This window comes from Rousettus aegyptiacus, unplaced genomic scaffold (genome assembly GCF_014176215.1).
Source record: "Rousettus aegyptiacus isolate mRouAeg1 unplaced genomic scaffold, mRouAeg1.p scaffold_m13_p_13, whole genome shotgun sequence".
In the NCBI taxonomy this organism is placed as follows: Eukaryota; Metazoa; Chordata; class Mammalia; order Chiroptera; family Pteropodidae; genus Rousettus; species Rousettus aegyptiacus.
Genome location: NW_023416288.1, coordinates 49,159,277 through 49,221,921, shown reverse-complemented (window position 1 = coordinate 49,221,921; position 62,645 = coordinate 49,159,277). Strand labels below are relative to the sequence as shown.

Genomic DNA, 62,645 nt, shown 5'->3' with positions numbered 1-62,645 from the left:
CTCGGGTGGAGGTTGGGGGCAGGGCGGGGGACCCGGGGGCTTTGGAAAGTCAGCTCTTGTCCCGATGACCGCACCTTCTCCCAATGGCTGACCCTGTCCGAAAGAAAACGCCATGGTGGGGTCCCGCAGGGCGCTGGGCCGTTTGTTCCCCAAGAGGCTTAACCGGAGAAACCCACACTTCGTGAATCAGCTTGCAGCTTAGGTTCCGGAGCAGGGCCTCACTGTGTAGGCAGTGGGGAGGCAGTGGGCTTTGGGCTCATGGACGACCCTGGTGGAGGAGGGTCGAAGGGAGGCGGGAGGGGGCTGTAGTGACCCAGGAGAACAGGAAGGCAGACAGCGAAGCCGCATTCCAGGGGCCACTCTCCAGAAAGGAGCCAGCGGGTCGGAGGCAGGAATGAGGCGGTCTCCACTGTGTGCAAACATGAAACATGTTGTGCCATTAAAAAAGGACGGCTTTAGGAAGCTTCAGTATTATTACTACTATTATTAACGTTTGGAGGACAATTATCAGACAATTAAAATTATTGTTGGGAGAGTAGTACATGGCCATATGCCCTTAAACCCTGTGGATCCCTGTGGCCGGCACTGTCAGAGTTGCTAGGGTCCAGAGGGATGCGACCAGCATTGGACATCAGAGAGCCCCCAGCCCTTGCATGAGGTCCCAGAGCCAGGCTGAGCTGGACCCTCTGGGCTCAGGTCGGCCCCACTCTCCACATCCCCTCATTCCCAGAATGACATTCAATCTCTCCAAAGGGTCACTGTCCATTCGATCAGGTTTCAGGTTAAAAAGGAAGCAGGCTTGGAAAACCAAATCTCCCTCTCATGCCAAGAAAATGAAAATCTCCTTCGTCCTGGCCGCTGCCTCTAGCTGCTGGCCTTCAACTCAGGAGTCAGGCCTTTTGAGCCAGAGGTACATCCCAGAGACTGGCCCAGAGGGAAGTGGGGAGTCTGGGCATGGGTATGGCTCTCCAAGGTCACCACATGTTCGAGACCAAATGCCTAGGCCTTTCCTGGGTGTCTGAGCAGGGCTGTGTTAATCAAGGCACAGCTGGTAAACATCCCCTCTCCTCAAATTTTCATTTTATCTCATCTATAGACTCTTCCTGGCAGCTTCAGAGAAATGTCCGAGGCTTCCTCGCCAAAGGAAAGGCAATTTCAAAGCAGCCTTCGGAATCCACCAGCTTCGACGGCCACCTCTGGCCTAGGTGACTGGATTAGATTCGCCCCTCCTGCCTCCTACCTGAAACAACAGAATAACACGGAAAATGTATAAAGCAATAGTTTTCAAGACGGTAGATGTCAGGCAATGAAGGACAGTAATTCCTGAGAGACAGAGGGAAAAATGAGGTGAGCCCTATGACTAGCCCAGCTCGCTGGGCCTGAGAACATTTCCAGAACACGGAGCAGAAAGGCAGAACCCAGGTGGAACCCAGTGGACTCCCAGAGTTGAGGAAACAGCCAAGCATCCAGGAAGAACAAAATGGCTAGAGATGGCAGGAGAGAGCCCCAGAGAGGACATCTGCAGAAGGTCCCTCTCCTACATGCAGCTGGGAGATCAACGCATGCGCGTGAGGAAAGAACTCGAGGTGGGAAAAGAAACAGAAGCAACTGCCCCACCCCCACCGGGGGCTCCGAGGGCTGCAGCAAGGACAGGAAAACAGTTATTACACCTGCACGTGTGCCATGTGCTCAAAAGGTGATGTAGAAGCGTGAGAGATATCAAAGAGTCCCAAAGAGTCTCGTTTCTAGAGATGAAAACAACGTCTGAAATCAAACAACGACCACCCAGCAGACTGGGCATGACAGAACGAAATATTAGTAACCTTGAAGACACAGCACTAAAAAGGGTTGAAAATGAAAAACGGAAAAAAAGAATTTTAAAAATGTAAGAGCAGCAGTGAGCTGTGGGACAACTTTGAGCTCCTGATATACGAGTAGTTGGAGTCCCCGAAGAAGAGAGAAAGGAAGGAACAGAAAAAATGTTTGAAGAAATAATGGCTGAAAGTTTCCAAATTTGGTAATAATTATAAACGCACAGATCCAAGGAACTCACCAGGAAACACAGAATACACTGGCTCCACTGAGAATTACATATAATCTGAATACTCCTAATATCTACTCTAAAAATTGAATTTATAGTTAAAACCTTTCCACAAGGAAAACTCAAGGCCCATACGGCTTCCCTGGGGAATCATGCCAAACATGCCAGGAAGAAATAACATCAGTTCTCCACAAATTCTTCTAGACAATTGAAGAGGAGGGACTACTCCATTCATTCCATGAGGCTAGTATTATCCTGATACCAAAGTCAGAGACATCATAAGAAAAGAAAATGACACATCAATATTCATCACGAGCATGGATGCAAAAATTATAAACAAAACTTTAGCGGTTGAGTTCAATAATGTGTAGAAACCATAAGACATCAAAACCAAGTGAGATTTATTCTGGGAATTAAACATTTTGATGTAACATTCAAAAATCAACCAATGCATGGTGTAAGGATAGAAATATAGACCAATGGAATAGAATTGAGAGCCCAGAAATAAACCCATGCATCTACGGCCAAATCATTTTCAACAAGGGGGCCAACGCCGTTCAAAGAGCAAAAGAACGATCTTTTCAAAACCTGGTGCTGGGACAACTGGACAGCACACAGAAAAGAACGAATTTGGACACCACACACAAAATTAACTCGAAGTGGATCACGGGCCTGAATGTAAGAGCTAAAACTAGAAAACTAGTAGAAGAAAACACAGGTGTACATTTTCATGACCTTGGATTAGGAAATAATTTCTCACATACGACGCCTAAAGCATAAGCAAATAAACTATAGAAGGAAAAATAGGATTTCATCAAAATTTAAAAGTTTTATGTTTCAAGGCATGCTATCAAGAAAGTGAAAACTCAGGAGCATTTGAGATCTTGCTCCCCAGCTTATGTCATCCGTTTGGCCTCAAAAAACTCTTATAAACAAACAAACAAAAAAAAGTGAAAATTCAATTTATGGATTAAGAGAAAACATTTGCAAACCATATCTCTGATGAGGGTTTAGTATCTAGAATATATTAAAAACACACACACAAGACTCTTACAACTTAACAACAAGAAGACAAATAACCCAACTTAAAAAATGAGCAAAAAATTTGAATAGACCTTTCTCCAAAGAAGATCTATAAATTAATAATCAGCACATGAAAAGATGCTCACCATCGCTTGCCATTGGGGAAATGCAAATTAAAACCACGATGAGATACCAGACACACCTATTAGAATGGCTAAAATGAATGAGTCTGATCTGTCCAAAAATTCTTGTTGGCAGGAACACAGAACGGCTCTGATGAGAATATTAAAATGGCACGAGCCCTTTGGAAAAGTTTGGCAGTTATTTAAAGAGTTAAACACACCTACCGTGTGACTCATCCATTCCTCCGTACCCAGGAGAAATGAAAGCACATGTCCATATGAAGACTTACACATGAATTTTCGTAACAGTTTTATTTCCAATAGTCAAACTGGAAACGACCCAAACGTTGTCTCCGGAGCTTAGCTGAGCTTCACGGCGGACCGCTGTTTGGCCGAGTGGCCTGCGGGGGAAGTCCTCTGGCCGCCGTGGCAGAGGGGGCCGTCTCTCCCTTCGGGGTCCTGCTCTGAGCCCTCTCAGTTGCTGAGCGTCCAGCGACAGCAAAGGAAACAGCACGAAAGCCTTTCGCCTCCATCCCAGATTTCAGCCCACGAGCAGCGGAGGGAGGAAGATGGGCAGCGGGCCTTTCCCCAGCCTCTGGACTTCTCACTGTGGCGGCAGCGGCCGCCTTTGCTTTATGGCTTCAGGCAACTCCTCGAACTCCTGCAAATAATTACCTGACACGAACCGCCATTCACGCTTCTCACCAGCACCAGGTCTCTGTGTTCACTGCCATGGGCCCATGGGCCAGTGACAATGAACAAGGCTGGGAGAGTCTTTTCTACACCTTTTACCCCCACAAAACACTAAACAAAAATCCCTGTGCTATCGGAATCCTTCTATTATTTCACTGGAATCGAGTGACAATGACAAGGCGGCGCTCTGCTCAACACATTGGGTCACGCCTTTGAACTTCCCTAACAACTTCTCGACATACTTATTACCGTCCTGATTTTACTGATGAGGAAGGAAACTGAGGCCTGGGAAGGTTAAGGAGACGAAGTCACTCAGCTCGCGAGTGGAAGATTTCGGGTCCGTCACCATCCAAGTCTAAACGAGGTGTCCGTCAGGTGACAGGGAACCGGCAGCGTAAAAGGATGGGGCCCTCCGCTCTGTGCCTAAAGTACAGAAGGCTCACGGTCCTGCCTTTTTCTTCAATCCCATTGAATTTTCCTAGAGAGACACCTTGGGCAAAGGTCTGGCTTAATGAGAAATGCCGTACCAACCCCTACGTGCATTTTTCTGAGGACATTGACAAGCAAGACGATCACCGTCTCCCTGAGACATCCCAGACCCCCTGCACGCGGGTCTCTCTCCCGCAACGCAGCAAGGCGTCCCGGTTCGGGTGCGTGCGTGTGCAGGCACGCTCGTGTGCACGCGTGTGTGCGTGCGTGTGCGGCTAGGCGGAACCACGAGGGAGCCCGGTTGAGCAGCGTCTGTGTTCACTCATTCCGGAAGATTTCCAGCCGCCCGCAAGAGGATGCTCTGCGTTCGTTTGCTCTCCGTGCGGATCGTGAAGCCCAGTTTAATTCGTGCGAGGGTTGTTAATCCAACAGAGGGCATTTTACGGGGGTGTAGCGTCCTTGCAAAGCGAAGCCAGGGCCAGCCGCGCCCCTCTCTGCACCTGCCTTGATTTTGCTGGGAGCAGAACCGAGGTCGGCGGTGGGGGCAGGCGGCAGCGGGAGTCGTTCGGAATCTTTGGTTGCCGCTGCAGAGACTGAGTTTAGTGGGGTTAAGCTTGGAAAGGGGGGATTCACTGCAAGGCGACCAGGTGAAGGAAGACACACAGATTGGGCTTTAATAAAGAGGCTGAGACCTAGGGAAGGGCCGGGGCCTCGGCCGTGGAACCTGTGGAGTCTGTCTCTAGGAGGCCACGAGTTGGCTTGGCACCGGTGGCCCTCTCTCCCGGTGCGACTTGGCCCCAGATTTAATTTCCAAGGATAGAGAATTTAATTGCTCGAGCTCGAGGTTAATGATTTGGTTGTGACTGCCTCATCAGGATCGCAGCCATCGTACTGGGTCCGACGAGTCACTCACCGCAGCCCACCCTCCGGCTGCCCAGCGCTCACGCGCGGTCACCCCTCTTTCGGCAGCGCGCCTGCTCCCCAGGAACCACCCCGTGTGGACCGCGCATGCGCCGCCGCTGTTCCCAAAGGCGGGTCCCGGAAGGAGAACCTTCTAGCTGATGCTTTTAGCTGATTCTAAGTAGATTCTGAGTCAAAAAAAGGGCAGCCCCAGGCCTGGGAGGAGGGCTGGACCGCACAGCGGACACCTGACCTGTGACCAGGAGTGAATCCTTTCATCTCTCCGGAGCCTCGGTGTCATTACTTGTCAACTAGGAGCCACCACACTCGTCCTGCCCTCCTGACAGGCACTGTCACATGGGACTGAAGGCAGGGATGCCCTTGCATGAGCCGCCGCAGCCAGGAAACATCCTGGCCACTCCTTCTCTGACCCAAACCGCCGAGGGGCCTCTGCAGTTTCCAGGGGGGTCGTTTTGCCTTCCCCTTTCCCATTTTTCTCCCTCATGGAGCCACACTGAAGGAGGCCTTCAAGGTTATACGGAAACCTCTCCAGTCTTTTTCTTCCACTGTAAAAGAATAACATACCCACCTCATTATCTGTAAAAATGGTGGGGCACAGTAATCGTTCAATAAATGTTATCTGCGTTGTTGTTGTTAGTGTTTACCCATAGCCGGGGGGGGGGGGGCCTGCTTTACTAGGCCCGTTAGATGTGCTGAGAATTAGCTAAGCGTTCTTGCGTAAACAAGGGGTGTTCGAATCTCCCCCTCAGAAGGTTTACCTTGGCGTAATGCCCTTGGCCTAGCCCTATGGAGTGCTGTTAGCAAAAGTCCTAGGAAGCTTGTTATTCTCTTTGCAGGAGGGATAGATAAGTTGAGGATGTAGCTCGCGAAAATCAGCGTGCGTCCTGGGGACCCGTGCAAGAATTTTCTCTCTGGCTGGAGTCCCAGGAACCGCCGAGCTCGTCCTGGGAAACTGGTTTCTTTTAATCTTTCGGAGCCGGCGTGATGGAGCCAACCTTCGTGTTCCTGCTGGCTGCGGCCCAATCGCGAGTCCCATCTAGCGCAGATTTACGACCCTGCCCCCGGATAACAGCGCGGATGCCGACCTCACGCCGGCCTCACTGGTTTTTCTTACCATTTTCGAAGGTTTCTTCACATGCCCGTCCTATCCTGCTTTTCGAGTAAGAGGGAGCCCTTCCTGCCCCTCCACGAGGTGTCTGCATGCAGGGCTGCCGCCATCTCTGGAGGGCCCCTCTCCCGCCAGCCTCAGCAAAGGCTCTCCCCCCGGAAGCCCTGGGTGGCACTCATTCCCGTGGCCGGCCCTCTGGTTGCCCTGGGCCAGCTGTGAGGTGGACGCACTGCCCACTCCCTGTGGCCGGCACCCAGGGACAGCTTCCCCAATCTTCTATGGCAAAGGGACCCAGAAGATGAACACCTTAGCCCCAAATTGTGGGTGTTGGGGGACGGGCAGGGCGTGTGGAGAGAGGGTGTGGTCTGGTCATCCTACCCGCTCCCTGACTTTGATGCCCCAACCTGGGCAGCCCTGCACCGTTGCCAAACCCCCTCCAGCTGGACATGGACCTTCCCAGCCGGGGACAGCCCCCCCACCTCAACAACAACCCTCCACTCAGGGTGTCTAGTCTTGGGGGTCCTGGGCAGGCCTGGGCCAGGAGCATGCCGCCCAGCCTGCTCCCCGACACGCGCTGAGTAACGGGCTGGTCTCAGCATCCATTGAGGCCTTCTCCAAACCCACAGGCCTCTCCAGGGACCTAGCCCCTCAGGCAGAGCTCCCCCCCCCCCCCACAAAGAACAGCGTCAGCAGACACTGCAGGATGTTTTCAATGCCTGACTCCAAAACAGCCTTAGCCTTGGGCAGCAGGGAGGCCAAGGACTTGGTTAGAAAGAGACCATGAAATATTCTAGGCCTCACACCCCGCAATGCAAGTCGCTCTCTCCAGCGCCCCCAGGCTGCTCCCAGACAGTCGTGGGGCTGACCAAGGGCTGGGGACTACGGAAGTCAAGGTCGGCCAGGTCCTCACCTAGGTTCCCTGAGCCACCCTGTGGCCGGGCATTTCCCTGTGCAATTCGCATTTCCCCAGCGGTCACCGCGCAGCATTCAGAGATCAACAGGAAGGTGACCGATTCTTCGGGTAAGGGGAGGAGAGGGCAGGGAAGGCCTGCAGAGTCCTCCGGGGTTTGGGAGGGTCTTTTCTTTCCACCCGAATTAGCCCCCGACAGCCCTCGGCACGCCAGCAACGAGGAGCCGGAGTTCGGTTTTCACGGTGGACAAACACGCAGGACGTAGGGGCTGCCGTCTGAACCGCCGTCGGCATCGTGCACCCTCGTGTGGGTGTGCGAGCGCCACCATCGTCACCTCCAGAACCTTTCCGTCTCCCCACGCTGAAACTCTGGAGCTGAGTTTTAAAATTCTCTCATTCAACAGGTTTTTATTGAAAATCCGTGCGGTTTCCTGGGGAACAAAGGTATGTGGGACTCGAGGGGCGGGGAAGGCGGAGACGGGAGGCTTCCAGCGGAGGGTGTGGGGGGCCCGGGGCCTCGGGGGGGCCAGCAGGCGCCCCTGGAGGGGGCTGGCAGGGAGGCTCCGGGAAGGGGACCAAGGGACAGAACACTCCCGGGCCAGCCCTCTGCTGCCTGGGGACTTCTGCGGGGGGTTCCGGGGGGATGTTTTCCCTAGGGTCAGACTGGGCCTGATAAACACTGCGTGCCAGACCCTGGTCAGTGTAAGGGGAGGGGGGGACAGAGGGCCCAGCGTCCCAAACCACAGAGCAGGGACAGAAGTATGCGAAGCATGCGACTTTCTTCAGCAGGCGCTGGCGCTGGGTCCTCCGACCTCCTGGACTGACTTCAGAGAAATTACCAGGCTTCCCACAAGTGTTCTGCTGGGAATCTCGTTTTTCTTCTTTCAGACATAAAGCAGATCTGCTGACAGATTAGGGAACAGGGGGCTGGGGTGAGGGGGCGGTTACCCGGGAGCACAAGCCTATCGGCGAAGCATTAAATCACCAGTTAATGAGGCGCCGCTATTGGTCAGTGCTGGGACCCGGAGGACAAGTCCAGGAGAAAGTTCTGGAACGCTGGGAAGGGCTTTGAGGCCTGGCTCCTCCCCTGGCTACCCAGGAGCCGGTCCGAGCCGTGGGAAGGCTTTCTTTGGCAGTGGGCCTCCCCTAATCCCCTCAAAGGGGGTGCCGTTATCATCCTCGCCGTACGGCTGGGGAAACTGAGGCACGGAGCGGCGTTCCGAGGTCACGTCCTCGTGAGTCATCGAGAGAGGACCAGGGCGCAGTCGGCTCGGACCCGAGCCCCAGAGCTCGGGCGATATGGACGCGGCTTCCTGACCCCCCACGGTGCCGGGCGACAGCAAGCGAGCGCGTCCCTTGCTCCCGAAAGCCACTCTCCGCACAGCACCGCCTGGCGTTTGCAGCCGTCTACAGGGGAAGCGACAGATACGACAGCAGGAACGTCCCAGAGCAGCGAGCTGAGGCCCGGAGAGGCTGCCGGGCTCGTGTCGTAGGCTGAGATGCGCCTCCCCCCGCCCCCCGCCCCCCGCCCCCGCCCCCGCCCCCGCCCCCGTCCGCACGTTGAACTCTACTCCTCGGAACCTCAGGGTGGGACTGCGTTCAGAGACAGGATGGGATCTTGACAGTGGTAACTGAGTTAAAATGAGGTAGGAAGGGGGGCCCTGATCCAGTATGACCCGCGTCCTTGTGGGACGGGATTAGGACACATGCCGGGGGGGTTGGAGGCCGTGTGAAGACGCAGTGGGAAGGCCAGGAGGGGGCACTGGGGTTCTGGCCTCCGAAACTGCGGGGACCGTGTTTCCGTTGGCTGAGCCCCACCCCCACCCCGTGGGCGTGTTTGTTACAGCAGCCGAGCTGACTAACACGTGCACTTTGTGTCCAGTTCCCACCCTAAGTGAGTGGAGAGGGTGGGCCCCGCCTTTCCCCCGCAAGCCCGCTCCTCCGGGGTCGGGATGCCCAGCTTCCCCGCCTCCCAGCTCACAGGGACGATGGTCTGAGTGTTCAGCTGCTCCCGGGCGGGGTTGCTGTTAGTTTAACTGCTGTAAAATGCACCTGCACGTGCAAACGTGAGGTGCGACAGAGTGACTGGGGCGAAGGGCTCCCAGCAATCGATCCGGGCTTAAACCTTGCCGCCGCGCGACCTCGGGCAAGCCGCTCCAACTGACCGTGTCTAGCTATTCTCTTCTGCAGCGGCGATACCAAGCTTGTCGCGATCTTGGCGTCGGGCACAGTAAGATAAAATTAGACTACTCGATTCTGCTAGCACAGAGTGTGGCATACAGTCGGTGCTCAACAAATGCACAAAGATGTCGCCATCCTCACCCATAGCGGGCAGCGGGGTGTGAGATCCTAGGAGCCGGGGCCCAGCTGCACCTGCATCCTCCTTCCCCAGAGCTGGCATGGAGGTTCGAGGGGCCGGGAGTCTGCGGGAGAGAGCAGAGGGGCAGCGGCAGGTTGACCAGCTGACGGGAGGGTGGGGGCTGAGCTCCCAGACAGCCCCGCCCCCGAATGCGCTAGCAGAGGAGTGAAAACAAGAGCCTGGTCCCAAACAAACTTCCTGGCTTAACATTTCAGTGTTGATTCGTTCTGGGCTTGGAGATTGGAGCTGCTTTGCTGTTCGCTCTGTGGTGGTTCGTTGAGAAGTTCATGGCCTGCGCCCTCTCCTGCAGGGACGGAGCCGCAGGGCCTGGCGGCCTGACGTCCCACTGGGCCGGGCCTCCTAGAGCTCCATTCCCTGGGTTGCAGGGGAAGGAGGTGGGCTGCGGGCGTTCAGGGTACAGGGCGCATGCTTAGTGGACCCCATCTACAAACGACAGAGGGGCAGCCCCTTCCCCTCCAGGCAGGGGTGACAGCCGCCCGGTGGCCTGATTTCTCTGCTCAGGGGGCCCCACGGCAGACTCTTGTGGCCCCACACCTTTGCCACCCAGCTCTTGGCGGGTGTCGTCCTGGGTGACTTGCCGGGCCCTCGATGGCTCACCTTTCCCCATGTCCCTCTCAGTGGGGGGTACGGGGTGGGACCAGGAACTGGGACAGTTGAGGCCTCACAGTCCCCTGGGACACAGTCCTCGTCTCCTCCACACCAGCCTCGCTGCAGAAGCCACCGCCTGGGATTTTAGCTTTTCTTTCTGGGGCCCTGTTTCCCCTGCCCCGCCCCCCAAGTCCAGTTTCCACTGCCCCACCTGTCTGCACGTCTCAATTCCGGCTTATGATTTGTTAATTCCAGGGTTCAGTTGCTTTCCCATGGGGGCCCTTGAGGGAGGGGCTGGCCTGGAAGGTAGGGGATCATCCCCAGGTGGGCCCCCCTTCACCTGCTGGGAAAAGCATAAGCAAGACGTGTGGTGGTGGGGGGGCTGGCCGTGGGGGAGGGGGGCCCCAGGATGGCAAAGAGTGGGGTTTGAAAGCTGGACCCCGAGCTCAATCTGATGGTCGGAACCCTGGTGATCGGCCTGCCCCAGCCCTGACCCCCCTTCCGGCCGGGGCCTTGCTGGGTGTAGACATCTTTGTGTTCCCCACTTCCACGAACCCTGTCCACGTGTCCAGTGCCCCTGTGTTCCCAGGAGCCCGGACCACGGGCGAGGACATCAGCCAGGTCCCCTCTCCAAGAAACATGTCCACGTACATCTGAACACAGGTCAGTCCAGGATTCCGGCGGGGGCGGTGGGCAGGGCGCGGGAGCTACCCTGGGCCTCCCCCAGTGCCCAACAGGCTCCCCCGCACTGGGGGAGGGGGTGCTGGACACGGAAGTGTGTGGGGGGGGCGTTGAGGGTGAGGACCCTCTTGTCCCCAGAGGTCCTGCTGCCTCCAGGACAGGCTCCGCCCTCCCTCTCCCCTGGGGGCAGGGAACCCAGCAGGGTGGGCCCAGGCCACAGAGAAGCTCCGTGAAGCCCCTCTCCCCCACAGAGTGAGGGGAGCATGGCCCTGGGCCTGCCCGCCCCGTGAGTGGGTGGGGGTTGGGGGGGAGGCCCGCACCCCCTTCACCCCCGAATGCTCCTTCCAAGCCCCATCTCCTCCATCCCCACAAAGCCCATGTTCATGAAACAGCCCCCCCCAACTGCTCTCTCCTTATAGGAAGTAGGGGGAGAGTGTCCCTGGGGCCCAGCTCACCCTTTCAGAGGGCCAAGGTCATGTGATCCCTGAGGCCAAGACTCACTAGCCCTGGGGCAGGCTTTTGGCTGCGGAGCAGAGCACGTGGCCTGGCCGGCCTGCTGCTGAGTCAGGGAGAGGAAGCTGGGAGGGGGCGTCGGCCTCTGCGCAGACCACGCACACACCGGCCCCCTCCTCCCACCACTGCCCCATCCCGGCCCCCGCCACCTCTCCCTCCATCCTCCGCCAGCCGGGAGGGGGTGTCGGGCTGTTGGGGGTCAGAGGAAGCACCCTGCCCCATCTTGGCTTCCCGGAGCTTGCTTTGGGGCCGCGGGGTGGGGGTCACTCTGACTCAGGGCTTCTCACACGTAAAATGAAAGGGCTACACTCCACGGCCTTCAGGTCCCTCCAGCCCCATGTTCCCTGGGGGCACCTCACAGTGCGTCCTCCACCCTCCGGGTCCCCTGGGCTCCCTGCCTGGGGAGTCCTGCCAGGTTCCCGCCTGGGGCTGCCCCATCCGGCTCCCCGCAGTCAGTAAGGGACACGGAAGCCACTCAGGCCAGCTCACTCTCCACTTTTGTGACTTTTATTCCCCACGGTCCCCAGTCCCCGTGGGGCAGGAAGGGGCCGCCCCTCTCGCGGGCCTCTTGGGTCCTGGCCGGACGGCGCTGACCGCCTAGAAGAAGTTGACCACCCTGCGGAGGGACTGGACACGCCCGCTCGGGGCCTCCCAGTCGGAGAAGCTGCGGAAGTCGCCCCGCTCCACCAGGTACATGCGCCCGCGGTAGTTGGGCTCCTCGTACAGGACCCACCTAGGGCCGGGGCGGGGGGCGTGGGGTCAGGGGACGGGTGCCGAGCTGCGCAGGGACACCCGCAGGCCGGCTTCCCCTCCCTCCCCCGCACCAGCCCGGCAGCCGCCCCTCCCGGCCCGAGGCCCTCCGCTCACCCTGGGGAACACCGGTGGCCCCCAGCCCTGCTCTTGGCTTATTTCCTCCCCCTCGGCCCCCAGTCTTGTCCTTGCTCTGTGAGCTGGGGTCAGTGCTGGGAGTGACGTGTCCACTGGGGTCGCTCGATAAAAGATGGCATTTTAAACTAACCAGTCTGCCAGGGCAAGGGTGATCCCAGGATGCACACATGCACACGCACACACACGCACATGCACACATATGCACACACATGCATGCACACGTACACCCCACATGCACGCATACACAACATATGCACACACATGCACACACACCCCCACACATACGCACACACACACGCCCGCCGCCACCCTTTCCTGCTCCAAGAAAGGGCGGTTGGCACGGATAGTGCCCGGCACATGGCAAAGTGCCCGGCACAGAGTGGGGACCAGTCACTATTCACTCATCCAGCAACCGCACGCCTGTTTCCACGCGTGTGCCTAGCACTGTTTTAGGGCCTGGAAATTCCCAAGTGAGTCCACGCACAGGGTCGTGCACCCACGGGCGTCCCCTGCAGCAGGAAACCAGCGGTGGCCTTTTGGGGCCATGGAGGGAGCCACCACACTGTTTGACCGGGGCAGGGGAGGCAGCCGAGAGATGGACGAGCCCCGGGGCAGGGGGCAGGCTGCCCGCCTGCTGGGGTCTGGCCCACCCCACAGCCTCCGACACCCGCAGTGCAGGGCCCGGCTGGGCCTCTGGTCAGCGGCCACATGGCCTCTACTCACGCTCCGTCCCCGTACACCTTGACGGCGTTGACGCAGCTCTTGGCCCAGCCCCGACTCTGCAGGAGCGGGCAGTCCTCCTGGAACTCCAGGCACTGGCCCGTGAAGTTGCAGCCCTCGAAGATTTCCAGGCGGAAGTGCTCCCCGTGCTGTGGGCCCCACGGGGCGGAGGGGAGAAGGAAGGCCAGCGGCGCTCAGTCTCCCTCCCCGGGAAGAGAGGCCCGTGTGGGCGGGAGCTCTGGGCACCCTGGTGTCCTGGGCTGGGGGCCGTGGGTGCCCCCCACCCCCACCCCTGTGCCCAAACCCAGAGCTTCTGCTTCTTCTTGCGCAGGAGATCTGGCTGGTTGAAAGGGGTCTGTCACTTTAGAAAGCTGCAGAGCCCCTGAACCAGCCCCGTCTCCTCTTTCTTCGACCAGAGAATCTGAGGTGCAGAGGGAGCCAGAATGCCTGGGGGACAGTATCCGTGCTCCCACTGAGGCTGGGGGCCCTGGGCCCCCTCCTGGTGCTCGGCCGGGGACTCCTGCCCCAGCCACAGTGACATGTTCCTTTGCCCCTCACCCACACCCCAGGCCGCAGGCCACGGGCAAGCTTTTAAATGATAATATTTTACAAACTGTAATAGAACCTTTTATCCAAACATAAAGCCAGAAGTCTAAAACAAATACGGAGATCTCATCTGCTGAAATGCTGGTTCCCAGGGATGGGGACACAGGTCTCCCTACTTCCAAAAGACAGAGGTGGGCCAGCTCCCAACTGCGTCACCGCTGGCCCCAAGGACAGCTCTTAGGAGAACAGTATTCAAAAGGCATCTAGGATGTTCCTCTATTTATATAAATAGCACTATGCAAAATCTAGGCTGGCCACGTTAATTCTTTTTTTCCGAATGTCTGTGGCCTGAAGGAAATACTAAGAAAGCCTGGTGACAACGTGAGGTGCCAAAGGCCAGCTGGTTTTGCAGCCCGTGTAGAAAAGAGAGGGGGCCCCACATAGGAGGCCCCTTCCTTGGGGTTCCTCGGATGTTCGCCAGCACCCCGGCCCTGCGTGCAGGAGACAGTCCCCTTGCGACACATGGCTGACATTCTCTGATGAGCGTGCCGACTCCCTGATCTCAGGAATCGGCCATTCCCCTCCCAGCCGCCAGGAACTCAGAGCGGATCGGTTAGGACTTGCGACTTGGGAGAACTCTAAGGAATGGGAAAACCCAGCCCCAAATCCCACTGTGGGGACGACTGGGTCTACACGGTCCTTTGCCGTGGGGAGTGACACCCCTCATTTGCTCTCCCACACACACTGGGCCACATTGTGTGATGGCAGCCGCCTGCTGGCTCCTGTCCCCAGATTCCCGCCCACGGGCCAGCGATGGACCATCCTCCATCGGCTTTTCCAGGGTTGAGCATCGAAGGGTCTTGAAAAATGCTAAAACACGACCTGCCTGGGCGGACGCACCAGGCCCCAATCGACCTTACTCCATAGCTAAGCGCTCCCCCATCTGGTGGCAAAATCGAACTCCTGGTATTTCCGACAGCATTTTATGTGTAAAATTCAGCAAGATTTTGGGATCAGACACTTTTAGAGCTTTCCTGCAGCAGAGAGAGGCCCCGAAAGGCCCAGGTCTTGCCAAGTGGGTCTGTCCCCTCGCCGGCCCCCCACTCCCACACACACAGGAGCGGCGGGGTCTGCACGAGGCACCTCTCCGTCTTAAAGACCCCGCGGGCCTGTCAGATCTTAACGCCGCGATGGCCGTGCTCCCTGATGCTTGTCCCACGACGCCCCCCACCCCGGCCACTCCAGCAGGAGGCGCCCCCAGGGGGAGCGGCCGACTCACCATGCCCACGGGCCGACAGGAGCCCATGTGGTCATTGTGGCCATTCCAGCGGAAGAAGTCCGGGTAGTCGCCGTGCTCCAGGACGAACTGCTGGCCGCGGAAGTCGGGGTGGCCGAAGCAGACCCAGGAGCCGCTCTCCACGCGGATGGAGTTCACCCGGTTCATGAAGCCTCGGTCCTGGAAGTTCTCGCAGTCCCCGAAGACCTCCAGCTTCCGGCCCGTGAAGTGCTTGCCCTCGTACAGCGTGATCTGGGCAGGCCGGGACGGGGGGCGCGGGGTCACGGGCTTCTCTCCACCCCATTCCAGGGACAGACGCCTGGGGGGGCCCCAACACCCTCGACTGAACCCCAACTCCCCGGGTCACTGAAGCCCAGACCAGCTGCACACGGTAGGTGCCCAAGTCTGTCTGCTGACGACGGCGTGACTCGGCGCCCGGCCCACCCCGCCTGGGAGCTCGCTGGAGCAGACAGATTCCAGAAGAGCTGTGGGCAAAGGGGTCCCCCTTGTCCAGGGGCTCATCTGAAAACAGGCTCCTTTCAAACTCCCACTGCAGATTTGAAACTCGGTTTTGGTCTGTTGTTAAAACGTAACGTCAAGGAAATGTTTTGAGAAGACGCTTCTTCACAGCCACCGCCATGACCCCGCACACAGTGGTCGGAGAGCTGGGTGCGGAGATCGGCCCCTCACCCAGACGGCGAACCCCACGGCGCCCCGGCAGGGCTTGGCCTGTCGCGGGATTAACGGCTCAAAAGGGCTTTTTCAGTGCGACCTGGCCCTTTGCTTACTAGGCCACTCCTTTGGGTGACAGGTCAGAGCTGGAGTTTTACCAACCGGGCGGTCAGTTCAGACACAGTGTCCTATGGCCAGGTGGCCCCGACAGGTTCTCCTTGTTCCCGAACTAAACAGCATGAACCATATCGACACCCCGACTCTTCCTGCCGAGGAGACTAAAGTTCCGGCCACTCAGTAACTCCTTGGGTGTCGAGCATCGTGCTAACAGAAGAGCCCCAGCAACGGGGTGACGGTGTCACCAGGGACCCAGGAATTGTCCCAGGGGGTCTGTGCTGTGACCGATGATGGCACAGCCCCTCGGAGTTAGGCGCGGCTGCGTGCTTTTGCCAGAGGAACGTGTGTGTGTGTGTGTGTGTGTGTGTGTGTGTGTGTGTGTGTGTGTAGAGGGGGTGTTGTGGAAGCTGTGAGCCAGGGCACAATTATTTCCTGGCTCCCCCTTCCCTTTGCCGATATCACGTGTCCCCTAGGGGTGCAGGGGGGAGGGTGTGGACCAGGACTTGGGCCCTTGGGGTTGTTTGTTACTGAAGCTGAATTAGCCCATGCAGACTGCTACAGTAACCTTGAATAGCCCAGGCAGACTGCTACAGTAACCCTGAACGCAGCCCCTGGAGACCAAAGGCTGTATCAGATTAACTAGGACAGGAGCCACCTTCCTACACAAGTCAGGTCAGGTCAAGGGCCTTAAGATACCCAGGGAGGACAGACAGGTCAGCCACAAGATTCGAATGTCCCTCAAATCTCAACATTTTGCAGAGAACCAGCCTCCAGGGCCTTGAGGAAGGAGCAGCTTCCCCTCCACTCACCTCAGGATGGGGAGCAGGGCCCAGGGCTGCAGGGCAAGCCCAGGCCCCCACCCAGCCAGGCTCGTCAGAGCCGACCACCTCGCTGCTCCTGAGGGAGGGGGTGGGGTGGGGCCCCAGGGCCAGTGCTGGAGAAGTTGGGGGAAGGGCCCTTCCCACTTCCCACCACCGAGAGGCGGTCCTCCAGGGCTGGGCCCCCACTTTGTTAAGAAATTTAGCCAACTTTGCAAAGGGCACATCAAGCCATCGCCCCCCGCCCGCCTCTCCGGGGCCACGAGCCCGGGGCCCAGCGTTGCAGGTCGCACTCACCTTCCCCGAGCGCTGCGCCATGGCGGCCGGGCCGTCCCGCGCGCCGGCCCCCAGATATAGCGGGCGGCGCCCTGCTGGGTCAGCGCCCCCCGACAAAAGATTTGCTTGGCCGGCGCGTTAGCGCTGTCGGGCGTGTAAGCCCGCGAGGGGCCGCCCAGCCGCGAGCCCACGGCGCCCGGAGCCCCGCGGCGTCCGTCCCGCGCTCCCCCGGTCACCGCGTCGGGCGAGCCCCGGCCGCCCCCCGAGGCCTCCCCTCTCTCTCTGACCGCATCCCACTAACGCCCCCGCTGAGTGAGGACCACACGGGGGGTGGGGTGGGGTGGGGGTGGGGCGCGCCTCCCCGCTGCCCTTGGGGGTTGTCTCTACTCTGCTAGAGCCGACCGTCCCCCACTCCCTCCCTCCCTCCTGCGAAGCCGGCCCTGCCCTCCCCCTCCCCTTCCCACCTGGTTACTCTGAGGGCCAAGAAGACAGCCCCGGACCAGGCCTGGCTCAGCAAACAGCCCCTCACCTTAAACTTTCTGCCCCAACAGTGGCCGACCGCAGCCCCCCATCCCCGGCCCGCAGCGTCTCCGGCCAGGTGGTCGGCTCCTGCTCCTGCTCCCGCTCCTCACCCCTCCCACCTCCCCGGGGGGGAACCAGGGCTCACCCAGGGCGACATTTAAGTGTCGCCCACCCTGCCCGAAGCTGCCCTCCTGGTGGGCCACAGCACTCTGCACCCAGACCCCCCAGATGACAAGGACGGGGTCACAGGGACACGCAGCCCCACTGCGGTGTGGCACTTCCTCGGGGCACAGAAGTTCTCGCCCCATAACAGAGGCTCAAAGATCGTTTGTTTGTGGAGCGAATGGCCAACATGGAGGCCGCAAGGTGTGCAGCAAACTGCTGGGGAGACGCGATGTGTCCACAGAGCAGCGGCCCTGGGGGCCGCCCGGGGCAGAGGCCAGCTCTGGATGAGGAGGGAGAGCTCCTCTGCACCGGGGCCACCCCGGGGGCCTTCACGGAGGGCAGTGGGTCCTGGCGGGGGGGAGGAGGAGGAAGGGGGCTGCGGCGGGGAGCAGTCTGAGCTGCTCTCAGCAAAGAATATCCTCATCATCGTTTCACAGACAGAACACTTCAGGGCCAGGAGGAGGCGGCGGCGCGATTCTCCGGGCACAGAGCGGCCTTGCCCCTGTTCTGGGAGGCTGTCCCCGCATCCACGGACCTCCCAGGAGGCTTGGGCCCGCGGGCATCCACACCGGCGGAAACGCACATCCCCGCCCCGCGTTCGCCCTCGGACCCCAGGGCTTTCAGGGAAATATAATTAGGAACAAAAGCTCCCAGCCCAGGAAGCCTGCCCTTAAAGGCAGAAGGGAAAGCAAATTGTTGCGTCACTTGAAGAGAAGCTTTAAACCGGACGGCGGCGGGCGTCGCAGGCGGACGGCAGAGAGGTGGCCAAGACGATGGGATGGCGGCCGCCTGGTATAAAGAGACCGAAGAGCTGACGTCCTCGTCTCTGTATGCCGGGAGATGGGCCGTGCAGCTCAGAGTAAGGCGACAGCTGGAGCAGAGCCCCTCTCCTCCCAGGACCGTGGGAGGAGGGGCGGTAATCGTCCTCGCTGGTTAGAAGAGATGGCTCCCCGGCTCCCAGAGGAAACTGGCCCCAGTTGCTGGACTGGCAACAGGCTTACTGAGCCATCGAAAAGATTTATATGCAGTAATGTGAAGAGGACAGAGAGAGAAATTCCGGAAGAAGCATGACATCTTTTCTCTCTGTGTGAGTTTCCCGGCACCACCATGACGGCGCGCCCCAATGCGGGGGTCTGAAACAACGGGCGTTTATCGTCTCACGGCTGTGGGGTCGGGGTCTGGAAGCCGGCTGCTGGCAGGCTTGGTTCCGTGCCTCTCTGGCCTCTGGGCCGGGTCGGTCCTTGGCGCTCCTTGGCGTGCAGTGGCCACTCCCATCTCTGCCTCCATTATCACATGGCCTTCTCCTTGTGTGTAGCTGTCTTTCTGGGCCCAAATTTCCTCTTCTTATAAGGACACAGGTCACTGGGTCAGGGCCCATCTGACTCTGGTATGACCTCATCTCAACTTGATGACATCCGCAAAGACCCTGTTTCCAAATAAGGCCGCATCCCGTGTGCTGGGGGCTAGGGCTTTCTGATGGGTCAAACTATGAAGCGTGTCGGTCCCAGGCCAGGGGGCCTGTCGGTCACCCTCCTACACTCTGAAGTTCTGCAGTCACAGAGCCCCTGCCGAACATCCCTCATTCTTAGGCATCACTGCCCGAGTCTGTGGTTTTCAAAGTGGTCCCGGAACCAGCAGCAGCCGCCACCCTTGTCGGAAGTGCGGGTCTTCCCAGAATCAGGAGACGGGGGGTGAGGCCCGCGCCTTTCGCCGAGCCCTCCGGTAACTCTGAGGCGTGGAGAAGTTTGAGAACTGCCCTGCACCTCGCCAGGGAGTCAGTGGCTGACGTAGGGCTGTCCCTGTCATCGCCCGACCTCGCACAACCTCGCACAACGCCTCCGGTTACGCGCACCGAGGCGGCGACTCTCGGAGTGATTCCTGCTGTGGGACAATCAACCCCACAGACGGCCCTGAGAAGTGTAACCTTTCCAGCTGCTCCAGATGTCAGCACCAGGCTGGCCCTCTGCCTAAGCCTTTTGGGGTAAAGTTCAGGACCCGTCCACCCCACAGCCATGCCGCATATAAAAGCCAGAGGTCACTGTGTTTATTTACTTGGATTCTTGCCTAATGTGATGATGGGGGGCGGGGCAGGAGGAAGGAATAAAATGATTAAGCAAAACCCTAGGAAGTGGGCCGCTGGTGCAGGGGGCTCCTTCTGGGACCAGGCAGGCCGGCGGGTTGTTTTGTTTTGGCCAGTAATAAACCTCAGGGCGCAGCTCCGCCCAGCCTTTCTTGGGCAGCGGGGAAAACTGGGTGAAATGTCTTGATTGCTGAGGCCATAACGTTTCCAGAATCTTATGCTATTTCTTGAGAAACTTCATGCCTTAAAAATAGAAGCCAAGGCCACTTCCTGGGAGCTAGAGGGACCGTCGGAGTCCGATGAAGCCCTCAGAGGAAGGACTGACGTCCCTGCTTGGAAGTCTGGCCCTGGCCCGGGGCACACGCCACTGCTCTGCAACAGGGCTTGACCTAGCAGGTGGGGACTGAAGGTCACGGGCCCGACCGCGACCTTCAGTGCGTCGGGTGCGGGAGCTGTAGCAGCTCTGCGTTCTTCCGTTATCACGGCAGGTAGACCACGGTGTTTTTGATATGCTGGGCCAGACTGAAATGAAATACTGTTTTCGGATTTGGTAAACTTGGAGAGGTAATCCGTGCTTCTCCACCTTGCCTCTTGGGACATGTAGCCCAGGAAGTCCAGCCGCTGCTGGGGACATGGCTGTTGAGGGCTCGGGAGCCCCAGACCCGAGACGCACGTCAGCTCCGGGACCAGGGCTGCCGTGCCCCGAGTTTCAGTGCGATGCTCCCTTTATCCGGGTCCCCTGCGGGTGTCAGGCTCGCGGGTCCTGTTCACACGTGGTGCGGCGCTGGGAGGGCCCTCTGTGCCCCGTGTCCCTCCTCCGACAACAGGGACGCCGAGCTCGCTCACAGCTTCTGTCCGGTTCGACCTGCAAAACAGACTTCCCCTGGTCACGCGAGGAAACGTCGGAAGGATGGCTAACACAAAAGTTTGGCTCAATGTACATGTTTTTAGCGTAACGTGAAACTTTTCCTCCCTTGGGGGAGGCAAAGGAGATAGAGTGGTTCTGGAATTTTCCGAGGGATGCTTTGGAAGGCATGCTGGTTTCTGCTGGTGCGGCCTTGGTGGCAGCCTCTGTGCACAAGAGTCTTGGTCAGCTGGAGTGACCACGGCAGCCGAAGGCCTTCTGCAGGCGTGCGCTCCTCCCGCGACACCGCGGGGCTCCTGGCGGGGTGGGGGAATGGGGAGCAAGGCAGCCGGGCGTTTCCATGGGATCCAGACTCTCCGAGAATTGTTAAACCCGCCCCCGTTTAGACAATGACCCAGGCGGCAGGACGTGATGGGTCCTGGTAACCTGGTAACGGAGCCGGACGCAGCCCGCGCCTCCAGGGCAGGAGGCGCCCAGCGTGCTGCCTGTTCTGAGCCCGCCGGGGTAAACTCACGAAGTAAAAGACCGTCCCGTGCACTGCGTGAACGGCGGGAATTCCGACTGTACCGCGACAGTCGTGGGCCAAGGTCAAGGGAACCTGCCCAGCATGTGGCCCCCTAGAAAGGCTCGACTGCTCGTCCATCCGACAGACGAGGCCCTGGAGTGACACTGTTGAGAACGGCGCAGGAAGGACCTCCGAGAGCCCAGTGACGACACTGGCAAAAACCGTCCAAAAAAGCCAACGTTTTCAAAATTCTGGAAATTCAGGCCTCCCGCCGTCCGGGAGTAAGAAAACGGGCTGCTCCTCAGCACTGAGCCTGGTGGCACTTACACGTGACCTGTTGCCAGACCCCTGCTGGCAGCCCCCGGAAGGGGCAGGATGGGGTTGGAGCGCTTGCAAAGCCCAACACTCAGAGACCGGCATAACGTGCTGTATGTCGCGGTCTCTGGAAAACCCCACCTGCAGGGCCTGTCTGACCTGGCATTTCTTTGGAGGCCTGTCTCAAAAACAGTCGGTAATTTACTTGACATTGGGGCAAGGAGCTAGAATAACAAAAAAGCTTTTATTATTATTTTTTTAAGCAAGAAAGAAACTAGACAATGAGGTGCCCAAGGCAGGCTCTGAAAGGCAGCGAGCTCCTGGGAACCCGGAGGGGTATGAGTCAGGGCCGGGCAGGTCGGGTGGAAAGTGCCGTCAGACCCTCCACCAAGCGCCCTACATCCAATGAAACCATCCCTGAAAAACCTGGAAAACGAAGGCGAAATGAAATCGTTCCCACATAAACAAAACCGTCCCTGGACGACCTGTCCCACAGAAAATACCGGAAGGGGTCCTTCGGGACGAATCCAAGGACACTGGACAGTAACTCGCATCTACGTGAAGGACCAAAGAGCAGCGGCAAAGGGAACTGAGATACACGGGTGATTACAGACGAGGATAAATGTGTTTTCTATTTGATTTAAAGGGAGAGGCGTAAAGCGGTAACAGATCTGTTGATGGGCGCGCGGCACATAAACACACACACGACAGGGAGAGGATGGCGCTGGAAGGGGCCCGATTTTTGTGTCCCATCAAATTTGGTGTTAATCCAGATGAATCTGGTCCTCGTCACTCCCAGGGCAGCCACTACAGAACTAAAATGTACATAATAGAAGAGCCAACCAGGAAATGAAAACGGTACCCTGGAAGATCTCTACGTAGAGGCCCTGTGCTGGGAGCTGGGGAACCACGTTTGGCAGGTCACTGTCTCGTCCGGGAACACGCGACACGCAACGCAAGGACCCGGACTGGGAAATGACACGGGGCTCTGCCAGATGCACGGAGGGGCGCCCCGGTGCAGACCTGGGCGGGAAGCCCGGGGAAGGCAGCAGGCAGCTCCGGCGAGCGGAGCTTTCTGGTTCTGGGAACTAAGGCCAGGGTGACTGGAGCACAGCCTCGGCGACAGATGGGGTTGACAGTTAAGCAGCAGCTCGATCAGGCTATGCCTCGAGGGTAGAAGTTTGGATTTCCGCACAATTATTAAAGGATTTTAAGCGAGTAATAAAACCACCTTGTTTTAAACGCCGAGTGGCTTGGAGGGGTGCCATTGGAGCAGACCAGTATACAGGGGAGATGGAGGAGAGCGGACAGGATGCCAGGTAGGTTTTGGAAGGCAGGACCGTGGGATTTGTTGATGGAGAGGATAGGAGTGGTGTGAGGACAGAGGTAGAGGACGGCCCCAAATCGCTCTTTAGTATCCAGTGGATGCTGGTGTCAGGGTCAGCTCCCGAGACGGGTCGATGGGAGGCCCTGGTTTTCGAGTAGTCAGTTTTGAACATCCTAAGTCTGAGATGCCTGAGACATTAAGACAAGTTTGGAGCCTACAGAGGTCAGGGTGAGGGATATAAATTTTGGTCTTCAGGTTAACAGGGTGGTGAAAGCTACGTGACTAGGTGAAATCGAGGATGGAGGTGTGAACAGGAAAACGGTCCATTCAGAGGTTAACGGAGAAGGAATCGGCGATGGAGACTAAGGAAGTGGGCGAGCTGGCAGGAGACCAGGGGAGCGTGGTGTCATGGCAACTGACTTCCAGACGGGTGGTCAGTCAACTGTGTGCAGTGCTGCCGAAGGACACCACCTGCTGGATTTGGCGACTAGAGGCAATGAGCAGTCCAGGCAAGGTGGCAAGGTGGGGAGACATGGACCAGAGGGAGCTGTGGACGGACAGATTAGTTTGAGCAGAATCCCATCACGTTAATCTTAATTTGTAACAAACAGGATTGCACAAGTTGTAGGAATCGTGAGCTGCAGAGTAATGTCGGATAGTTCTGGATTCACACTTACTGTACTTGAACGAATCTTAAGACTGCATTTATGTACCAAGGGAAACATTACCTTTCGTGACACAGCACTTTATCACTGATTTTGACTTGACTTCGAAAATGCTAAAAATTAAGTCTTAGCAGTGATGAACTACACCATTAAATAACAAGACCTTTAAATCAAACTTGGCAGGTACTAGAATTCCTTCAGGTCCTACTGACCACCCCCCATCACCACCTGTGCGTAATGCGTTCCCGGTCACAGGGAGTCCCAAGCCACACCACCACACTCGGAACCCGTAACGAGCATAACCCTCCGCGTGAGTGATGGGATCACCGTGCTGGGGAGCAGGACTGGACCTACCCTGCGGTGTCAACGGTCAAGGTCAGACGCCAGCTCTACCGGGTGCTCAGAAAGCGTGGCTGTGAACTGGGCCTCCTTTGGAGCTGCTCCTGCAGGGTGCGGGGTGTGTGGCCGGGGTCTGAAGTGGGGTCACAAACATGCACAGGACACATCCTTTAGCCTACTGGAGCTCGGGGGATGGCGACAGGCCAATCTTTTTTCTAAATCAGATCCTGTCTGCCACGGACACTGAGCTAAGTGCAGGGAGGGACAGTAAGTGTCTCTTAACGTCGCCTCTTCCAGCGAAGAGGCGAGCAAGACGGTGGCAAGGCAGCTCTGCAGTGACCAGGGCAGCCCACCTGCAGGAAGCGTTCCAGCCAAGACGGGGCCTTTGACGACGAGGGAGGCCTTTGAGGGGAGAACGGCCATTCTTGAGACTGACTCCCTCAGACACCCCCAGCCACGGAGCTTTGGAGGACAGAAATCCCCCCCAGTTCTGACCCTCCACCCTGTCACTGTGGCCTGGTGGGCCCTGGCGATGGCTTGGTGGCCCTGTGGTCAGCAGGCCCCGAGGGCTCCACTCGCCTCGGCAAGACGAGGTTTTAGCCTGTAAAAGCCACACCGCGTAGCAGGGACTAAGGTTCGCAGCTATTTTATTTACAAGTATACATTTACCACAACGAAATAAACACTGATGTATGGCAGCTAGTTATAGTAGTGTAACAATATGCATCATCTGGATGATTACATTATTTTAAACAACAAACTACACTGAAAAAATTAATGCCGATAAAATTCTTGGTCATAATATTATTAAGAAATACAATATATAAATTGAAAATATGATTGCTTAAAATTTGAAAGTGGAAGTGAACTCATGTGGACAGAGTCAGAGTTTAACATAATCTGAAAGGAGGAGGCGCAGGAAACAGCTCTGACCCAAATAAAATCTTTCAGGTTAACAGAAGAAAAACGAAGCAGAGTTTGTCTTCAAGGATAACGGGCGGCCTGTCCCCAGGCAGGATAGGCCTGCGTCCTCGGGTCCCGCAGCGGAATTACATCACTGAGCAGGAAGACTTTCCTTGTGAAGCGGCCCCATCGATTTTTTCTGCCTCCAAAATTATCCTTCTAAAAACATCAACAGCAGTCTGAAAGAGAAAACCAAACTGTCAGCTTCAAAGTGGAGCCTGAGATGCGTGCGCCGCTGGCTGGACAGAGAAGGCCCGCGGCCTGCCGCCCGCAGGCGGAGGTGGGCGGAGAGGTGGCTGCAGAAGTGCAGGCGCCTCGGCCATCCCTCTCCCCACCCGGCCCGGGACCGCCAGAACGACTCCTGCCACGTGGGCTTCCGAGCCGCCCTCATCGGTCCCCACAGGAAGCCCACCCACCACCCGCTGCTGTCTCAGTCCAGCCCTCCCAGCACCCTCATGGGGCCTCTGGACCGCCACGGTCCAGTATCGGCCAGAGGCCCCCTCGCCTGCCGGCTGTCCTCTCCCTTGGGACGCCGCTGGCCTGAGCCCTTCCTGCGTGCACCCTGTCACATCCCTGGTGCTGCGGGGCCTCAGGCGGGTGGCCCTCACTCCTCACACCCCTCCCTCCCATCTCAACACTCGGCGCTGACTCTTAGGACGTGAGAGGATCGGTGTCACCTCTGAGTCCCGATTCCGAGCTGCGGGGAGACTCCGAGTCACTCCCCTTCCTTCTGGAGCGGCGCCCCTCCCAGGGCCCCGCCTCAGGGCCAACCCTGCTCGCCCTGCGCCCTTCGGCCAGGAAACCCTCTCTCAGGCTGAACCACGGTCAGGACCGTCAGTCCCTGCGATAAGAAAAGGACGCCCCAGTTCTCAGGAGGCTCGCGCGGCAGTCCGGGATCTTGCCATCACCCACTAGCACCCCAGTGTCAAGGACCCCACCTTCCTTCTCATGCTCCGATGTCCCCAACTCGACAATCCTCTACCCCACAGGGACCTGCCTCTCCCCGACCCCCTCGCGGTCGTGTACTAACGCCTGCCTGCCGAGTCCTGCAGCCACACAGCCGTCGCAGTCCGCTGGCCTGCGGGGTCTCGCCTCACCTCCCGGACCCTCGGTGCCGCCCCGCTACCTTCCCCTCATGGGGTCAGTCCCCCAGATGATGTCGCGCCTTCTCCTTTCGCCTAGAATTTCTAAGCCTCGCTTCCAATCTCAGTTGGCTGATAACCAGGGTTTACATTTCACTAGGGAAACAGAAGCGACATTCATAGGACAACTCTACACACTCTGTCCTCCCAACTGCCAGGCCCTTGAACCGGCCTCACCATCCTGGTTCCTTCCCTCTGGCTGCTATGACGGAAGGGGCCTAACCGAGCTAACGCCAGCCCCAGGCCCCGGCCCTCCTTCGGCGACTCTCCTTCCAGCTCCCCGAATTACCAATCCCCTTTTTCTCGTGGTTATATAAACAAGTTATTTATTTCATCATAAAAATAAATCGCAAAAAAAGTTTGGAATGACACGTGCCAAACCCTATCGAGAAAACTGTGCGCCTGGAGCCTGGCTCTCTAGAGAAACCCTGGAACTCCCCTTGGTCATCTGTGATCTGGCCGCCGAGGCACAGCCCCCCGCACCCGACGGCCGCAGGCCCCACAGGAAAGGCGCCCGCACCGCCCGCCCCCGCCGCCCGGCAGCGGCCACCACGCGGCGTTGTCACCACCGTGCACTGTGTCGGCGGACGAACTCCGCTTACGACGGCTTATTTTAAAATACTGGATTTTTGGTAAGTAATACAAGTTACTAACAGACTATACTTGAAAACTCAGTAATAAAAAAATTCGAGCCGTTCATACACTTGGTCTGATCACGTGTGTGTGTGCGTGTGCGGCGTCTGCCATACAGATTCTCCCTCCTTACTAAACACACGGATGGAGGGGAGCACCCCCGGGTGTGTGGGTCAGAATCGCTCTGACCTCTTACGTCACGGACGGAACGACTTGCTGTCTCCCCACCTGACAGGGAGAAGCCCGCCAGGCTCGGGGCCCCTGATGGTCCTCGGCATATTCAAGGATGATGTGAGCAGGGGCGGAACAAGGGACTCGACGAGGGGGGCGGGGAGGGGGTACTATCCAGATTCGCCTTTAAGCGATCTGGCCAGGAATGCCGCACCCCTGCTGTATTCACCACGTTTCGGTCCAAGAACCTTTTCATCTTACAGGATTCCTTTCCCATCTGATAAGGTGTGTGCTGATTTGACGATTGTGCCAGGCAGACCCAGCCCAGGAGGGTGGGCACATCTGATCGCTGCCCTTATCTGGCTTAAGCCTTCAGCACAATTCACCTTTTATCTGATCATTCCAAAAGCAGAATAGTCCCTTCTTAAGGAAAGAAAAGATTAAAGAGTAAACCTATCTAGAGTCATGATGAAAACCTTCTGCTACAGTAAAGCACAACATAAACCGGAGAAAAGCCTGCGCCCCGAGACTGAAGAGTGGCTGAATAACACGTCTTAGGCCAAGCATTCCAGGTTACTCTCAAAAAGGTACATTAACAACAGAGAAAAACACCGGCGAGAAAACGAGGCGGGATACGAGCTGGGCGCGCATGTCCAAGTCGGCGCCACGAGTTAGAGCCGGACACGGGACCGACGTCCTCCCGGGGACTCGGCTCTGCGCGGCATCTGCGCGGCTGCGCCCGGCGAGGCGCCGGCAGGGCGGAAGGGCCGCAGCGGGCACAGACCACGTTCAGCGCTAGCTGCTTCATCGCACGAAAGACGGGGCGGGCGCGAGAACATTACTGCCGGGGGCACTGAGGGCCCCGCCTTCGGCACGAAATAAAAGCGAGGGCGCGTGTTCGCGAAGGCCGCGCGTCCCTTACTGCTGATCTGTTTGTCCCACGCACGTCCAGGCCCCGTCGTGGAATACCGACTACCGACTGAACTACAACCTTATATCCTCCTAGAGCGACCGAGACCGGGGTTAGACACGGCGGCGGGACCGAGGCCAGGCGGGTGGCACAGGCGGGGACGGTGCCTGGGAGGAACGCGTGCCCGTGAGCGGCGGGTGCAGCGCCAGGGAGTTTTTAAAACTACGTACCTGATTTTCTTTAGCAGAAGATTCCAAAAAAGCTGCATTCCAAGATTCTGCTAACGCCTTCCCTTCTTCATAACTGATCACCCTGAAGAAAAAAGGGAAACTCCAATGAAAGAGCTTTGCCCGTTCCCATGCAGAGCATCTACGTGTGATTCGAGACCCATTTTCATCGCGCGTTCCCTCGTGCAGCAGCGGCACGCCCTGCTCGGCGTCGCCGGCCCGTGTGTGACGGAGCAGACACCGCCCTGCGGGATCGCCACGGCTCACAGAGCACGACTGTCCCGGCAGGCGCCCGAGGGCAGGGGCCGCTCTGAAAGGGCCTGCGGCTCAGCGCTGCAGCGACAAGCTGCGGCCCTGGCCAGGCCGGCGACTCTCTTCCCTCCAGGCCGAGGACCCACGTGGCTCCAATCCGAACCCCGGGACGCAAAGGCGACTTGTGGAATGAGGGAGTGCCCCCGCTGTCTTTTTCGGGGTCTGCTTTCCACGACACGGTGGAGGAATCTAAAGGTAATTTTCTACAGTGTTCGCCCTCTTTTCTAGAGGAAATAAACAGGTGCGGGCCACACCGCAGTTTCTCATCTGGGCCCAGTCCCTGCCGCATTTCCGAACACAGGACGGATAACGCCACGGCGGAAACTATTCCTGCCCCAAGAACGATAATTAAAAATGCAACTTCAGTGACTTCATCATCTTATACTTGATTTTATAAATCAGCGATTCTTTATGAGCTACGTACCTTTCCATATGTAGGTCTTTCTTATTCCCGACCAACATAATAGGTATTCTATTAATAAAAGAAAAAAGAGTCAAAGCAAACCGGTCAGTGCAGACTTTACTGTGCGGACGGTGCCGCTACGATGAGGACCGCGAGCGAAAGCTGAGACATTACTACTTACTGCACTTTCCCCACCATGTCCAACAACTTGCCATGGATAACTTTAATCACTTCGAAACTGTAAAGGAAAATGCATCAAATCAGACATCCATTTTAGTGTTGATGTTTTTAAATGTTTGTTATGTAATGTTTATAGTGGGAAAAACAGAACATGTCACAGACTCACCATTTTAATATAAAATAAACCGAACGCGAAGAAGTCCTTGATTTTTTCCTCCCCTATCTCACACCTGCACGTGCATGCACGCAGTGGCCCTCACTGAGGACGTTCAAAGCGAAACAGGTAGGACGTTTAAACGGGCAAAGTCTAACACTGAGCTGACAAACCACGTAAATGCAAGTTTTACTCTCTAGATAAACATCTGTAGATCAGTCCATAGTTAGAGGGCCCTGGTGCTCACCTGTGCTCCCCATCAATATGGTGAAACCAAAGAAAACGTAATTGATTTATGGATTTCCTATTTCAATTTCAGACTGTGTCCAGCCCCTATCTATCTAGGCAGCTTGCGGTAAGAAATGCAATTTTTCATTCCATCACTGTAAGAGAACAAGTACCATGGTAATTTCCCCCCCTTAATCTGTTCACTCCACAAATCACTAAAAATATTTAGTTTAATAATTGAGGCTAAGTGTTACTACCGATTTCAGCACAATGCTTTATAAGGATTCACGCTATCTCTGCATAGCAAATAAAGCCAAGCAAGCGGCAGGAGCCTTACCTTTTGATTGATGTAACAGAATACACAAGAATGTAACCATTAATATCTATGGAGTATGTCTGAGGAAAGATAGAATATTCATCCTGCGAGAGAAAAAATAATCAGATGTATAACAAGTGCTCTTTACTCAAAGGTTTTCACAATTACCTGGTCAAAGCAATCGAAGCAAGCAAAAAGTGGATTACGATATTATTCTAGAAACATACCCTACACGCTCAAGATTTAGTTAAGACTGGTTTGGGGTAATAACGTGTTGTAAGCCGGCATTCTAAGACTTTCGGGGCAGGCTGGCAATGGTAAATCCCAGGAGAGCAGGGACGGGACGAAGAGGGGGCCGGTTCTGTGACCTCCTATTGGAAAAGCACGACTGCAGTTTGTCTGTGGACCAAAGTGCAGAACCTCCCCGGCCTCACAGAAAATTCTCAAGTCTGACTGGTTTACTCCATAAATCTGTATTTTCATAGACACTATACTCGATCAGAGCGAGCACAGACTTTTGAGGATCAAAATGAGTTATTTACTGAGCAACTTTAGGAATTAAAAACCACGGTACACAGTATGTAATATGGTATTAGTAAAGTTTGATAAAGCGTAGGAAACTCTGCTCTAGATACAGAATTGTTAAAGCACACGGAGGGGTCTGGTGGCCTTGCAGTTTTCGCCAGGACACGCCGCGGCCTGGTACAGGCATCTCATCCTCGCTGCTACAGAACCACCATGGCGAACCTCCATTAGATCAAATGACTGTCTGTTAACTCCGCAATTCCAAGTGTGGGTACAACTGATGTTCGTGACGACCCTGAATCACTGCCCTACGGTCATGTGTCTTTGAAGAACAAAAAGAACAATTAGGTTTTACTATCAACTCTGATATCGCAGTGGCCATGAATCAGAAAACAGCATTTCCACGTCACAGAGCTTACTACATATGTGAGGGAAAACCTTCACTGTTTTCATTATTATTACAACTTCATTAAGTTGAATTCATTTTAGTGTTGAACCACATTTTTAGTTTTAAAACCAATTGTTAATGGAAGAACAGATCTTCCCACCCGGATTAAAAACAAAATTCCAAATGATTTTAGTCACCAACTTAGCTACAGTAGATCCAAAGTTCAAATAACCTTTTCCCTGAAAGGAAGATGTGGAAATAAAGAGTAATCATATTTAAGAAGCATGGCATAAAACGCAACTAGTTAGAAAGTATAATGGAAGAAAAAGACTCTCAGCTGTAGCAGCAACCAAAAAGGACAAAATTCCTAGGAATAAACCAAAGAAAACAAAAAATATATGATTCACCTGAAGAAAATCTTAAACTACCCCCAAGGGAGAAGACTTAAAATAAATGGAACGGCGTGTCAACCTCCCGCAAGAATGTGCAGAATCAGAAGGATCTCCACCGACTAACTCTGAATTAATGTAGAAATGCAACATGATCCTGGGTAAAACATATTTCTGGACAAAGAATAGCAACTGTGGAGGCAGGTGACTGGAAACCATAAACCTTCCATAGTTAAAATAGTGCAGCGCTGGCTCACGGATGGACCAGCCTGGAAAACCTACAAAGACCCAAACACATATGGGAATTAGGTGTATAATACTGGCCTTTCGAATCGGTAAGGATGAAAAGTGACCCTCGACAAAATGCACAGGGAACAGATGCAGAGCCACCTGGGGTACACAACTAAGCTGGGTCTCTAACTCACACCTCAGCAAAAACGCATTCCAGAGGAAGTGGACTTAGAGATGGAGACTCAGACTGTGTGCACAGCAGGGGAAAGAATTAGAAAAATAAGGAAGATGCTCTTCACAGCTGAATGCCTTTCCAACAAAAACCATAGAAGAAAATAAACTGAAAATGAAACCTTGCAGCTCAGAACATATATAAAATGCCAATTTTCCTCACATTTAAAAGGCTCTCTCAAATCAATAAGCACAGACCAACCGCCCAATAGACAAAAGGCAAAACATATGACTAGAAAGGATAGTTCACAAAATAGGAAAGACCGCCTCAAACACGGGCAAATATGATCAAACTCCTTCATAATAAAAAAAATACTTATTAAATTTAAAATGACACTGAGATGAACTATTTTTCACTCGGCAGATGGACAAATGTAAAAAAAAATTCAGAAACAGCGTGTTGGAGAGGCTGGGAGGGATGGGCGCCGACTCGCCACTGGGGTGACCGTAAGCGGTGGCCCCGTGACCCGCAGCCCCACGCCCAGGAATCTCCCCACTCGTGCACCGTCTGTCTAAAACGACACGAGACACGGGTGGCGGCACCGCTGGTGGGAGCGAGACTGGAATCGAGCTCACCGTGGGTCCAGAGTTAAGTCAGGGAACAGCTGAACAAGATGCGCCGCCATGGGGAAAACGGGCCGCGTGCGCTGGGGCGGTGCAGGCTCCGAGACGGAGATGCAGAGCGACGCTGCTTTTTGCGTAAAAAAGAGAATCATCACCTAAAACTGTATTTGCACGTTCATGCGAAAAACATCCTGGCTGCGCGCACCAGAGACCGATGCCAGCGGCCACCAGGTGGGGCTGGGGTGGCTGGCAGGGGAAAGCTGTACGTTTTGACTCTTTACCTTTCTGTGCTACTTCTTTATTTCTGCAACATGAGCATTTACTACTATTAAGAAAAGTGAATCATATTTGTGTTTTTTAAGGGGAATTTGACATTATAACATTGACTGTCACTGACCAAAATATTTCACGCAAACTAAAAATAACCAGCTTGGATCTACCTAGGTTCGCGGGCGTCCTTAGCTGGGCACTTACACGAGCCGTAATTCCAACTGCTCAGCAGACAGCACTCGCCGTCATATACACTACGCAGCAATTTCTTATGTGCAATTTTACTCCCACAATGTGCAAGCCCGTGAACGAACCGATCAGATGACTTTTAAAGAATGTGCCCCTTAATCACCCTTCCCTACTATTAGCAGCCTTAGCCCCGGAGCCAGCCCACATGAATCCGATTTAAAAACAGATCCCAGAGCAGTGAACGGAGCGTCACCTCATCTGCTGTCTCCAGGAGGAGGGCGAGGCCGCAGCAGGAGGAAGTGCCCGTGCCGCTCCATGCACGGTCAGCGCTGGCAGAAACCTTTTATTTCCTGGTCTCCTGACTGTGAATGCAGCCTTTAAGAAGTCCGAGCTGCCATGAGAACAAATTCTTCAAAGTAGCTGAATATGTGTGTGTGTGTGTGTGTGTGTGTGTGTGTGTGTGTGTGTGTATATCATGCCAAAATTCTCTAAATATTCTTATCTGGCGGAAACACGAACCAGAGGAGCGAGAAGGGCAGAGCCGGAATGGACCTTGCTCGGGCCGCGCTCGCAGCACGTGCTCACTCCCCGAGAGCGCCGACCCTTTGGGGTCATTCTTTGCATCACTCCGTAGTTAAAACTGTTACAGGCATGTGATGGCCAAGTTCGCCTTCATGCTGTAGAGCAAAACAGAACCTCAGAAGAACACGGCTTCCACTCTGATCAGGAGACTCAATAGGAACGAATGTTCTCTCCAGAGGAACGTCTCCAAGGACAGGTCCTACTGCAGGCACGAGACGCCTGCATTTCCCCACGCCCGGCCGTGCACATCAACTGCGTGGCAATGCTAAGGCCACTGCTCTAGCCTCAGCAGCATCGAGATCTACAAAGGATCAAATAAACCCTCTGTAAACTCATAAATTGACTCTAAACACAACAATCCCGGGAAGGCACACACCACTATTACCAGCATTTTGACAGACAAAAAATCTGAGGCGCAGAGAAGTTCGTTACTTTCTCAAGGTCACTGGGTAAGAAAAGCCAGGATTCGAACCCAGGCACTGTGACTGCAGAGCCCACGCAGCAAACCACTAGGAAGCACTGCCTGTCCCAGCCCACAAGGAAATGTATTTCCACGGTGACATTACACGGCAGTGACTCATCGACTTACATCCTTATCCCCACTTCCGTGAGCTTAATGAAACCTTGAAACAAAGAGATGAAAGCGAGCTGAGATCCGGACAGAGTCCTGAGTCCCAGCGTAAATGGCGCGGCCACATTTCTCCGTTTACACCCGCCGTCCCGGCACAATTACGCCAGTGCCCCTTCACTTCGAGTGTCTCATTTTAGGCAATAAACTACGTGTAGTCACCTTAACTGGAAGAGACACAAACCCTAAGGATCCCACGGAAGGTCCCACCCCAGAGGCTCTTTGACACTAATTTCCAAGATAAGCGGCATCCTGTGTGTCGTCCCTTGTGGAGCCTGCCTTTGCTCCCCATGTTCCAAGAGGCTCCAAGCCCCCACCCTGTCGACGGGCAGGTGCCCTGCGCAGTGAGGGCCAAGATGGCTCTGCTCTGAGCCGACTGCCACGGGGCCTGATGACGCAAGCCCAGTATAGCGCTGCCTCGCGGGAGTGCGCTGGGTGAATGAGAGCTGCGTGTCACATCTCTGTGACACACAGCTGATTTATTTTATTTAAAGCTTCCAGAACCGAAACCCCAGGGATCCTTTTGGGCCATGATGACTCAATAGAGCTATTTTCTTGCTTCCCTTGTGGGCTACACTTTCCTTCCACGTTCACTTCCACACATAAGGCAGAGGGATTTCGTTCTGCGAACCGAGACAGGTCCATCCCAGTTCCCCCGAGTTCCAGAAAAAAGCCTCCACTGAATATGGCCGATGGGATCACACTACGCTCACCCGCCTGCCAGTCTGGTCGTCTGCTGATTATAAGACACAAGGTGAGGAGTCAGAAACTGACGGGGCAGCTTACTTCCGATCCCCACTACTCTCCAGTGGACCGCATAAATTCAGCCCAACAGAACGATTTCTAGTAAGAGCTGGACTGTGTGCCATGGTAATGGGGAAATTAAGCTGTCGAAAGGAGTTCTTTGTTCTTTCCCCTCAAGTTCTCTTAATTTCTTTATCCTCTGCTTCCAGTCAATTCCCCTGGCAACCCATTCCCCACATGGCTGCCACACTATCCTGGGATTATCTTTTTGGGGGTTTACTTAACCCCTGGCAATTACCCCCTGTGAGGCAAATCAAATCGCTGTCCCTTAACTCACTGATCACATAACCCATCTCTAAGCGAGCTCGTTTCTGCCCTGTGCCTTTCTCATGCCCTCCCCCTAGAAAAGATTTATTTTTGCTTTTAATGTGGGAGAGAACACATATTACAAAGGGGGAAAAAGCACCAACGTGCGTCTCCGATGAAAAATTAAAAGCTTAGGAAACAGAAAACCACTTTTCCGTAATAAACATAAACCTCCACAATGTTATGAATACATTTAACACAATTCTAAAAAAGAAAATCACATTATTTGAAAAGCTGCCAAGACATGTCTTAGAAATGACAAAGTAGACAGCCAGCAATATTAGATCACACACAAATCCTGAGCGGTTTTCTTGGCCTTGCTGCCATGGCTAAGCATCAATGCCAGGCCACGACTGTCACACATGCTGTATGAGAAACTGCAACACTGGAGATACTTACTTGCCCAGCTGTGTCTACAAGTTGAAGATGGTATTCTTGTCCATTTACTGTGATCAATTTTGTGAAAGCTATAGGGGAGAAAAGGAAATGAAATAGTTAGCTAAAAAAAAAAATTAACTTTAGTTCACCTAAAGTTTGAGCAATAACAAGCAAGGAAGCAGTCCCTAATCATCGCCTGAAAAAGGTTCCATAAAACAAAAAAGGACAAATCTCTGGGTTTACAGCTTTTTTCCTACTTTGATTATTTACCCCCCCCCCCAAAAAAAAAAAACACACTAAAATCAAGATTGGGTAAACCTGAATTTTTTCAAAGAAACTGAGATCAAGCAATAATTCATATCCAATAAAGGTAATCTGAATGCTCTGTGGACATTCCTTTCTCTTATGAAAAAGCGAAATATATCACATAAAGTTTGATGTCTAGAACGAACCAAAGCACAAAACTTTTCATTAATTCATAGACGTCTGGTGTCAGAATACAAAGAGCTACTATTAACTGAAGTGCTTAGTTTTTTTAACACAGAAGAATCAACAATTTTATTAACAGATAAAACAGCAATGGAACAGATGTTCTCTGTGAAGCCACCGTTCCCACTTAGCTTACGGCTCCGAGCAATTTGTCACAACTTCTTTTCCTTACCCAGGGGAAATAAATTAGACTCAAATAACTTCCGGAAAAGTCAATTCAGAATTCTAAGGAGACAGACTTCAAATATAGACAAAAGAGGAAAGAACTATTAATAGTAAGTGACTATTACAAGTAACCATCTGGAACCCTGACAACCAAACGGAACAGATTTCTCCGGCACCCTGTCCCAGCCATCTTGGCTCACGAGTCCTCAAATCTCCTGGCTGTCCGTTCAACTTGACAGAGCCAGGCACAGAATCTACCCTCAGAGCCAGGCACAGAATCTGCTCCATGCACTTTTGCCCACTTTGTGAGACAGCCAAAAGGGAAAGCCAAAGCAGATGACAAGTTAAGAGAGAAAACGGAAAGTGACAGGGACAGAGGAGATCTTGGCTAAATGGCGAGTTCCACAGGGAAAGGACGGCTGGGAGCGCAGCAGCGCTCTGGAGACTCACACCGGCATCTTGCTTTTCTAAGGCCAGCAGGGCTGCTGCAGCAGGTGAGTGAACGTCAGGCCAGACCACTCAAGCCAACTGCCTTTTCTGGAAATAACCTCTGAAGATAATAATTAAAGCAGATGAAAAGTAAATCAGAATATTTCAAGAAATACTGAATATTGGGAATACCCAATGAAACCTGCCTCATCAAGTCTTAAGAAAAATTTCTATTGTATTTTTTCCCATAACTTCTCTGAACTTGGGATGTGCAATGCATGACTGTGCTTTCAATCACCGTCGCTAGGGGGCGGTCATGAGGTACCTGTGAGAAAACCTGCCTGAAATACCTGCTAAGGTCAAAAAGCGCATTTTAGACTCAATGAAAATCATATAAGAAATGCTGGTGAGCAGTAAAACAGCCACCTTTAAGTAGAACTAAGTAACTGTGGTTATGAAGTATAGCTATTATGAAATGATTATTGAAACGAAATACCATTCATTCATTCATTCGAGAGCTATTTTTTGAGCGCCCATTCTCACCACTAGCACTGTTCTAGGGGCCTCAGGGAGCTGACACCCCAACGAAGGCAGGAAGACCCAACGGGGACACCATCAGGGGCCTTCCCCAGGAGGAGCACGTGGGCAGAGGTTCAACAGCGAGTGGACAGCAAGGACGTCAACGCGGCCGAGACCCGCGGGCGGTTAGGTGGGGGAGCAGACAGGCGGCCTCAGAGGACACGGTAAGAGCTTCGGGTTTTTACTCTGAATGGGATGGGAAACCACGGGTTCTGAGCAGGGGAGTAACCCGATCTGTTTTATATCTCGAAAAGATCGCTCTGGTTACGCTATGAACAGAAAAACGGGTAAGGGGCACGCGTGAGCCTGCAACGCAGGGCCCAGGGGGGCGAGACGGAGGCGCGAGGCGTCGGTGAGTCCCAGGCCCATTTCAAAGGGAGAGCGAAAGGCTCTCTTGAGTGACTTCAGGTGGGTGTGAAGAATGGAGACACGGAAGATTCCGAAGTTTCTGGACGCACGATTGCCATCTGACGACACCGGCAAGCCTGCGGGCAGGGCCCCGGGATGGTGGGGGGCGGAATGAGGAGCTGGTCTAGGTACGTTCGGTCTGAGGGGCCTGGCAGACAGCTGGGGGAAATGAAGGCAGCTATGTCGAACAGCCCGGGCTCAGGGGAGACGGTGGGGCTGGGGTTCCTTGAGGCGGGCAAGTTCTCAAGAGGGGACAATCACCAGAGAGCAAGCGCAGAGGAAGCCCGAGCCCCCCTTGAGGCCCAGGGGCGCCCTGGGCCAGCAGGTCAGAAGCAGAACAGGGAGTCGGCCAAGGAGACCAGGGAAATCCTGGTCAGCGAGGCAGAGCACGAAGGTGGGAGAGAACATGCAACTGTACGTCAGACAGACAATAAATAAAACGGTAATAAACGTTTCAGTAGATCCTTGCACATAACAAGGATGCAAAGCCTCCTACACGGAGCAGTAGAATGAAACTGAAGACCTTCCATCTGTCACGGGAAACTGCCTCTTCTTGTTACTATAGAAAAAAGGAAGCGTAACGAGAGAGACGCCTGTGGGTTCCAGGGACCAGGAGAGAGCGGAACCCCGTGGAGGGGGGGCGACTGGCTTGCTCCTGACATCGCTTGCCTGCAACCCTCCCCACCCCGCCCTTCAATCACTGGAGAAATTAATCCAATCACCAACCTAAAACCCCCAAATTGCAGACTAATAGCTACTTACTAGTAAAATCTACTAATAAGCCAGGTATTAGCGATCGCTAAGGTCTGGCATTCACCGGTAAGACCCGCGGTGCTAATGAGCACTGAGAACTCTTCACTCACATCCCACAAGAAGTCGACCCGCCACGTGAGGCCTGATGCTGCTACCAAACTCCCAATCAGAATCGCCCCGTTTTCTGAGAGGAACTTTATTGGTTCATCAACAGTCCTACCTTGGGATGGCGGAAGTTGCGAACTGCTGTGATTCCTCCTTTAAATGACAAACCACCACTAAATGTCACCGTGTCAATTTAGTTCACAGTGAGCTATTGGATTAATACGACAGCAGATAACAAAGCGCATTTGCACACGCAGTATTTCTGGTTTAAAACATTTTCCAAACTCAAAAGTATGTGGTTTTATCATTATTCTCCTGTTTTAAAACATGACATAGTCCCAGAATTTTTGCTTTTGCAGTGATACTTCACAGAAATGTGTCACCGCCAAACGTTTGCTCTAAACAACCTATTCCATATTAAAGTTATATGTAAATTACTAATTTCTTTCAGATTTACGAAACATTGTTTTTTAAAAACCATAAACCCATTCATTCATTTATGTCATTAGCAACAAGTTTTTGATAACCACTCCATTTTCTCTAATTCTGTTAGCCAAACAATGAACATTTTTTTACTAAACAGTGGGGGAAGGGTGGAGGACGGCTCCTGCCCCGTGTTACTGTCAGAAGAGTGGGAAACAGAATCTGATGTCTGAACACCCCTCATGAACTTTTAAGGGACTCATATGCTCCGATGCCCGTTTTTGCTTTTGACTGAAGACTTTCATTGAATTTATTTTTGAGACTGAAAAAATGTCTTTACTATTAAACACAAAGTATTAAACAGGAGAACATTAAAAACATGATTCGGGATGATTTTGAGTGCCTCAAAGTAGTCATTTCACTGTTTCTCAGAATACCAAGGTAAGGAAGTCAAACTTCCATCTGATCCATTACTAAAGTATGAAGAAACTGTATTTACATACAACACCATGACTTCCCTTCTAACTCAATTTTAAATGGCACAGAAGATACAACCGCTTTTATAAGTAGATCTTACCATGAAAACTATCTTCTATAGTTCTACGAAAAAAATTCCCAAATGAGCCTTATTTCTTTAAGGAGATGAAATTCTAAATTGCTTTGTATAGCAAATACCAAGGCCAAGATCTCAGTTTCCTTGCATTCTCATTCCACTGGAGAGAGAACCAAACTTGTCTGCTTAGCATTCGAATTAATTTACTCCTCACCGTGGTATCCGTAAGTGGTAACTAAACAATCAACAGGATGCGAGGAGGAGGACTCCTTCCAGATGAGGTAGAAGTTACTTTCAAACATGGGTCTGCCCAGAGTGAGCTTAGCAACCAATAGGTTTCCTTCCCTTCCATCAGCATACTGGGACACAAAGGAGAGCTGAATTTTTAAGTCAGAGGTCAGCCAACTTTTCCTGTAAAGGGCCAGATAGCAAATGCTGGGCTTTGTGGGCCTACGGTCTCTCTCATAATATTTAGCAAGTCCACTATCACAGAGAAGCAGCAGCCACAGATGTCATGTGTATGACTGAGCACGGCTGTATTCCATGTACACATGCCGAAATTTGAATTTCACATAACTTTCACATCATAAACATTATTCTTTTGACTTTTTTCAAATTCTAAAAAAATGTAAAAACCACACTTAGCTTGTGGGCTGTAGTCTGCCAATTCCCCAATGCAAGCCTCTTTCTAAGTCTCTCTCACAAACTCTGGGCACGTGGAGTCTAACGATCTAGCTGTTAAAAGTCCGTGAGTCTGGCTGTTTAGTTGGCTTCAGGTCTAACATGCCAATCGGTTTTTCGTGAATCCCATGTTTAAATTTGCATGTTCCTGGTGACAAATCCCAGGTGTCAAGAAGCTGGGAAGACTGGTTCCAGGCTCCCTGGGATCCTAAGATGGCCTGAAAGAAGACCAGCTTCTAGCCAAGCAACTTCCTTGGATGGAAGGGTTGCAGATTCTCCTCCATGACCCCTAGAACCTAAACTTGGCCCAGAGTCCTAGAATCCTTCAAGAAGATTCTGAAACCAAAGATTGAAATCAGACGAGGTGAAGGTTGTAGCTGGTTCTAGTCTTCGGTGCTTTGTTCTGCACAGGGCCCGAAAAGCCAACAGACTTGGTTTCTTTCTGGAGCAGCTGGTCTCCCCAGCCCCAGTCGGCTCCCTTCTCTGCAGCCTTCTCTAAGCCTTCAGGACCAAGAGGGGTCGGGGTTGGGGCTGCTAGAGCTTCCACAGGAGTAAGGCCCGGGGGCCCCGGAGTGCTTTCATCTCTTCTTTTCAAGCTCGGAATCCCTAAATAGGGCTACTGTTGGGGAGAGGGATGCATACTCTATTTCTAGCTTTTTTAAAGCGGAACCTGGAGAACATGAGGCTTTAATACAGGACTCTGGGTTCCCATAGGATTGAATAACAATTTCTAGATGGCGGGATCCGGACATTGAAAAAAAAAATCATTCACTGTAAAGTGAGGAAAGTTTTTGGGAGCTTTTTGGACCCCAGCTGGAGATATACAGGTTTAAGTGAGCACCCCCGCAACGCGGCTGCCAGGAAGACACAATGGCTGTTTGTATGCGAAAGGCCAGCTTCTCAGTTTATAAATCCTTGGAAACAACACTTACTGTTCTCTATGGTTGGATCGTAGGAGTCCACAAATTGGCCTTCAACAAACTGAATCGTCAACGAAGATTTCCCTATAAAAGAAAGCAACAGCTCAGTACACACCGGCATATCAAGGCACAAAAAATTTAATCCTATGATTTTACATAAAAACCCCACTCTGACAGATGAAGGTATGGGAACAAAACACATTCTTTTAATTAGCATTTAGGCAATTTCAAGAAAGGAAATTAATGTTATTAATTTGCTTATAAGAATTTAGGCAATTAAGCTATTATGAATTAAATACCTTTGTGACTAAAAATATTACCGACCAACAAGCATACTGCATATTCTGTTAAAGGCAAACGAAATATTAAACAAGGTCAAAGCTAAGCTGATTTCCTCTGGTGTCCTTGAAATCTGGCTATTACTTTTAATATGGAAATTAATAAAACATGATTAGTTTCTTTGGGTGCTTTCATATGTAGCTGTTTCAAGTGTTACCAGGTATAGCTTCTCAAGAGGGTAACCTGGAAAAAATAAAAAGTCTTTACTGAAAAAACTGTGTGACAGCAGAAATTCGGTCTCAGTCACCCAGCATCAAAGGCCTGGGCATGCTGGGCACACAGAAGACAATTAAGAAATGTTCTGGACTTCACAGAACCAGCAGTGATGACCGAGCCCGTGCGGTAACGAACCAAGCGCCAGAGCCCCGAGGTCTCACTCCTCTCTGTGTTACCTAAAGTTTCTGCCGGAGGCCCTCGGAGCAGGCTTCCCTGGGGAGAAGCGGTGAAGAACAAAGTCCAGATTCTGATGTCACAGGGAAGAGGAAGCGGTTCCTCCCTAGTTTCACCCCAAACCCTTCCTGCCTCCCCCGTCCTCCGCGTTACTGAGCACGTGCTCCACGCGCGCCCGGCGACTTCCCCCTCAGAGGAGCCACGGGGGAGCCGGGGGCGGGGGGTGGGGGGCGGGCTGCCAACATGAGGCTCATACTCCCGGGCTTCGGTTCTGCGAGCCTTCCTCCAAACCACGGAGGTGCAGTTCAAGGGGCACGTTTTCACACCCAAGGCAGTCCCCATTGACTGAAATTTATTAATTAAAAAGCTGGCTTATAAGTGGGCGCTGCTGGGAGACGACTAGAAACGCACTCCCCTCACACCCTCCCCCACCGAGTGGCTGGTTTATTTACTGCTCAACGGAGCAGCTGAACACAGAGTTCAAAGTGTCTCTAGAATTACTGAAAACTGAAATCACTCTCCACAGAGCGGCCCGCAAGAGCTTTTGGAAATTAAATGTTACCGCTCTGCTGAAAACCCTCACTGCGGTCAGAATGAACTCCCAGCTCCGAACCATGGCCCACAACGGCAGGCCCTCCCCGCTGGGCCCTGCTCTGCCCACGGCCCTGCCCCCATCCGCTACCACGACCCCCTCCCCGGCCCTCCCCAGGCTCCAGGCACATCCCTTCCGTCCCTGCCAAGTTCCTACCCACCTCAGTGCCTTTGTTCTAGTCATCCCCCAGATGGCTGAAGGTATGACTCACTTCTGTCATTATTCTGGTCTGAGCTCAAATGTCCCTTCGTCAGAGAAGGCTTTGCTAAAACTACCCCATCTAAAGTGGCACCCACTCTATCACACAGTCCTGTTTTCTTTCTTTCTTTTCAGGGCTTGAAGTTATCTCAAATTATCATCAGTCATTAGTCGATGGAGACCCTGCAGATACTCCGGTTTCTGGACAAATGAATGAAATTAAAACTCAGACCTCCAAAGGGCACTCTCATACATTCAGATACTACAAAAGATCTTGATTTTATACACGTGACTAGGAAAACATAGTTCCATAGAGATTAAGAAACAATTATTTAGTATTTATTGGTGCCCAAGCGTGGGCCGGCCTGTGGCCTTGGGCTACAGTAGCTGTCCAGGAACTGCACGCATTTCAAATGAATTGTGTTCAAAAGAAGCCATGTTATATAAGCCAACTCAGAAAGGAGTATTTAGCTCAAAATATAGCAAAACTGTTTTATGTACTGAAAACAGCAAGGGGAAAAATCCTCTTTTATGTTAGTAAACTGAAAATTCTTATTTACATGAATGCTACTGCTTGAAGCAAAAGAAGTTTATTTAGGAAGAAAGAAAAGGACCTTTAGGGCTTTTGAAGAGCATTTCCAGGCATTCAGGTGGGCTTTTGATGCCCTTATGTAGGGGGTGTGTGTGTGTGTGTGTGTGTGTGTGTGTTTGGTTTACAAATGGCAAGAAGGGAAGAAAGATAATTTTCTGCCCTCAAAGGTATAACAGGGTATAGATACAAAGGAAAAGGGAATTTGGGATTAAAACAATTTTTATAACTTTTTTGGAAGCTGAACTAGATTAAAAATAGTACTGAAAGGGGTTAAGTATTATATGTGTGATAAACTCCCCCAAAGCGGAGGAACAGTAGGAATCACCGGATTACACAGTTCTCTGCACTGCTACCAGGTAGGTCTAACCCTGCAGGGGTGAAGGGCGGGGCGGGGGAGAACGGCCTCAGGAGCCAGTCCTCAGGAGTAAGTGAAAGTCAGGAAACCACGACCGAATCGAAAATAAAATCATACATATTAAACAAGATGGTATGAGGAAAGTGGAGTTATAGCTAACAAGTGGACATTTAAAAAACACGACCATTACGGGTATGCGTCCAAAGGGGGGCTCCTCGTTTGCGGTGTAAAGGGCATACATCATTTGGCAGGTTAAACTCACAGTTAACCTGAAAACCTAAGTGATCATTCTGGCAAAAGCGGACAAGGCGGTCCAGCCCAAAGCGCAACGGAGGCTGACAGCGCGCGGTCGTCTTCGTGAGTCCCGGGGGCGCCAGGACTGAACACGCCGGCCCTCGGGGAGCCAGCTGGATCTCTCGAGCAGCCGGTCCCGGGAGAAAGGCTTATTCATTAGCAGAAGCGGGGCTGAGGGAACGCTGGGGCTCCCTTGGGTCCCCTCCACTGGACTCTCCCCTAGGGAGAAATCATTAATTATTAAAATTAAGAAGGGACAGGAAGGCTACACTTGACATTTTTCTGCTGTTGCCATTAAAAGTAGGATTATTAGATAAGTAGTGTTGAAATCTTTACAAGTCAGCACTAAATCATAATTAATTTTAGTAAATAAATCTCGGTTCTGGTTCTAGGAATGTCTGGCTTTACGGAACATCTTTGTCCTCCAAGCAGTTAATTCAGCTTTTCTGGTCAAGTTTTCCTTAGAGTTTGCTTATAGTTACAAAAGGCTTTGTTGGTCTACAGCGATTCTACCCTTCACTTGATCATCTTTAAAAATTTCCCCTCGTAACAACCTCACACATTTATTTGGGCCTTTGTCCTTGTCAAATTCAGATTCGGGAACACCAGGCATTTCCTGAAGCTGTTTCAGGAAACGGCCACGAGCACGTTCTCGAAGGCTCCTACGTTTGCACACCCTGAGGAGCAGCTCGAGCTCCAGACCGACTCCCGGGGAAACGCTCCGTGACGGAGCGGCGCGCGCCCAGATGTGTTTACCCACGCGCGGGGACACGTGTCACTCATGCGACGGCGTGGCGCCCTACCATTTAAGGTTTGAAAATAAGATACCCACGATGCCACGTTAGCGTCCACATACTCTTCCTCCAAACTAAAAACCCATCTAACTTTGTTTTTTCACCCCATATTGTCACTACAGAAGATCGACTTTCAAGACTGTTGACTGACTTGCACTTCGTGATGCCTGCAGAATAGCTTCTGCTTACACGAAGTACTTCCAATAGTTTTCAGATGAATTCTGAACTAGTTTTCATGCTTACTCTCCTAAAAAAAAATTACTGCTTGGATGTCGCCCACTTCAGACCCACACTGCGGAACCGCCGGCACGCTTCCCGTCGTCCGGGCTATCACGGGGACGAGCGGGTTTAAACGCGGCGACCAGCCCGGCGGGCGGCTCGGCAGCAGGGTCCACGGGCGCGTCCGGCACGCGGCGGGACGCAGGCCGGTCCGAGGCGCTTTCATCTTCGCCTCAGGTTCCTCTCTGACGTCCAAGTATGCGAGCTCGGAGTTCAGCTCTAGGGCTCCCTGGTCTGGCCACCAACTCTCAACTCTGAGCCATGTCGGCGACACACCACGACGCTGGGTTCTGCCCAGACGCCGCCACCTCCGACATCCGCCCCCCCACGGAGCAGTCCGCAGCAGCGCAAGCCGGGCGGGCGTTCCCCCGGCGCCCCGCTTTCTGACTCCCCGCACCGCACGCGGACCACCTCTGACAGCCGACGCTTTGTAACCAGGGGCCGTAACCCGCCAGGTCACGAAGTCAACACACAGAGCGGTGACCGGCACTGTTTTTAAGGAAATAGAAACGTCAGTGTGGACTGCAAGTGATAAAGGTGTTACGAGACTTTTGTTTCAGCCGCACACACATTTATGACGGGGTCACAAAGTAAAATGCATCTGTCACTACAGGCTACAGGCAAAAACATTAGGAACACAGCTCTCCACAACGTCGTAACCCGAATCCCCAATCTCCACCACTTCCTTCCCTACCAGTGTAAGCGCCAAGGTGAGTCGCTGGCCACGCGAGCCTTTTGTCGGAACCCATCCCCTCCTGGTCTCCTCTGAAGCCTCCTCCTGAAGCGCTACGAACATTCTGTTTCTCTACTGGCCTACCCCATTCATGGGGTTTGTTGACGGTGCCTCTGAAATGTTTAATCATGTTTGAAAATTCAAGGCGGTATACGGACTTGTCCCTTCCCCTTCTCGCTCTCAGCACTGCAGAAAGATCTCAGTGGGCACTGTGGCTGTGGGGAGCCGCAGCCCCGGCCACCAACACAAGCGCCCTCTACAGAAAATGATCCTGGTCACGAAAGTTCCACCTTACCAACCCAAGCTCAAATGCGCACCCATGGAGATGCATCTGACCTGCGTCCTACAGCAATTGGGCCATAATATCCTATAAAAAGTGTGTAGACTCCAGTTTGAGGAGCCTTCAAGAAAAAGGTCAAGTGACTAGAGGGTGTGGGACTGTCCCTTTCTGCCAAGCTCCTTGGTGATGCCGACCTCCAAACCAAGTTCCCTAGTTTAGAGTGCTAGTTCTCAAATTTAATTGCTCTGCAAGAGTCTTAAGGGAATGGAAAAAGTCACAGACCTGGCAAAAGATATGCCGAACCTCCTGTCTGACAAAGGACGTGTATCCAAAATACATAACAAACTCTCAAGAAAACAAATGACACAAAGAGAATACTAAGATGGGAAATTAGCACATGAAATGATGCTTAACTTTCTTATTCATTAGGGAACTATAATAACATCACAATGAGATACCGGTCCCTCATTGAAATGGTAAAAATAAAAACTGCCAACAATCCCAGTGCCGGAGGGGGTGTGGAGCACCTGTTTTGGGGGGCACGCTAAAAGGCACAGACACCTTAGTGTGAGCTAACAAGAGCAGTGACACCAAGTGTGGGTGAGGATGGAACTCTCATCTGCTGCTGGCCGAAGTGTAAAATAGTACGAATTTCTCATGAAATCGTACACTTAACATCTGTGTGACCCAGCGACCCCATCCCTAGGGATTTACTGCATGTTCACAAAGACAGAACAGATGCCCACCGCAGCTTTACTCCTAGTAGTGAAATACTGGAGACAGACAACAGTGATCGGAGAAACAAATTATGGTGCCTCCACACAACAGAATACCACTCAGCCATCGAAAGGAACTACTCGCCCACGTGACGACCGGATGCGTGTCAAAAACATCACGCTCACTGAAACAGGCCAGGCAAAAAGAGTATTTAGTAAGATTCTATTTATGTGAAATTTCAGAACAAGGAAAACTAATCCATAAAGATAGAAAGCAGATCGGTGCTTGCCTGGGAGTGAGGGTGGGGTGTGAGGGCACTTCTTGGGATGATAGAAATGTTTTATATTTTGATTAGAGTAATGGTTACACAGCTGAATAAATCTATCGAAACTCATCTAACTTTACACTTAAAATGGATACTGTTACATATAGGTAAGTTATACCTCAATAAAACTTGATTTAAAGAAAGCAGTAGAAAGGAGAAGACATTTACTATTTTTACGAAGCAGAACAGGATGGTGATTAGTTATGTGACCGTAGGAAGTTTGGAAAATGGAGATAGTTTGGAAAATGGAGATAGTAACAGTCTCTACCTGTAGGTGGTTGTGATTAAACGGAAACACATAGAAACTATCTAGTGTGTAGTAAGTCCTCAATAAATGTCATTATTAGTACTGCTCTTAAGACAAAAATCATGAGCTTAGGAGAAAAATGCATTCTAATAATGACATCTAATAAATTAATCTGAAATCTAAGAAAATAACATACAGTAACAACTACTTCAGCTGAAGCCTCAAAATAACATGATAAAAAGCAATAACTATAAAAATATATCTCCCCGAAGGCAGAAAATTAGTGTTTCAATTCTCCACTGCCGCATAACAAACCACCCCCAAACCCAGTGGCTGAACCCAACAACCACTTCGCCTGGGCTCAGCTGGCTCTTCTGCTGGTCTTGCAGACAGCCCGTGGTGGCCTCAGCTGACAGTGGCTGGGGGCGAGACTCAGCTGGGACGGCGAGACCTTCTCTTCCCGCGTGTCCTTTCCTAAAGTCCCACCCACACGTTACTGGAGGCTCCAGAGAACACGAAAGCAGAAGCTGCCAACTCCTGGGAGTGAAGCCTGGCACCGGCATGTCGCCTCTGCGGGATTCTGCTGGTCCCAGAGTGCCACAGGGCCAGGACGTGAGTGCCAGGAAGCGCTTCCCTGGGAGCCACTGAGCAAACGAACAGCAATAAAAGGGGCCAGGTTTGCAAACAGCGGACAGACTGCAGAATCACCTGGGGTCATACATGGACTGCAGCCCGAATATGTCACTACCGCTCAAAGAGCAAGAATAGCCGTATGCAGGAACGACGTGTTCCTCACACGACGCCCAACGCCGGCTACGCGCCTACTCCGTTTCCACGTTAGGACAACGCGTGCAGTTCTGTCAACACAGCACTGGCTGCTGCTGCTTTTGTGGGGGGGTGGGGGGTGATACGTATATATACACATACATACGACAGCGCCGCCGAGCAAGCCCTCCGAAAAAATACTTACCCTCGGCATTCTAATTATAAAAAGGGGTGCATAAGGAGTCCCAGCGTGTTCTGTAAGAGTGCTCCCCATGACTCTAAGGTGCAGACCACCCCTCGTCTCCACCACACACAGTCAGATGAGGGCGTGCGAGGCAGATAAATCCACATTTTAATTGTTCACCACAACCTACAACCGAGACACTGTTTTAAGAGTTTACAAAACATTTTCACACGAATTATCTCACTTGTTCCTATGAGTTAAGCAGGACTGACATCATCTTATTTTTTCTCACACTTCCTTCTCAATTTTTTAAAAATAGATGCTAGGAGAGAAAAAAAATTAAGGTGCGATTATTATCATGACAGACAAGACAGAGAATAACCAAGTAAAGCTGGTTCACAAAATTATTATTCATTCGAATGCTTGCCGGGGGCTTACTACTGCCTAGTACTATGCCATCAGGTATGCGCTGCTGAGGGGCTATGAGAAATGTTTATATTATAACATGCAGATCCGAGTTATAGAAATGAAAAATTTTATTAACTGTCAAGGTTATTAAACTAAATGGGGAAAAAAAGTGCTGCCAATAAAAGCCATAAAATGTTTCCCTAAAAATTACTGAAATAGGATATTTATCTCCATAGAATGAGCTAGAGATCGAGCTGAGTTGAAATGCAAGGGGACAGACCCAATAAACTGCAGGAAATTAAATGTTTGGCTACAGCGAAGAATGAATTTTGCTAGACTTGTGGCCAAACCTGGGGAGGAAGCTGGGGGGTCAGGGTGGGAAAGAGAGAAAAGCAAAGTAGTAAATCCTCAAATTTTAACACAGTTTTAAATATTAAAGAGTATGAAGTTTAAGAGTGATTAGAACTAGTAATAACAAACAATTAGGGCAATGAAATGAGACGTATGAAATTAAGCACACTCCCCGGCCAGCAGGAATGGCTATTTGCAAAGATCATCTCAAGAGTTCGCCCCAACCTGCACTGAGCCCGTCTGCTGCCAGCACCGCAGTCCTCACTGCACCTGTGCTGCCTGTCCCCAGCGGGTGGCTAGCAGCCGCACGTGGGCAAGGGACACCTGAAGGGTGGTCAGTCCTGAGCGAGGTCACACAGAGCGTCAAACATACCCAAGATTTCGAAAATGTGGCATAAAAAATGTAAAAAATGTTAATATCCATTACGTACTGAAATGATAACATTTTGGACATATCAGGCTAAATATACTAACTTAACTCTGCCTGCTTGACTTTTTAATGAGGCCACACGAGCATTTTAAATTCCACACGCGGCCCACACCATCTCTCTCCTGGACATCTGTCTATGCCACCCTTCGACAGGACCGTCCTGCTAATACGAACTTAGCTGCCCAGGAGAAAGACTTCCCCAGAGGCCAAAGAAATGGAAGGTATGTTCATTCTGTCCAATCTTTTGGGATAATGCCCATCCAGAAACAGAGTCAGACTGACAATGTATGTGCAGGCAGACACTTTGGTAGCAGTTATGCAGAATGCAAAGGTCCAGAGGTGGTGCCCAACCTCCCCCTTCCCCCAAAGCAGGAAAAACGGCAACATCCTGTGGCTGGACTCGAACCCTCGCACCCCTTCCTGGCGGAGTGAGCAGTGTGAGCACACGCAACCTAGTGGGTCTTAGGACCTCCTTTGTTTCCAAGGCGACAGGGAAGCAAGACTGCAGTCTGAGGGTACGTTGGGGCACATCCTCAGGTGACATGAAGACCTGAGCGCAGCACATCCCCAGAAGCGCAGGTGCAGCCCCCGTCTCTAGGACCACTGGGACGGTGTGGATCCTCCGAGAGCCCCTACAGCCAGAAGACAATGCAGGTGTGTAAACGAGCCGGGTGCGCCCCCAATCCTGGTCCCTTCTACCATGTCTCACTCCAGCCAGCGGCGCCATTACACACTCAGGACTCATGCTAACCGCCTGAGGCGACCTGTAACGTCTCACTGATGCGCCCTTGAACTACACCTCGGACCTGTCGCCGCTTCATTTCGCCTGCGCCACACCAGTCCATGACCCCCCCACCCCGCTGGTGAACTGCAACCCATGGCTGTCCTCCCACTTCCGCCCCCTGACGTCCCCATCCGTCACACAGAGCGGTGGCAGGGGTCTCTTTGAGGGTATGAGACAGGATCAGCCACCTGCAGACCAGGGCTGAACGTGGCCCACAGGCTGTTTGTGTACAGACTATGAACTCAGGATGGTTTTCACGTGTTTGAATGGTGGGAAGAATCGCTATTTCATGGCATTTGAAAATGAAATGAAAATCAAGGCAGTGCCCGTAAATCAAGTTTTCCTGGCGCACAGCCACGCCCGTCCACGTGTTCTGTGTCGCCTGTAAGTGCCGTGCGTTACAGCAGGCAGAAGTGAGTAGTTGCGACAGAGGCCACGTGGCCTTCAAAGCCTGAGATATTTACTATGTGGCCTTTTACAGTAAAAGTTTGCCGATCTTAGCATAGAAGGTCATCTTGTGTTGCTTAAAACCCTTCAGTGACTTTCCACTGTCTCTAGGGAAAAGTCTAAGACTTTCAACAGGGCCTACGAGGGTGTTCTCGAGAGGCGGCCGGCTCGCAGGTCCGCCCCACGTGACCTCCTCGCCGCCCTCACCTCGCCGCCCTCATTCGGCAGTGCGGACGCTCCGGCGGCCTCCTCTGCGCTCCTTCCCCGGGCGCCAAGCTCCTCCTCGGCCCGCGGGAGCCCCGCACGCCGATCCGGTCCGCCCGAAGCGCCGCCCTCCTGCCCCCGGCGCTGCCACCCTCTGCGGGGCCACCTCCGGCTGTAATGACAGTCCTCTAGGGACACTTCCCCCCCACTCCACCATGACTACATCAGCTCTCTGTCGGATTATCTGTCTCGAAGGGTTCATCCCAACTGCACGTCAAATGCGGCTTGTGCAGCAGCGGTTAAAAGGCGCTGGCTTGGAGTCACTGCATGAGTTCGAATCCTGGCCCCGCCACTTATTAATGGACGTCGGGCAAATCACTGACCTTTTTTTTAGCTGTTTCCTTATCTGCAAACAGGCCTAGAAACAGGACCCGCCTCACAGAGTTCAGGTGCGCCAGCCCCGGCAAATGCTTTACAGTAACCGTCCCCTGGGGCCGCGGGGAAGCTCCCCGAGGCCAGCGCCGCCTCCCAGCCCAAGCGCACAGCAGAGCCTTGTGCACTCGAACGGGCGACCGACATCCATTTAAACAACACGTGACGCTTCGTCCACACAGCCGCCCTCCCACCAGCCATTCCAGCAGTTCGCTCTTTTGCGGGGACTGAAATCCTCTGGATAGATGGGTGGTAAAAACCCTGGTCTCCTCCCTCAGAAAACACAAACCTCAGGGAACGCTCACAAAGTCCAAGTTCAGAACCACTCCTCCAAGCCGGCAATGCTCCCCGACACGGGACAGAGACCGCAGAGAAGCTCTACCAGTGGTTCAGAGTTCACGGCGCCAACAGGGCCGGCTAAACCGCCAGAGAAGTACCCGGGTCGCGCCGCCTGCACGCGCGCGGGCGGCTTCTGAAGCGTGCACGCGAGACCTGACATCTGGGACTCGCGTTCCTGTGGCCCCCCTCTCCTCCAGCAGCAACCTCGGTGATGCTCTGGTTGCAGGGTTCTGTCTCAGGGTCAGGCACTCCTGTCCCCTGGCGAACTCAAGGCCATACGCCAGGCCGGAAGTTCACCATATCACGTCCAGACTCGAAATTCCAGTGCCTTCCCACTTGCGCTCACGCCGTGAAGTGCCATATTTTCCCTTGGTGTGTCCAGTCTGCCGAGGTCATTCGGAACCCTCCTCTGCCTTACTGCTGGCCACCACAGCTGGCTGCTGCCATTCATGTTTTTATCTGGCCACTCACACGAGTCATGAACAAGACTAAAGAGAACCTATGTTTTAAAATATTCTCTTTAAAAAAAAAAAAACCACACGATTTAGATTTGAAATAAAAGCAAACTACCAACCAGATACATTCATATCTAAGATATGTAAGTCTAGGAAAGCACTTCCATTTCATTGAACTATATTAACTATAAAAGCCAATACCGTTGTCTCCATGTTCACAAATTATTTATCACGCCACCGCGGAGTTAACATTCAGCTTTTCATCTTGCAAAAAGTGGGGTCACGTATCTTGTTAAAACACCAATTTGTTTCAAAAGACCCCAAAGAGTCTTTCTGAAAGCAAACAAGCACAACAAAAAGTCAGATGGGGTGTGGGAGCAAGGAGGTAAGGGGGACTCAATTAAATTACAGCTGTAACGCCCACCTACCCAGGACGCGCAGGAGTTAATTCTATCCGGATCCTTGACGCGTCCTGCTTCCGCTCGTCGGCAGTGAGCAAGACGAGGTTTCCGGCACGTCTAACACCGAGTTAGACTTCACATTCAGACGCCCTACATAAAACTTTATCAGAAGCCCGATATACATTAAAGAACATTAAAATACCAAAATAGTAATCCAAGACCTTTCTGTTTGAGATATTAAGTTATATTTCTAGATCAATCGAGTAATTCGTGTCAAAGGTACCCGGCAATACGCACTGAGAGTTATCAGTACTCTAACAACTGTTAAGACTTAATTGGGTACTTCATGATAAACTAGAAACAAGAACAAAGGTTCTCCCGAGTGTGATCACTAAAGATTTCACAATGCTTTAACTTGCACAATCATATCCAAGTTCAGTTCTGATTTATTCACATAACCTAATACAGTCTACTCATGAGCAATATTAAAGTCATTACCTCCTTATTCTAGACCCCAAATTAAGGGCCTATTGGCGCACATTTTTGACTTCACAACCACAGGTCGAGACGGCTCTTTCCCATTTTGCTGTTTTCGCTTTCATCCTGATGGCTGTACTGGAAAGCCACGTTAGCAGTTGCACAGAGGCGCTGATGTGCTGTCCCCTTGGTAATTTTTAAACTTTTAGTAATCTTTGGGAGCCTTGCTCTTACCATGTCAAAATCCAACACACCCCAAATCGCACCACAATCAGAGGCCGAGTCAACGGGCACTGAGATTATCTCCCACCCCGCAGGCGTTAGTGACTCGCAGCTTACTCCTCGGAAGGAACCGTTCCCTGGCACTGCCACAAAACCGAGCTCCCGGCAGACTGCCTTTCCTACCTCACTGCCCCCTGCACGTCACCTTGTCCTAGCCACTCCAGCTTCCTTTCCTGCCTCCTCGCCCTGGTCCCTTCCAGAAGGCTCCTCGTGCGACTGCGGTCACCACATTCCCTCGAACAGCTTCTAGGATGCGGCCACTCTCGACTCGACTTTGCACAACGGTGAGCAGCAGGCTAGAAAAAATTTCTGCGCACCATAGTTCAACGGTTCTGCGAGTGCAGTCTGTGAAACTCTGGGAGAACTTTTCAGGGGCTCACGAAGCCAAAACTATTCTCATAAAAATGCCAAGATATTATCTGCCCTTTTCACTATGTCCATATTTGCACTAATGGTGCAAAAGCGATGGGGGGGCAGGGGTGGGGTGTGGGTACAACTTCTGCCTTGGTACCCCACAGCAGGAATCATGATGATCGTTACAAACCATAGTGGAAAGTATTATTCACTAACATGTACGTGCATTAAAAAAAAATGTCACTTTCACTTAACAGTGTCCTTGAGGAAGCAGTAAAATGATTAATTTTATTTAATCTTGACCTTGAAGAACATGTTTCTAAACAGTCTGCACGACAAAATGGGGTGTACGTATGTATACTGAGGTGTGACGGCTATCTCGAAGTAAAGCATGCGTGCGACTGTTTGGGAAGTGAGCTGAAACAGCCACTTTCGTCATGGAACAGCATTTTTACTTGCACAAATGACCAACAAACGATCATTGTTTCAAATGCGGGTATTTGGCAGACATTTTCTTGGAAATGTAAAACTGCTAGTACTTTGCCAACAAGTTCCTCTCAAGAGGAAATGAGGATTTCGGAAAACTTGCATCACTCATGGTGAGCTTAGCAGCTTCCCAATATCTAGATTTTTCTGAAGGGAGGGGTAGGGAGTAATATTAAAAAATGTGATTTAAAAAATATTTATATGTTGAAATGTTTCCAATGTGGAAGGATCTAAATAACAGTGAATCGATATTTTCCAAATGAGCAATGTATGCTGTTACCAAATCAGGCGTGGGTAGAAAACAAACCAATGAAGTTCAATGTAACAGTAGGAAAATTTATCCATATGATTTCAGACTGAATACTACAACTAACCTCTAAGAAGCTGACCAGCTATAGTAGTTTTGGTATCAAAGAACATCCACGATTATCTGAGAAAAGTATTAAAATACTGCTCCCTTTCCCCACTGTGCACCTGTGGAAGGCTGGATTTCTTTCATATTCTTCATTAGTTATCACAGTGCAGTGAAATGAATTCAGAAACAGATATGAGAATCCAGCTGTTTGTTAAACCAGACATTTAAAGATACTTGCAAAACTGTAAAACATCCTATCAAAACCCCAGTTGCTTTTGTGCAGAAATTGGTAAGCTAGTCCTTAAGGAATTTTAATTCATATGGAAATGGAAGGAACTCAGAAGAGTGAAAACAATCTTGAAAAGGAATAAAGGTAGAGTGTGCACACTTACTACAGTAATCAAGAGAGAATGACAATGGCATATGGAGAGACATACAGATCAAAGGAAGAGAGTCCAGAACTAATGATGAAAGAACAGTCTTTAACAAAAGGGGTGGGGACAACTCGATATCCATACACGAAAGAACGAAGCTATACCCCTCTCTCCCGCCATACACAAAAATTAACTCTGATTATATCGTAGACCCAAATGTAAGAGCTAAAAGTATAAAACATTTAGAAAAAAACACGGTAGTAATTTACACAGCCTTGGATTAGGCAATGACTTCTTAGATATAATACCAAAAGCACAGTGATAAAAGAAAAAATAAATTAGACTTTGTCAAAATGTATAGCTTTTTGCTTCTCAGGACACCATCAAGGAGACAATCTGCAGAATGGAAATTATTTGTAAATCATGTACGATAGTACTTTGCACTCGTAAGGATGGCTGGAATAAAAAAGACAATTACAAGTGTTGGTGAGGATGAGGAGAAACTGAAACTAATTTCAATTAGTTCTGGTGATGGGAATGTAAAATGGCACAGAAAGATGTCTTGGAGAACAGTTTGATAACTCCTCAAAATGTGAAACATACAGTTACCATATAACCCTGCATCTCCTCCTAAAATATACCCAAAATAAGTGAAAACATACGTCTATACAAAAATGTGTACGAAATGTTCGTAACAGCCATAAATATAGAAACTCACATGTCCATCAACTAATGTATAAATGTGGTGTATTCAAAAAAAGAAACATTATCTGGCAACAAAAAGGAATTATTGATATATGCTACAGCATGGATGAACCTTGAAAATATTTACGTCAAATGAAAGATGCCAGGCACAAAATACCATAGATGTGTGATTCCATTTATATAAAATGTCCAGAATAGATGAATTCATAGAAATAGAAAGTAGATTAGTGGACGGCAGGGGCCGACGGGAGGAGAGGATGGGGAGTGGCCGTGATGGGCACAGTTTCTTTTGAGCTGCTGAAGTAAGGGTAGATGTAACGCACATGGACGCTCAAATAATGATCAGCACTGGAAAGTCTTTACCGCGATTGCCAACTCTGATTGTTCTCTTGTATACAATGACGACACTGAAAAAAAGTTAATTTCAAGCTTCAACACAAGGTGGTCACCACAGGACCACCCCTACCCTCAAGTATACAACCTCAAAACCTTATTACATACCTGAACACACAATTTCACACAGCAAACAATGTTTTACCTTTAAAATTTTCAATTAAATGTATCAGAAAAGGACAGGATAATTAAAAAATAAACAGTAAATCAGAATATAATTGGATTGTATTCTATCTGGAACCCATTTAATGATATCTTTTCCTATGAAGTACCCAAATCAAAGGATGCATCTTCTTAACTACCTAAAACATTTGACAAGGTAGTAATTTGAGTTACTTTTGCTGAATTGCCTTTTAGCAAACCACAGAGTTGTTTCATTTTCTTTCTCATGATCCTTCACATTCCCGTGATCTCATCTCTCGTTAACCTCAGAGGCTTATATATAGCAAACGACCTTTTGATTATGCTCTAATAGTAAACTAGATTATCCAAGCCTCTGTAGAAGGTTCCAGTGAAAGATGCACCAAATTTTATTTGAAAATAGTTACCTGACACTAGAACTTTGACTTGATTAAGTTTAGTTACCTCCTATCATGGGACTACTTGTTTGTATCAGAAACAATGGATATCAAGGAGCTGGCACATCTGGCCACTACTAAAACAATTAATACAAAGCACTCCCTGAAAGCCAGCCTGCATTATAGGTGACGTGTCCTTAAAAGCTTAAAGTTGTAAACAACAGAAAAGTATTTTGGGGGGGGGGGAATAAACTTGTATAAATCACCTGAGAATTACATTCTCCTTACTGGAAGTTTTATCAGTGCTTTTAAAAAACACAATATTTGAAAGCCAAGTAGTAAAACAATCATGGCATTTAGTTTTATCTGAAGGCGAACTTTTAAAATAAAGTCTGTCGTATGACAAAGTCACCATGACAAGCTTTCTAGTAGTCAAACTGGCATAAGATATTTAATCAGGAGAGTATTCTCAGAAAGGAATGGTTTCTAGCTATGCCTTTTTTCCTACTATAATTCCTTCAATATGACACAACAGCTTAGCAGCTACAATACAACACAACCTAGAAATAAACATATTCGCATTTCTCTATTATAGCACCATATGCAAGCAAACAGGTCAGTAAACCCCTGCAAGTCTGAACACTGAATAAATTCTCTGAAGACGGGGTAGTACATGGACTCAGAGAACTCCTTCGTTTTCCTGGCAAAACAAAAGACCCCGCAAACTCCAAGGTATCCTGGCTCATAACAAAAGTGAACAGCTTTAAAATCAAATGCGAAGACTGGGAGTAATTTAACTTTCCAAAATACCTTTTACTTTAACCATCATTACACTTGAAAATGAATGTGGAGAAAATGGAGTTGGATGTAGCGACAGGACATGTTGAGGGCACAGAAAATGACTAGAACTTCCCCCTGTGTCCTATTAGAGGCTGACTTAGCACAGTGTTTTGACAAACAGCAGTTCAAAATAAATGTTTGTGAAGAGAAGGTTAAGGGGTGACCTGTCACATCTGGGTCTTTGGGGCGGGGGCGATGAGAAGGAAAACAGGACTTCAACTGAACATAAGGACCTTCTTTAACAAGCGTGATAAAACACTGGAATTGCTTACAGAAGACCGGAATCGCCATCTCAAGAATTTCAAGGGGCAAGATAGTCAGGATCTTTGGAACATCCTTTGAAGTTGAAATCAGGTAGCCCAGGTACCTGTCACCTGTAACCTGATTATTCAGAGACTGCTGCTTTCAATTAATGGGCACTATGTATCTGATGAGACAGCTCACTCCAGGGCCAGGAAACGTCATAGTTCCACTCTTCAAAATGCAGAGGAAGAAACAGACACAGAAGCAAGGGCCGGGTGCCAGGCTGCCAACAAAGGCCGAGCGCCGGGTTCCACATGGGCATCTGGGGAGGGCACGGTGAGGGACTTTAAAAGCCTCACCTTGATGCACCGGCACTTTACGGCTGCAGCTGGTACCGCTGTCACCTACTCTTCCCCCACATACACCTATGACCTGGCCCCACATCATACAAGAATTTCCCCTGTAACTCTTGGAACCCCTATCTTGACCCAAGTGCCTTTGATCCACTCTGCCCCCCCCCCCTGCCCAGCACTTCAACGAAGAGATGATAAAAAGATGAGTAAGCATGCTGCAGCTGATCTGGGTCAAAGAGCACAGACCCTGGCACCGGTGGTGGAAAGTGGGGGGAGGACGAGAACAGAAAGCGGAGTGGGGGAGTCCATCCAACGAGCCGCAGGCAGTTCCGAGCCCTGCCATGGCAGTTCCTGGCACCTCCGCCCGCGATCACCAGACTCCAAACCCTCGCCTTCACCTCCTTCCCCAAACTACCGACAAGCGCACATTTTCCTTGGACAGCTACTTCTTAAAACCGATGGGAACAAGAAAACCTAATTTCTCCAGGTTTCTGATGGCCGAGACAATAAAGCCTCACCTGAAGCAGGGTTAAGTTCAAGGGTTCTGTTCCCTCACTCTTCTTCGGCACCCCGTCCACCCGGCGCCCCAGCACAGACCACCTCAGTTCAGCAAAGAGGCCGCTGCCAGGAACGGTTTCAAATATATGCCAACCGTTTGGAAACAAAACAAGACAAACTTCTGAATTACTTCGACAGCTTCGATACAAGCAGCTGACCTTATTTCTCCACGAAGAGAAAATAGGACACCGAGAGACTGGAAATTTATTTTTTCCTGCCTTCCTACTTCGGTCGCTGGCGGCACCTGGGGGCTTTCGAAGAGGGCTCTTTTGGGGTTTCTTCGGTAGGAAACTTGCTCTCCGTAGCCAAACGTCCTCTAAGGTCCCCGGTTTTCTTTTCAACGTTGAACTTCACCACAGATAGGAAAAACCCGAGGCGCTGTTTCCTTTGTTAAAATCTCACGGACTTTATTTAATTCGGGGGGAAAAGGGCTGCTAACAGCGACCACGACAGCGAACCGCGAAGAGGCGGAGAGACAGGTGCGATTCCTCCCTCCGGGGGCGCCTCGCGGCTGCCCGGCGGGGCAGCGGACCCCTCCAGCGCCGCTCCGGGTCCGGAAGGACCGGCAACTCCGCACGCGCCCGCGGCCTCCCCAGACGCGTCCTCCCCGCTCCCCGGCCTCCCCCTGCTGCCGCCGCCCCGCGAGGCCCGGCCTCGCCGCCACCTCTGGTTCAAAATGGAGGTGGCGGCGGCGGGCGGCTGGTTACGAAACGCGCGGCCGCCACATGGCCGCGCCGGCCCCAAACTTGGCCGGGCCCGCCGCGTCCCGGCGCCCAGGCGAGGCCGGGCCCACGCACGAGGAGGCCGCGCGGCGCCCGCCACTCACCCACAGACCGGTAGCCCAGGATCGCGATCTTCCGGGACTTGGACTGCGGCATCTTGGCGGCCTCCTCAACCCGGGGCCAACCACATCAACCGCGGCGGCAGCGGCAGCGGCGGCGACTCCTGTGCTGCGATCCGCGGCGGCCGCGCCGGGGCAGAGCGGCATCCAGGGGCGGGGCGGCGGGCGGGCGGGCGCGGGCGGGCGCGGCTGCCTCGGCTCCAAGCTCGCGCGCCCAACCGCCCGGAACCGCCGCGTGGCCCCGCCCCCAAACACACCCACGTGACCGCCCCCCCCCCGCCGCCGCCCGCAGCCCGGCAGCAGCCTCCGCGCCGCGGTCTCAGCCGCGCCGGCCGCCCCCGCCCCCGCAACGCACGGGGGTGCTTCGCGGGACGTTTTACTTTAAAGAGAAAAAGAGGAGACGCCGCGACGCCCCCAAAAAGTCACGAAGGAAACTCGCTGCGTCATGACCCTCCCACCGTCTTCCGCCGCGTTTTAATTACGCTAGTTCTCCCCCAGCGCTGATTGGGTAACTCTCGACCGCCCGCGCGATGACGCGACGGAAACTCCTTCTCCCATTGGGGGGCGGCGAGGAGGCGGAGCCTGGGGGCGGGGCCGCTTGCCCGGGAGCTAAAAATACAATCCGGCAGCGACCGCGGGGTAGTGCACCAGTCGGGTGTGGAGGCTTCGAACGACGCAGGGCGGGGGGCGGGCGGGAGGAGCGGAGAGAAGCTGGCTTTCCGGTGATTGGTTAGAGAGGTGGGGCAACTGTGGGGCGCGCGGTGATTGGCGAAACGCCGAGAGCGGGGCGGGCTCGCTCCCGCTGAGCCCCAAAAAGGCGCGCGACGCGAGGCGCGTGGCTGTTACCCGGTGGCCTGGGGTCGGGCGTTTATTTTGGTTCCTTTTCCAGCCGCTTTGCTATTCTGGCGTTAGTAGGTCGGGGTTTGAGGATGTGGGTGGTGACTAAATGTCATTCACGGTGGAGGGGACTGTGGGAAGAATGAAATATGCGTGAATTCAAAGTGTTTGGCCTTTCATTCAAAAAGTGTGCGCCGCCCCAGTTTTGGTCTCAACCGTGCGACCTGCGGACCCGGCACGCCTCAGGCGACAAGCACCAGCCCTTGTTGGCTGGAGAACGCTCCAGAACCGTTCTTGCGGCGCGGATTTGAGTCCGCTGGGCTCCCTCTCCGGTATGGCCTGACCTCTCCAAAAGCTGCTGCATTGCCCACAGAGGGAGCATTGCAAACCCTTTTTCTGGGTGAAGAAAAAGGGGTGTAGAGCTGTACGGGTGGCACCGATAGCGAGCGCAGGAAGGGACCTCAGCCCGGGAGGCCTCGGTCACGGACTACAATGAAGGTGCAAGTGAGGCCTGAGAAATGAGGCCGCGACTGGGAGCTTTCCATCATGGTAGCTATTCTTGCCCTTGGTGGTTGCTAAAAGGGCAGATACCCCGCTACTTCTGCGACTGTCTCGGGCTGCCCTACAGCGCTGAGTGGGACGACCGCTTGCTGGTCACGGCCCTTTGCCTTTCCCAGTGAACACGGAAGGAGCCCCCAGGAAGCTGAGCGGTAGGATCGCATTCCTGGGTATGAAGATTTTAGAGGGGACTGTCCCATAAATATGTCTTGTCGAATTGGAACACTGGCGTTAAGGCAGAATCCTGTCACTGTCCCGCTCAAGTCCTAGGCGACAAGGGTTGTGCGCATTCTTATCCTGGGGGTGGGGGCTGGGGGGTCTACAGGTTGAAAACCCCAGACAACCAGCTGGGGGGTTAGAAATATCTTTGAAGCTCTGCTTCATCTTACTGAATTTTTGCATTCTACTCTATAATTAGTTGAAATATTTAAAAACTTCGGGTCTAAAAATGGACTCTCCAGAGAGATGTATCATTTTTTTACCCTGCGGATTTGGTTGCCCCCATCACAGTATTTGGAACGGATAGTACTAGACTCTTTGATGGGTTGTGAAATCAGCTTAGTGGGTGTTACCTTTTTTTTTTTTTTAACACAACAGAATGGAAAATAGTATGTTGCATGCAGTAAGGGTATTGTTTCGTGACACTTGTTGTATGGATCCATATTTATAGATGCGCCACATATGAATTGTGTACTGAGTTACATTGTAAAAATCTATTTTTTACTGAGGTTGCCTCAAAAGTTTGAAAACCCTGTCCTAGCCTGGGAGTATTAGGAGTCCAGACCAAGGAGTGCAGTTATAAAGGACACATTCATTCCAGAAACGTTCCCGTTGTCTTAAAGCCCTTTAAGGTCAGTCGGACCCAGGAGTTTTGAAGATTCCTTTATCCTAGAGCGGGGAGAATTTGTTTGGTTTAAGAAATGACTCAGATGACCTAAAATAATTGGGATTGATGGTATAAATTTTCACAGAAATAACGGATTGCAGCCAGATCTTGCAAGAACATGGGTGGGAGAAAAGGACTTGCCTTTAAATTCGAATTCGTTCTACTGATGAGATCACTCGTTAATCTTCTGAGTAGCTGGAACTTCTGCCACAGATCAACTTCTGATTCTAGACGGAGACCGCTGTGTCACGTGGTCTCTGCCTGCTCACTCCTCTCTGTGTTTCCTTCCCACACCTGCCGATTTCCCGGAAACTAAGAACTTCGTCTCTTACATTTAAATTCCAGAGAGAAGATGTGATTGGTTTAGCTAATTACCATCATCTCGAGCTCATGCTAAACCCGTAGATCCGCCACGTGAGCTTCCGCTGGCCTAAACCTCGGCGTCGGTGGGGAAGGACATTAATGGCAGTTATTAGAAGCTTGAACTGTTCACTGTCATGGCATCATTATTAACTTTCTTTGAGGATTCACAAATCCAATGACATCTGATTTCTACTTCCAACATATTTTTTTTAATTCCCAGGGATAATATATAAAACTTATTTTTCCTACCATTGGGTGAGATTAAGAAAGAATGTTTGCTTTTACCAAAAGGACATTTGTGAAATTATTTTACTTTTTCACATGTGAAAGAGTGACCCTAAATGAAAGTGGACATGAAAGCATTTAGTTTTTTAAATACCCGATGAGGGATAACTGGAAAAGAACTAGACTCATCTTAACCTTGGCATAAGCCAAGTCAGACTGACCTGTTATAGCTCACGGAGAGAGTTGTTCCAGTCAAACAATGCGGGTTTGGGAAACATGCCAAGGGTGTTTTGTCGTGTGGTCATTTTGTTGGGGTCAAGGGGACAGATCTTGCTCCTGTGGATGGGGTCGTGGTTTCCTTGGCAGGGCCTTGATAGGCTCGCCCTCAGCATCCCAGTGTGAAGTCATCCCAGGAAAGGCGAGTCTCCGACTTACACTGGGATGAAAGAAAATCCTCTTCTTTCCAAAGCCAGGGCTCAGTGTGGTCTGAACCCCGACGTCTGGAGTTGCACGGAGGGTTCCCAGACTAGGGAAGTGAGGTGAGCCAGCCCCAAGTCCGAGTAGGCCACACTTGAGGGAGGGGCTGGCTCAGCAGGGAGCTCTGAGGGCTGGTCTAGGCCTACGTAGTAGTTGTAAATTGTCCTCAACTGTTTGGGGTTGAATGCGCCCCCCTCCCCAAAAACGATAGTTCTAACCCTCTCAGGATATGATATTATTTGGGAATAGGGCTGTTGCAGGGGTAATTAGTTATGACGAGGCTGCACTGGAAAAGAGCAGGTTCCTAAGCCGATATGCCTGATGTCCTCATAAAATAAGAAGAGACAGGCACACAGACACAGAGGGAAGACAGCCCCGTGACGAAGAGACAGAGATTGGAGCGATGCCGCCACAAGGCAAGGAACACCTGGGGCTCGCAGAAGCTGGAGGAGGCGAGGAGGACCCTCCCCTGGAGACTCCGGAGGGAGCACGGGCTTGCTGACACCTTGATTTTGGATGTCTGGCCTCCAGAATAAATTTATGTTGTTTTAAGCCACCAGTTTGTGGTACTTTGTTACAGCGGCCATAGAAAACTAATATATCCACTATAAAAGCATCAATAAAGTTTCCTTAAAAGTGTGAGTCCAGTTTCTGCTGGGTTGTGGATAAACTTGGCCTTCTCCCCATGCCCCCAAGCCAGAGTGCACCCGATAGGAACTTTTACCTGAGGGGGCTGCGGTGCCCAGCAGAGCAAGTCTGAGGGTCACATGGCTGGAGCTGAACACCTGTTCCTAAGAGCCCGTGAGATGACACCACCTGGGGGATGCTCAGGAAGAGCCGAGCAGCTAATTCCTTGCAATAAAACAGGCGACGCTTGGGCCAGCAAGGCCTGGATCACGTGTGTGCCTCAGATGTGCTCAGATGCGGCATTTAGTCAGTGTCCGCGAGCCAGCGAAAGAGGTAATTACCATTCGGGACACACGTTCACTACTGGTTCCTCCTCCTGTGGAAAGACTTGTCTCAGTGTTGGAGTTTCTTCCACTGGCGTGCA

The 62,645-nt window shown here is 52.1% G+C and overlaps 2 protein-coding genes and 2 long non-coding RNA genes across 4 annotated transcripts; 2 read left to right on the top strand and 2 right to left on the bottom strand.

Moving 5' to 3' along the window:
* Positions 1 to 5,901: 5,901 nt before the first annotated feature.
* Positions 5,902 to 8,738, top strand: LOC118610745. The gene is made up of 3 exons (XR_004954002.1): positions 5,902 to 6,389; positions 7,652 to 7,691; positions 8,037 to 8,738. It is a non-coding gene; the product is annotated as an uncharacterized LOC118610745 (long non-coding RNA).
* Positions 8,739 to 11,894: 3,156 nt separating this feature from the next.
* CRYGN (crystallin gamma N) lies at positions 11,895 to 16,764 on the bottom strand. Its single transcript, XM_036230219.1, has 5 exons — positions 16,744 to 16,764; positions 15,530 to 15,568; positions 14,843 to 15,202; positions 13,021 to 13,166; positions 11,895 to 12,142 (listed from the first exon to the last, which is right to left on the bottom strand). Exons 1-5 carry the CDS (start codon positions 16,762 to 16,764, stop codon positions 12,007 to 12,009), a joined length of 702 nt encoding a protein of 233 aa, XP_036086112.1. The 3' UTR covers positions 11,895 to 12,006.
* A 7,371-nt stretch (positions 16,765 to 24,135) lies between these two features.
* Positions 24,136 to 58,727, bottom strand: RHEB (Ras homolog, mTORC1 binding). Its single transcript, XM_016163944.2, has 8 exons — positions 58,234 to 58,727; positions 40,147 to 40,218; positions 34,651 to 34,718; positions 29,166 to 29,248; positions 28,448 to 28,504; positions 28,288 to 28,335; positions 27,555 to 27,636; positions 24,136 to 24,647 (listed from the first exon to the last, which is right to left on the bottom strand). The coding sequence occupies exons 1-8, from the start codon at positions 58,283 to 58,285 to the stop codon at positions 24,555 to 24,557; spliced, it is 555 nt and encodes a 184-aa protein (XP_016019430.1). The 5' UTR covers positions 58,286 to 58,727; the 3' UTR covers positions 24,136 to 24,554.
* A 106-nt stretch (positions 58,728 to 58,833) lies between these two features.
* Positions 58,834 to 62,236, top strand: LOC118610744. Its single transcript, XR_004954001.1, has 2 exons — positions 58,834 to 59,795; positions 60,372 to 62,236. It is a non-coding gene; the product is annotated as an uncharacterized LOC118610744 (long non-coding RNA).
* Positions 62,237 to 62,645: the final 409 nt, after the last annotated feature.

Excerpts from the sequence above, each read along its gene's own strand:
- CRYGN (XM_036230219.1), bottom strand. The coding sequence starts at position 16,764 with ATGGCGCAGCGCTCGGGGAAG. Across the intron at positions 15,569-16,743 it reads TGGCGCAGCGCTCGGGGAAG|GCCAAGCCCTGCCGGGGCGC; the intron begins GTGAGTGCGACC and ends ATCCCGCGACAG. Across the intron at positions 12,143-13,020 it reads AAGGTGTACGGGGACGGAGC|GTGGGTCCTGTACGAGGAGC; the intron begins GTGAGTAGAGGC and ends CCCCGGCCCTAG.
- RHEB (XM_016163944.2), bottom strand. The coding sequence starts at position 58,285 with ATGCCGCAGTCCAAGTCCCGGAAGATCGCGATCCTGGGCTACCGGTCT. Across the intron at positions 40,219-58,233 it reads CCTGGGCTACCGGTCTGTGG|GGAAATCTTCGTTGACGATT; the intron begins GTGAGTGGCGGG and ends TTTCTTTTATAG. Across the intron at positions 27,637-28,287 it reads AAAGACCTACATATGGAAAG|GGTGATCAGTTATGAAGAAG; the intron begins GTACGTAGCTCA and ends TTTTTTCTTCAG.